Raw genomic sequence first — 71,419 nt, forward strand, 5'->3', positions numbered from 1 at the left:
AAGTAATGTTAGCTACGTGCCTATTGACACCCATTCTCAACTGGATCCACCTTCGACAGGTGTGGTCCTACATGCCAGACCAGCTGCCATTGCCCAAGACATGCCTAGAACACTCCACCAACACAACATCCATATTCAGTTAGAGTGATGTTGTAGTATAATATGGAATGCCTAGCATGGTCACAACTGCATTGTGGTATAAATATTGCTAGTTCTTGTACATAAACTCAGCAAAAAAAAGAAACGTTCCCATTTCAGGACCGTCTTTCAAAGTTATTTGTATTAATTAACTTCATAGATTTTCATTGTAAAGGGTTTAAACACTGTTTCCCATGCTTGTTCAATGAACCATAAACAACATGCACCTGTAGAACGGTCGTTAAGACACTAACAGCTTACAGACGGTAGGCAATTAAGGTCACAGTTATGAAAACTTAGGACACTAAAGAGGCCTTTATACTGACTCTGAAAAACACCAAAAGAAAGATGCCCAGGGTCCCTGCTCATCTGCGTGAACATGCCTTAGGCATTCTGCAAGGAGGCATTAGGACTGCAGATGTGGACAGGGCAATAAATGGCAATGTCCGTACTGTGAGACGCCTAAGACGGCGCTACAGGGAGACAGCTGATCATCCTCGCAGTGGCAGACCATGTGTAACAACACCTGCACAGGAGCGGTACATCCGAACATCACACCTGCGGGACAGGTACAGGATGGCAACAACAACTGCCCGAGTTACACCAGGAACGCTCAATCCCTGCATCAGTGCTCAGATTGTCCGCAATAGGCTGAGAGAGGCTGAACTGATAGTAGGCCTGTTGTAAGGCAGGTCCTCACCAGACATCACCGGCAACAACGTCGTCTATGAGCACAAACCCACCGTCGCTGGACCAGATAGGACCGGCAAAAAGTGCTCTTCACTGACGAGTCGCAGTTTTGTCTCACCAGAGGTGATGGTCGGATTCGCGTTTATCGTTGAAGGAATGAGCATTACACCGAGGCCTGTACTCTGGAGCAGGATCGATTTGGAGGTGGAGGGTCCATCATGGTCTGGGCCGGTGTGTCACAGCATCATCGGACTGAGCTTGTTGTCATTGCAGGCAATCTCCAGAATGACAATGCCACCAGCCATACTGCTCGTTCTGTGCGTGATTTCCTGCAAGACAGGAATGTCAGTGTTCTGCCATGGCCAGCGAAGAGCCCGGATCTCAATTCCATTGAGCACATCTGGGACTTATTGGATTGGAGGGTGAGGGCCATTCCCCCCAGAAATGTCTGGGAACTTGCAGGTGCCTTGGTGGAAGAGTGGTGTAACATCTCACAGTAAGAACTGGCAAATCTGGAGCAGTCAATGAGGAGGAGATGCAGTGCAGTACATAATGCAGCTGGTGGCCACACCAGACACTGTTACTTTTGGTCAGTGACACATTGTTCCATTTCTGCTGGTCACATGTCTGTGGAACTTGTTCAGTTTGTCTCAGTTGTTGATTCTTGCTATGTTCATACAAATATTAACACGTTAAGTTTGCTTAAAATAAACAGTTGACAGTGAGAGGACTTCTTTTTTTTTGCTGAGTTTATGTATATTCAGTGGGGCAAAAAAGTATTTAGTCAGCCACCAATTGTGCAAGTTCTCCCACTTAAAAAGATGAGGCCTGTAATTTTCACTATAGGTACACTTCAACTATGACAGACAAAATTAGAAGAAAAAAAATCCAGAAAATCACATTGTAGGATTTTTAATAAATGTATTTGCAAACTATGGTGGCCAGCTCTTCCAAATCAAATCATGTCCAATCAATTGAATTTACCACAGGTGGACTCCAATCAAGTTGTAGAAACATCTCAAGGATGATCACTGGAAACAGAATGCACCGGAGCTCAATTTCGAGTCTCATAGCAAAGGGTCTGAATATTTATGTGAATAAGGTATTTTTATAAATTTACAACAACAAAAAATGTCACTGTCATTATGGGGTGTTGTGTGTAGACTGCTGAGAATTTGTTTTTAAATCAATTTTAGAATAAAGCTGTAACATAACAAAATTTGGAAAAAGTCAAGGTGTCTGAATACTTTCCGAATGGAGTAGAAGAAAAATGTACTACCAACGCCTATAATAAATATTACACTTCTACCAAGGGAATACTTGCATATGGTGGGTGCATTGAGGTGTTGGGAGTTACTTTGATAAAAGGGATAGATTGTTGTTATGGACTTTTCACATCTCCTCAAGTCATCACTTATTTGTATCCAACATACTATACTGTTCATATTGTGAGGGATAAATTGCTTGAATGGCCCCAACACATGCAGGCAAGGGGATTTGGTGTCCTGTGCCTAGCTTCTCCCCACATAGAACAAACTCCCAAAATAATCTGTAGACCATCAAGTGGTATTGTCTGTATGAGAATGACCTAAACACTAGACTTTCATGGGCAATTGTTGTGTACTGTCTGTTTATTCCTAATGTAGCAGCACAATGCAGAATATCTCATAGACAAACGTTAGCTAGCTAGTTACAACCCACAGGTAGTTATTAAAAGAATAATATGAGTGATAATGCCGAAGTCATTCATTTACCCTTTGTCATCATCAAAACCTTTATCCAGTTTTGCTTCTAATAAGATGCACTGAGGCGAACTAGCTAACGTTAGCTAGCTATAACATTAGGCTACAGTACATTTTGGGTATAGCAAACAGCTAGTTAGCTCAATTTGGCTAGTAGTTGGACTCACAAAATTATACTACACTGAACAACTCTACCACTTGTGAAGAGAGCTTATATTGCAAGCTAACTTCGTCTCTATGTTAGTATGTAAAGAAAAAAAACAGATTCATCGTCTAGAGCTTCTTGGAAAGTGTTACCATCAATCTACCAATGATGTCATTGGTTGAACTCAACTGGCTCGAAAATTAAAAAAAAATAGCGTTATGTTGCATAATTGTGTCTGAAACACCTCTCATCCCTCATAATTATGTAGTGAGACTGGAAAAACAAACCAAATAGTGTTGTGGTGAAGTTTCCCTTTAACTTCTTAGGGCTAGGCCCCTTTTTTCTCAATTTCCACCTGAATGACGTGCCCAAAGTAAACTGCCTGTTGCTCAGGCCCTGAAGCCAGGATATGCATATAATTGGTACCATTGGGAAGAAAACACTTTGAAGTTTGTAGAAATGTTAAAATAATGTAGGAGAATATAACAATAGATATGGTAGAAGAAAATCCAAAGAAAACCAACCAGATGTTTTTGAGACCATCCTCTTAGAATGGCACGTATAAGGTCATATTGAAAATTAGCTTCCTGGATGCAATTCTAATGGCTTCCACAGGGTGTCAGCAGTCTATATTCAATATTTCAGGCTTGTAACTTCAAAAATGAATAACATCAGTTTTAGTACAGGGACACAGTCTTGGAAATTCATGTTTGCAGGTATCTGAGGAGTAAATAGAAACGTATTTTGACTTATTGAAATAAGGTTTAGGTGTAGATTTTCGGATTCCTTTCTCTGCATGACCGCTGTTTTATATTTTAGTTTATTTTCCAGTTTTTGGGGAATGGCACAGTAGATCCAGCTGTCATAATGCAAATTATGTAACCATTTGTAGGCCAATTTTTTATCTGTAGAATGACTAGTAATGCTAATTGACTGGACATTCCAAATCACCATAGTAATTATGCTTCACAAATAGTAGATATACAGAACTAAAATATAAAAGCCACAGACAATTTCAAAGATTTTACTGAGTTACAGTTCACATAAGTCAGTCAGTCAATTGAAATAAATTCATTAGGCACTAATCTATGGATTTCACATGACTGGGAATACAGATATGCATCCGTTGGTCACAGATACCTTAAAATAAATGGGCCTCGGGATCTCGTCACAGCATTTCAGTGCATTCAAATTACCATCGATAAAATGCAATTGTGTTCGTTGTCCATAACTTATGCCTGCCCATACCTTAACCCACACCGTCACCGTGGGGCACTCTGTTCACAACATTGACATTAGTAATTTGTGCACACAAATGATTATTTCAACTCATGAAACATGGGACCAACACTTTACATGTTGTGTTTATATTTTCGTTCAGTGTATATTTCTATGGTAATTCTGTGCTTCCAACTTTGTGGCAACAGTTTGGGGAAGGCCTTTTTCTGTTTCAGCATGACAATGCCCCTGTGCACAAAACGAAGTCCATATCGAAATGGTTTGTTGAGATCAGTGTGGAAGAACTTGACTTGTCTGCACAGAGCCCTGACCTCAATCCCATCGAACACCTTTGGGATGAATTGGAACGCCAACTGCGAACCAGGCCTAATCATCCAACATCTGTGCCTGACCTCACTAATGCTCTGAATGGAAGAAAGTCCCTGCAGCAATGTTCCAACATCTAGTGGAAAGCCTTCCCAGAAGAATGGAGGCTGTTATAGCAGCAAACGGGGACCAACTCCATATTAATACCTGTGATTTTGGAATGAGATATTCGACGAGCAGGTGTCCACATATAATGTCATATACACTACATGACTAAGTTAGTTTTGACACCGAGGCGTTTACCTTGAACATAATATAGTTGGGAGCCTGTCCCAGCGTCATGTTGTTGTTTAAGATCTAGCACACTATTGAAGTAGCGGCTGTTATGAAGCAACTTCATCACAAGCCATTGAAAACGGATTTGTGCTCTCTGATTGAGTTGAAATTCAAATCCTATAGGGTGAACATACAAACCCTCAGAATTACGACAGAACCCTTTGTCCCTGACTTGACTCCACGAGGCATAATCTCGAAAGAGGCAAGGGGCTCAACACCAAAATTCTAATTTAGCAATTTACCAAACCCTGAAAATAACTAAATAAACAATTGAGATTGAAAGTGTGTACTCCCCAGTGTAAATTGGCGGGTAACTCGGGTTTTATACCTCTCAAACGTGACATCTCGATGGTAAGTAGGGTTGAGAAGAGGTCCCACCAAATATTATTTAATCAGTGGTGTAAAGTACTTCAGTAAGTACTACTCAAGTCGTTTTTTGGTGGGTATTTGACAACTTTTACTTCACTATATCCTAAAGAAAATCATGTACTTTTTACTGTACATTTTCTCTAACACCTAAAAGTATTCGTTACATTTTGAATGCTAAGCAGAACAGGAAAGTGGTCCAATTCACGCACTTCTCAAGAGAACATCCCTTGCGGACTAAACACAAACGCTACAGGGCTGTGCCCCTGGCTATCCGTAAATTAAAAAACTAAACAAAATGGTGCATTCTGGTTTGCTTAATATAAGGAATGTGAAATGATTTATGATTGATACTTACGTATATTAAAGTGACTAAGATAATTAAAGTGACTAAGATACTGTAGAATAGTATAGAGTACAGTTTACACACATGAGATGAGTAATGCAAGATATGGAGACCTTATTAAAGTGGCTAGTGTTTCATTTCCTTAAAGTGACCAGTGATTCCTAATCTATGTCTATAGGCAGCAGCCTCTGATGTGCTGGAGATGGCTGTTTAACAGTCACTGGTGTAGTATAGAATACAATACAGTATATACATATGAAATGGGTGATTCAATATGTAAACACAATTTAAAAGTGGCTAACATACCGTAGAATATTGTGGAGTGTGCATGTGAGATGAGTAATGCTAGATACGGAACATTGTTAAAGTGGCGAGTGATTCCTAATCTGTGTCTATAGGCAGCCACCTCTGGTGTGCTAGTGATGGCTGTTTAGCAGTCTGATGGCCTTGGGTTGAAGCTGTTTTTCAGTCTCTCGGTCCCAGCTTTGAAGCACCTGTACTGACCTCGCCTTCTGGATGATAGCGGGGTGAACAGGCAGTGGCTCGGGTAGTTGGTGTCCTTGACGATCTATTTGACCTGCCTATGGCATCGGGTGCTGTAGGTGTCCAGGAGGGTGGGAAGTTTGCCCCCGGTAATGCGTTTGGCAGACCGCACCATCCTCTGGAGAGCTTTGCGGTTGTGGGCGGTGATACAGCCCGACAGGATGCTCTCAATTGTGCATATATAAAAGTTTGTGAGGGTTTTGTGTTAAGCCAAATTTCTTTAGATTCCTGAGGTTGAAGAGGCGCTGTCACACCTTCTTCACCACACTGTCTGTGTGGGTGGACCATTTCAGTTTGTCAGTGATGTGTACACCGATGCTCAAGTTTAAATTTGATCCACCTGAGTGTGTCTAACCACAAGTCAGAGACCACTATGATGACACACCAAATGTGTTTGATGTGTCCTTTTCGTCTTCTAATGCCTCAAGGGGAAAGTAATCTAAACTGAAATTAATCATACTACATTACTGAGTTTGGGTAATCCCAAAATTACATTACTTAACATTTTACATTTAGAAAGTAACCTACACAACCCTGCCCTTGACCAACCAGCAGCCAATTCTAGATTATTTTCCATTATTTAGCCTGTTATACATTACCTCTTGGGTGCACTTCCCTATCTCTATACCACCACTACTCGAGTGCATAGTGTAGTGCCCTCAAAGCAACCCTGGACCTCGAAGCCAATGCCAATTATTTTTTTCCTTTTCTTCCAATGTTCCCCTCTAATCGGGGACTGATTTAGACCTGGGACACCAGGTGGGTGCAATTAATGATCAAGTAGAACAGAAAACCAGCAGGCTCCAGACCTCTTAGGGTAATTGGGTTGAATACTGCTGTAGTAGATTAAAGTTACCCTATAACCATGTATCCATCAACAGTTTTTATGTGAGTAAAGGCCTGCCGTATAAAAATACATCACAAGTGTGATAGAAACAGGATGTGTCCTTATAATTTTGTAAATGTTTACAATTTCTTTGTACGACATAGTGGGCTCTTTGTGTCGGTAAAATTAATTGTGCGACAAATTGCGGTGGAAATGATTTCTTACGCAATTTGATAGAATAATCACGTTGAGGTAGATTTGCATGTTGTGTGGTCCTTCCACTGCAACTTGGTAAAGCATGCAGTTGTCTACATTACAGGGTGCTGAAAGTGCAGTGATGAACTTGATGCTCCTTTCCAATAAAATCGAGGGTCTTAATTTGTATGCTAGTGACATGATCGGTGCTTAACTGCCAATTAACACATCATTGTTCTTATCATTTAACCTAACCTATCCAGTGTACACTATCAGCAAACTTGTCTAGAGACCATGCGAACCAGATTAGGCAAATTCGCCATTTATCGCAACACTGCGTGACAAAACTATCCGTAGAGCGGAAAATGCCATGGAAACGCAGACCTTTATTCAGTACATGAAACTTGATCACACACCACCTTTTATCCACACAAAAAGTGTCTGATGGAAACACCGCTGGTGGGGAAAGGCTTTTAATGCAGATTTGATCACATTTGTATGAATATCTGTTGCAAATTAGATAGAAACCTAGCGATGAAGTATTTTGCCCCCTCATCCTGAGGTTAATCATTTTCACAACAAGGCTTGAATTCAAATACACAAGCTTTCAGCATATACAATAGGTGAGAAACCATGTAATTCTCTCAAGGATGTATTAAGTAAAAATATTTATTCTTAAAACAAAATTACAATTAAGGGAGAGATACAGTAAAGACACTTCTCTCATCACATAGCATCTGGATGTGAGAAAATTACAGATCATCTGTCTTTTAACACAATTGAAACTCCCAAGATCAGAGTGGGAGTGGATGGGCATTACATATTGTGCTGGAAACAGAACATAGTCCTTCACAATGTACTTGTGAGTAGTCCCTTAAGAAAAACTAAATAAAAATAACTGACAGGACTGCAAGCTACACTACGGCTAAAATGCAGACTGAGCATTCCCACACACTCACCTTGACAATCTCACATACAGCTAATTTTAGTTACCACCAAGCACTCCAGAATCCTAAAAATAATTCCTTAAAAAAAACTAAAGATAAAACAGACAAAGTATACCTGTGAAACTCCCATGACGGTTTCCAGACAAGACATATACACTACAAGCACACAGACATGGACACAAAAAGTTTCATCTGACCTCCTACCAACCTTGTGGAGGCTGACCATGTTTGAGTTCAGTTCAAGCCCGCTTGATTGGTCGACATGGAGAAAAATCCATAATCAAGGTACAACCTTCTCACAAGTCCTGGAAACATGGATGTTTCAGAACATGTCTAAGGAGGTCATTTCAAAGTCCACCTTGAGGGAATTGATGATAATAGTCCAGAACAAAGCCCCCGTTACAGTCAATGGCTGCATTCACACTGGCAACCCAATTTGGAGCTTTGTTCCACTAATTGGTCTTTTGACCAATCACATCATATCTATTCAAAGCTTATCTGATTGGTCAAAAGACTAATTAGTGAAAAAAATATATATCTAAATGCTGCCAATGTGGCTATTACTAGGAGTTGGTGAGAAGAGGATAAGTGGAGTGTTCAGTAGAGGGCTTCATTGTTGCTGCTTCGTGGCCTCTTGATCTTCTCTATGTTTTTCAGGATCATGTCATGTAAAGTCACCTGCAAGCAGATGGGGGTTTGGTTATTACGGTAAACAAATATCTGCACCAGAACATGACAGGCTAACAACAAAGTTGATACAACTTGGTTGAACAGAGCCAGAACAGTGTGCATGTATTGCTCACATATTGATTCCTCAGCTCTGACACAATGATCTTGAGGCTGATGTATTCCTTCTCGTCTATTTCAGTCACCGTGCGCTGGTAGTCCTCCTGCAGACAGATGGATGGTCAACAACGAGAGGACTCAGGGCAGCAGATTGGATGTGGATGTAAACAGTATGCAGTTAACACTTACCACATGAGGGTACTTTGTAATTTTTGAGACTAGCTTCGCTCTGGTGATGTAATACCTGTTGAAAACAAATGTTTGAGACAGTCCAAGGAACCACTTTAGATTCATAAGGGATTTTTGTGAAGTAAATAAAAACACAAGGTAGTGTATACTGTGGCATACCTGGAAATTTGGTCCAGGTAAGAGGCTGCCTCTCCTTCCACAGTCCTGAGCTCAGCAACAGTTTCCTCCTGTAAACAGAAACAACAAGGCCAGCATCATCTGACAGAAAGGCAAAAGACTGCAAGTACTGCCCCCTAGTGTTGGAGATTTGTTCATGTTTGGAAAAGTAGACCAGAAGCTAGACATGTGAATGTCTCTGCACTCATACTGATGGGAAAGTATAATACCTGGATGGATACACCAAAGTTGTTACCATCCTCTATTCTGGGGATTAAGAGCTGGACCCACATTTTGACCTGAGAGTGAGAGACATACAGATGAGACAGTCATTTCTTAACAGTAGATCTCCACTAAGCAATTCAGAGTGGGAGAGCCCTCAAAAAGCAATCAAATAAATCCCTCAAAGAAAAATGGCTGTGTTTGTGGGTACATACTGTGTTGCATTTCTCGATGAGGGTTCTTATTTCTGGCTTGACTCTTTCGATCAGGTCCACCAGCTGGCCGTTGCTCTTTATCATCCCCCCTGGCATGGCAAACACCTTGGGGCCATCTAGAGAGGTGGGATTGAGAGGTCAAACATCCAAGCAGCTTCTAGCTAATATAGAATACTGCAAATCAGTCATGTGTAGTCTACTCTTCTATCAAGAAATGTATTGAAGATGAATGGTTCTGGCATAAGTCGGCATTGACAGACATTAAGAGATATCAACAAGCGTATTTTACAGTACAGCAATGCCATCAGACTTACTATGCAAGTATTAAATGGCATGACAACAGGCAGTAGGGTTTACCTTGACAGTTATCATCATCTAGTCCATCTTCCATTTTCCGTTTTCTGGAATTTTGCTATAAACATTAACCTCGGGTTAACATAGGCATTACTTCTGTTACAGGTAGGTCTCCCTAGATCAAAGGGGTTCCACATTTTTATACCTCGAACAGTAATGGTCAAGAGCTTTGAGCACAGTGACCTGCTGAGAGTCAATGAGCCATTCTGTTTATGTCTCATTAACATTCTTTCACAGTGTTATGTTAAAGTGAGTGAGAGACTACTGGTGTTGGCCATCCTCCACTTTGTTCAGGGTAGTCTCTTTTCAGATGTGGAACATACCCTTGTGATCAGACTAATGAAGATGTTAGGCAGCGCCAATATAAACAAATGCTTGCTAACTGTGGTTGCAGGTCTTTGTTCCAGCCAAGCAGTAACACACCTGAATCTACTTTTCATAGTCTTCAATCAAGATCTGATTTGCTAAATCAGGTGTTATCTGTAACCATGGGGGCGGCAGGTAGTCTAGTGGTTAGAGCATTGGGCCACTAACCAAAAGGTTGCTAGATTGAATCCCTGAGCTGACAAGGTAAAAATCTGTCATTTTGCCCCTGAACAAGGCAGTTAACCCACTAGGCTGCCATTGTAAGAAAAATAAATCTTATTTAACCGACTTGCCTAGTTAAATAAAAAAATTCAACATGTAATTGACTAAATCATGTTTGGTATTGAATGTATACACTTTCATGATACTGATTTGATGCAAATGAGAATCCATGAACTTACCACATCTACTCCATCATGGCTATTGTTGAGAATGATTGGGTCTGGTACTTTGATGTTTATCTCGGAGTGGATCTCTTTCAGGTCTGCGACATTCAGAATGGGCTCCTGGAAAGGATGAAGAAATCAAATCAAAGTATTTGTCATATGCTTCGTAAACAACAGGTGTGGACTAACAGTGAAATGCTTACGGGCCCTTCCCAAAAATGCAGAGAGAAATTGAAAAATAATATCGCGTGGAATAATTACACAATGAATAACGATAACTTGGCTATACTAACTCGATGTGCAGGGGTACAAGGTAATTGAGGTAGATATGTACATATGTTGGGGTAAAGTGACTAGGCAACAAGATAGATAATAAACAGTAGCATGTGATGAGACAAAAGAGTGCAAAAGGTTCAATGCATATAGTCCAGGTAGCTATTTGGTTAACTATTTAAAAATCTTATGGCTTGGTGGTAGAATCTGTTCAGGGTCCTGTTGGTTCCAGACTTGGTGCATTGGTACCGCTTGCCGTGCAGTAGCTGAGAGAACAGTCTGACTTGGGTGGCTGGAGTACTTGACAATTTTTAGGGCCTTCCTCTGACACCGCCTGGTATCGAGGCACTGAAAGGTAGTGCGTACGACCCAGTGCTTGCGGTCGGATGCCAAGCCGTTGCCATACCAAGCAGTGAAGCAGCCAGCCAATATGCTCTCAATAGTGCAGCTGTAGAACTTTGAGTATCAGAGGGTCCATGCCAAATATTTTCAGCCTCCTAAATGGGGAAGAGGAGTTGCCATGCCTTCCTCACAAATGTGTTGGCGTGTGGAGTAGAGCTGGGTGATATGGACAAAAATCCATAGCACAATAAATTGCCTGAATTGATGCAATAACGATAAATTATAACAATGTGCACTACAGATTTTTTTTTTTATTATCTACTACTGGTTTGATGTTTGTAGCCATCAACTGTCCCATTAACAATCACCCATATTAGCAAATGTATCTAACTTAAAATTTCTCTAGTATAGGCTACTTATTGTAATGATTGATATCAGCAAAATTCTTGTGATTGGTGTTGATAATTTTCAGTTTATCGTCCCAGCTCTAGTGTGGACCATGTTAATTAGTGATATGGACACAGGAACTTCAGGCTCTCAACCCGCTACATACACTACAGCCACGTCGATGGAGGCGTGCTCGGCCCTCCTTTCATGTAGTCCATGATCAGCTCCTTTGCCTTGCTGATGAGGGAGAGGTTGTTGTCCTGGCACCACACTGCCAGGACAACAAGGGTGGTGCCAGGACAACGCATCACAGCTGACAACACATCATGTCAGCTGTGACAGTACTTAAGGGGCTCTGGATTAACCTAGATTCTATTTTGACAAAGAAATGTACAACAATACAATCCCTGTTAATAGAATATGAATTACCTTCAGAAAGCTGTCAAGTTCCAGCAACTTTTTGGGGAAAAAGTCTGCAACCAGGTTTTCAGCCTAGTAAAGAACAAAGTTTTTAAATGAATGGTCACGTGTGCACCAGCATCAGTATATACATGATGCCTCCTAACAGTTATTTGTGGTTGTTGGTCAAATTTCTGAAATAGAAGACTAGGACCATCAAAAAACTAAAATAAGAACATGTTGACATAATATTGATACTCACCTCACCCGTGATCCGCTCTCTGAAGGCGTCAACCTATGATAAAATAATAATAATAATAACTTTTCGAACACATCTTATGACATGTGATAGAAAGAAAAACCACGTTGAATGACAGTCCAATAACACCACGTGCCATTTGATGGAAGCAGCTGTTCTTACCACCCGTTTTTTCCCGTCTTGTCTTTATCTGTAGCTAGCAGGCGACCTATCTAGTTAATTATGTACATACGCTAATGTTATCGCTCTCCCCAAGAACTGGTAGTGTGATATAGTGTTATATTTAGTTACTAAACGTACTAGCTAAGTTTCTGCAGAAAAAGACAGCCCTCGTGCGTGGTGCGGGATACTGTGCATAAACAAACAAATCGGTACTGTCCAGTCTCAACAGGATAGATAAACAAACACCACTTGACTGAGGTCAGATTCTCTAATAAAACATTCATAGATGCTAATAATATGATGCTAATAACGTAGCTAGCTACCATAAGCAATGAGCAAAATGTAGCTAACCTCCCTAGCTAGGCCTGGCAAGCATTCTCAATTATTCAATTTCTGCGTCAAAGTAATCGTGAAAACATTACCTTTGTTTTGAGGTCATTGTCTACCTTAATGCCCTTTGAAGACATAATTTGAAACAAATCAAATTAGCTGATATAAACAAAACCAAAACGGTTTTAAGTGGGTCGTTGTTGCTTTTGCCGCACACTGCTTCGAAATCAAGTTATGACGTAGAAAAGATGCGACTCGTAAAACAACCACGTGGACCAAAAAAAAGTATCACTAGCTATTTTTCTCGTGGATTATTTTAGAATACAAGATTATATATTGATTAAAAAAAGTTACGTCCGTGTGTTACATTAACGGTGTGTCCGTGTTTATTTTTGGGCAACATTGATTCAAATATGCGTTTCTGTCACGTGATCATATGGGTGTGTTTACATAGCTGATGATGTAAACAGAAAATACGCCTCATCCGGATAAATCACATACCATAAAGGCAGACTATCTGTATTTATCTCGGCAATAGTGATTCATTTTTGTTTTCCTTGATATGTTTTAATTCATAGAAACAAGGAGCAATGGACTTCTACATCAATTTGAAGGTGAATTTCAGGGGGAATGCGAAGAATTTTCTCCTGTCAGGTTCGGAGACGAAGAGTTGGGAGTCAATGGAGGCCATGGTAAGCAATTATAACGACGCTGGTGTTTTCATAGCAGCATTCATCTTGGCATACCTTTACTGAAACTAAAGCTATCAACCATCGATCGTCGGCCGCTTATTTGCTAAATGTTGTATACCTTGTATAAATGATTGATACCCTTTAGTTGAGAACATTGTTCTAGCTATGACAATCCAGTATTGAACAATTTAGGGCCTAATGTTAGCTAGTAGTTACAATAGCTAGCGATCTAAACGAACAGAATATCAGTACTTCAACAACATCCCAGTCGCAACAACATAATATCGATCAATGCTAAAATAAGAGGCGCTGCTATTTATAAAAGTGTATATATTACAATAGGCCTACATTTTTCTGAAGATACATTAGACATTAATTTGTTGCCTGCCCTGCAGAGGGCTATCCACGTAGATGAGTAAACGTTTTTATTTCACCTTTATTTAACCAGGTAGTTGAGAACAAGTTCTCATTTGCAACTGCGACCTGGCCTAGATAAAGCAAAGCAGTTCGACACATACAACAACACAGAGTTACACACGGAATAAACAAACATACAATCAGTAGTAATACAGTAGAAACATCTATGTACAGTATGTGCAAATGAGGTAGGATAAGAGAGGTAAGGCAATAAATAGGCCATGGTGGCGAAGTAATTACAATATAGCAATTAAACACTGGAATGGTAGAATGTGCAGAAGATGAATGTGCAAGTGCAGATACTGGGGTGCAAAGGAGCAAGATAAATAAATACAGTATGGGGATGATGTTGATTGGATGGGCTATGTACAGGTGCAGTGATCTGTGAGCTGCTCTGACAGCTGGTGCTTAAAGCTAGTGAGGGAGGTAAGTCTCCAGCTTTAGTGAATTTTTGTTGTTGTTGCAGTTCATTCCATATGACATATGACATGTCAATGGTAACAACAACAGTAAGGAAAACCAGTGACATTCTTGATATGAGCGCTTGAATCCGTGGCTGTCAAAATAGACTACAAGCAGAACCTATCTACTCATGGACAATCTTACTAACGTTTGTGGCTGCTTTGCGTGATGTATTGTTGTCTCTACCTTTTTGTCCTTTGTGCTATTGTCTGTGCCCAATCATGTTTGTACTGTTTTATGCTGCTACCATGTTGTCATGTTGTGTTGCTACCATGCTATGTTGTCATGTGTTGCTGACATGCTATGTTGTCATGTGTTGCTGACATGCTATGTTGTCATGTGTTGCTGACATGCTATGTTGTCTTAGGTCTCTCTTTATGTAGTGTTGTGTTGTCTCGTCGTGGTGTGTGTTTTGTCCTATATTTGAAAATAAAACATTTAAATAATCCCATCCCCGCAGGAGGCCTTTTGGTAGGCCATCATTGTAAATAATAATTTGTTCTTAACTGACTTGCCTAGTTAAATAAAGGTAAAAAAAATAAAATGCCCCATTATCATATATTATTCAGTTGCATCATTTTGGGATTAATTCATATTTACCCCAGTGACACTTTATTGACAACAGTCAGGCTATTGAGATGGAGTGCTACACTGCATGCTACAGTTAATGTTGCTATTTCTCTGCGGTTCTCATTTCCTTTTCATAAATACAATAATATAACATATTACTCGCCTATGATAGCTTGGTTCGTGTTAGTACTGTACTCTACTTGACGTCAGTATGTGGAGGGTATTGATTTGAGGGCGAGTCTGGCTTATGACACTTCAGGCTTCCGTCTCTCACTCCAGGGTTTAACAGCCCAGCCATATGATGTCAAAATAAACATTTGAGCCAAGCCTCCTCCTCTGACAACATCCCCTTATGCCAAGATGTCACTTTCCAAAGCAAGCCAATAAAATATCTTGCAGTGGGCTGAATTCGCTCTCTTCCCACAGTAAAATGGGAAATCTTAATTTCAGTGAGTGCATGGTGAATGGTGGATGCCAGTTGTTGGTTTTCCAATAAGGAGAGCTTATGAGACTGTTTTCCTCTGAATCTCCTGGCAGCAGCAAGCTCAGACTCCATTGTCACTCCACTGTCCAGTCACCAGTCACGGAGTTCATCCTCATTGAAATTGCCATTGTGTCTCCATGTTGCCATGGCATTGCCTTCAAGGAGACCAGTCAATTTTCCTTTCAGGCATCATATGCTACATCATAGCCCTGATTGTTCATTCAATTAGCAAATATGGGATACTACGGCATAGCATAAATATAACCGTGATAACATGATTGCTTTTTGGCTCTTCTTGAAATGATCACTTTTATGTCATTTGGAGGCGCCTGTCCTTTGTTTGAGAAACAGCTTGGTAAGTCATGTAATACACTGGTTGGTTTATAGATTGTGTCTTTTGTCTACAGGTGAAAAGGTCCTTTGGCCTGTGTAATCTACAGGTTACGTATTTTGATGAGGAGAATGAGGAGGTGAGTGAGAGCAAAGAATTACAGCAATGTTAATTTGTTGGGAATGGTAATATAATGCTATTACAATGTTGTTGCAATACCTTTCTGTTTTGTGTTTCAGGTATCCATAAACAGCCAAAGTGAGTAGTAAAGCACCAAACATAATATTGTGTTATGTTTTGTATCAAACATAATATTAGTTGTTCAATGTAACATGTCCAATAATGATATTTTTCCTCTTCTAGTGGAGTATGAGGAGGCATTAAAGGTAGGTGGTAACTTAAATCTGACTCCTGTCCCTGCTTAGGCCTTATGATGACAACATTTTCAAGTGAAGTGGAACTGTTACCTGAGGCAGGATCCAAAATAAGCCTTCAAGTAACAAAGCAATAGATTAACCATCATTACTCTGTTTATTTCATCAGAGTGCATCCAGGCAAGGGAACCGGCTGCACATGAATGTGTATGAGACCAGGGGTCAGCCCACGCGTGTGCCGGCCAAGGCCAGTGGAGGGGAGCCCAAGAGAGGGTTCCGTCCCCCACAGCACTGCCCAACCTTGGCTCAGGTGGTGAGCCGGAAGGTCCAGGCTGCTGTCCCCGAACAGGGCATGGTAAGGACAGAGCTATAGATATACACACTGCTGTATACTTCCTACCTAATAGTGCTGAGCGATTAACCAACATTTTGGTTATGTTTTGGTTTTTAAACAACTAATTGACCGATGTTGGTTAAATTATAGGGACTGAGTGGTGCAGCGGGCCAAGGCACAGCCTCGCAGTGCTAGAGGCGTTACTACAGATCCAGGTTCGATCCCGGGCTGTATCACAACTGGCCGTGATCGTGAGTCCCATAGGGCGGCGCACAATTGGCCCAGTGTCGTCCCGGTTAGGGGAGGGTTTGGCTGGGGTAGGCCGTCATTGTAATATAAGAATTTGTTCTTAACTTGACTTGCCTAGTTAAATAAAGGTACAAAAAAAAGGTTATATATATATTTATTTGAATTCCATTTCATTCGTTTGCACACTTCCATTTCCCTCAATGCGCACATCTCACAGTTTCTCCAGAGATAAATTAAATCCAGCCTGAACTGTGTGATGTAGAAGAGAGTTGAAGATTCCGAATGGCCCATATTTGACATAGTTTAGCGCATACAATGTGGTAATTAACTACAATGACCATGATCCATTGCGTGGGGTGATATAGAGAGCAACTGTTGCTTCGTGAGGTACCTCTGCCAGAAAATACACAATCTATTTAGCAGTCATAAAAGTATGCCTTATTTACTTTCAAGAACTACATTTTTAGATTTTGTCAGACTGCATAGGCAGCAGCTCTATAGAGAAGAGATGACTTGAAATAATAAAGTAATCAAATAAAACAAATGTAATATACACAACAACTGAAATATTTTATTAAAGTTCAGTGAATAAATTATGGTTGATAAGCAGAAATGGGCAGTCACTACCTTCATGGGATTTTTATTCATTGCTTTAGTCTGTGTTACAGCATTCAACCCACATAATGCATAGTGTATTTAATGTTGTTTTTATAATCTAATTGACCTCGAAGTACTTATTGCTCAGCACTATTACTTTATAAAGCGAATTCTTTCAAATTGAATGAGCTTTTGTGTCATTAGGTAATCATTTAATACAAGTAAAGACTAAACTAAGTCATTGCGTGTCCTAAAATAAATATGGCTTAATTGTCTGATTTCTCACCAATGTGTTTCTACTTTGGTTTCCAAGGTGATCATGAAAGAACTAAAGGGGACCAAAGAGGAAGATAAGACACCTCCAGCATGGTTTACATCTTACATGGAGAAGGTGAGGAGATGATTTGGATATTACTGCGGTTTTATCTTCAATGAATGTACTATTTAGAATCATACCACTTAACCTTAAAATGTATACGGTTGTATGTGTATATTTTATAGATGAAATTAAGCTAACCAGTAACCCAAACTCTTGTCATCCAGTTCAAAGACCAAGTAGTGAGGGAGGCAGTGGAGAAGATCTGTCGCGAGTTCTCGGGCCAGTGCTGCATCCACAAGCCCATTGGGGCTGAGGCCCAGATCCCTGAGGTGACCTCCTCCACCCTGCCTGGGGGTCCTAGTTCCACACCTGCCTGCAGCAGCTGCCGGGGCCAGACCGCTGGGGGAGGATACCAGTGCAGGTGAGAAGGGGAGGAGGAGAAGAGGCTCAGAGAGAGACTAGGGAGGACATTGACAAATGTGAATTAGTTAAAATGTGAGTAAAGGTAAATAAACACCAATGTAATCAGATATTTCTTACATGTTTTTGTAAATAGCCTACTCCCACTTACTTTTAATTTAGTGCCTCCAACATACAATGTGCTGCTCCAAAACAAACAAATTCCTTCGATCAGTTGTCGTTTCCATTTCTTCAGTATGCGAAACCTAAGAAGATCAGTTTAAAATAATCAGAAGGGCCTTTGTTTGGTGTGCCGCTCCCTGAATGTCTGGTTTCTTTTTCCCAGTGTGTGTACGTCCTGCACACTGTGTGAGCCCTGCAGCTTCTCCCACGACCCCAGCCACAACCTGGTGAGAGCCAGAACACCCCTCTCCATCCCTGAGCACGGCTCACCAGCCCCAGACCACAGCAGGTAAGACCAGGGTTGGAAAATATTACATATTGTAACAGTTACATATATTCCGTTTTTGGAACCTCATTTAATGCTTATGGGGTGCCAATGTTAATTAATTATTGTTTTTGGGGCTGCTACGGTTTGATATGAGAAATTACTCTCCATTTTGGTGGTTGTTTTGTATTTGTAATTTTCAATCCTACAATGATCATTGTCATCAGAAAGTTGTCAGAACTGTGTCTGTCCTGGCCAATCAGAAACCCTTGCACTCTTCCCTTCCCTACCTCGTCCCCAGGTTCTACCGGCGAGGGGACCGGAGCTTCCGGAAGGCGGAGAAGCAGCGTCTGAAGGCTGAGAAGCGTCAGCTGAAGGCGGAGGTAAAGGAGATCAGGAAGCAGCTGAAGATGGAAAGGAGGGGCCTGCAGTGGAGTGCCGCCGGAGACGGGAGCTCCTCCCCCGTCCTGCTCCAACCCAGGGCCACCCAGGCCAACAGCCCGGAGTATGTCTTAAAGGGACAGTTCACCAAAATTAGATGAAAGTAGATACTGCTTGCAAGGCTTGGTATTCAGTATATCTTGAGGTCAAATCAGTGAGAGGCACAGGTCTTGTCTCTAGTTAGACTGCTGTCAAATGGAGGGAAAGGACAGAGAGAGTTGTGCTTTGGAGAGAGATGTTTAATATTGTATTTTGGCGCTTTGTCCCGCAGGCGTCCCAAGCGGCCATGCCCTCTGGTGGTGCCAGCCATGACGGCCCTGTTCCTGGACGAGAACCTGCCTGATGGAACTCGTCTTCGCCCGGGCACCAGGTTCATCAAGTACTGGAAGATGAGAAACACTGGCAGTGTGAGCTGGAGCTCTGAAACCAAGGTACTATTATGGGCTGAGGATGCACCTGGGATATGCACATTATCTGAGGTTACCATTGACAGCCACAGTAATCTTATCAGAAAGAGAGGACACGACGATGAGAGTTAGACTGTCAATGTTATGTACCCCCCCTCTACCCCCATCTCCTTCTCAGCTGAAGTTCATGTGGGGGAATCTGGCGGTGGCGTCGGGTGACCGCTGGCGTGAGGTGGCTGTGCCTTTTCTGCAGCCAGGTCAGGTGGGCGTAGTAAGCGTGGCCCTATGCGCCCCGGCGCTAGAAGGCTCATACACCTCCCACTGGCGTCTGGCACACAGTGGGGAGCAGTTTGGCCCTCGCGTCTGGTGCAGCATTGTGGTGGACCCCCTGGCCCCTGCAGCCATGATGGCAGATGGCGTGCTGGTGTCGCCCTGCGTCACCCCACAGGCAAGTCCACCCACCCTCTTGACTTTGGTTCTCAGTGGCCAGTCCCAAACTGCTATACAATGCTGTAGTTCTCTGGAAAAGATGGTAGTAATCTCAGTTAAGTGTGTATTCTGTCTGGGTAACATTTGTTTTGATCTGCTGGTGCTCTACAGGGGAAGAACCCCCTCTCCATAGATAAGGGTGGGAAGTCTTGTGCTGCAGCCTCTAGGGATCAAGCACTCATGTCAGTGGACCAAGACGAACGAGAATACTACATTCCCTCTGTGGACCTGCTCACAGCCCAGGACTTACTCTCCTTTGAGCTGCTGGACATCAACATTGTTCAGGAACTAGAGAGCGTGCCCAACAACACCCCGGCAGGTAAGCCTTCCATTGCTATTCACATGCTAAATCTGCAGGGTGTTCTTAATCAGTTGACTGCACTTAGGGTCTCCCCGTCTCTTTTTCTGAATTTCTATCTCATTCTCTCTCTTCCACACAGATATGACCCCGTGCATATCCCCATTGCCCCATGACGGTCCCCTGCAGGAGAAGCCCACCCTGCGGTTGATCCAGGAGGAAGCAGAGGCCCATCAGGCCCAGGGAGTCACAAGCATCCAGCCGTCTCAGGGCCTGGTGCCAGGGGCGGAGGGGGGCCGGGTTCCAGCCCAGGAGGAGGGAGAGGAGGATATGAGCGGGACTCAGTTTGTGTGTGAGACGGTGATGCGCTCGCTCACACTGGAGGAGGCCCCAGACCACACACCCCTGCGTGGGAACTGCCCCGGCAAAGGTGATTTTTATTAATTAGTTCCATATGAAGCCTATGTTAATACCAGATTAAGGGCCATAACATTGTGTAACCAAAATTCCTTTCCCTGATCTTCACAGTGGTCCGCCCAGCAGCCCAAGGGGGCTCCGCCTCCTCTTCTCTTAAAGGGAAAGGTGTTGAGAAGCGTTTGGAGGTGAGGTCGGAGAAAACCCGGGACATATCCCCCGTGGCCCCAGCCCTAGCACCACCCCAGCTGGCTATACCAGAGCTGATGATGCCAGGTGATTGGCCCAACTTATCCACCTGTTTTCAATTAGTTGATTGGTTGATAAATACCACTTGAGCTCAAATCTGGGCCCTGTTGTCTGGTAAAAAACAACAATTAAATAGTTTGACTGTTTGCAGATGAGGGACTGGAGTCAGACATCGAGAGCATCTGCATGGACGCCAGAGGGGACAAAGACAAGGGCGAAGATAAAGGAGAGTTGACAGAGGGGAACAGGGGAGCCCGCAGCCGTTCCTCCTCGGCCTCATCCGAGGATTACATCATCATCCTCCCTGACTGCTTCGACACCAGCCGCCCGCTGGGAGAATCCATGTACAGCTCCGCCCTCTCCCAGCCTGGAGATGCCCCCGACACGCCCACAGACCCTGACAGCCAGGGCCGTACCACTCCCGAGGGGGAGCAAGATGAAGCAGAAGAGACCGTTTCAGGCTCCAGCAGCGCCAACGATATGCTGTGCACCTCCCAGACTTTGGACGCCGTGCCCCTAACCCCTGTGGTGGTGGCACCCCCTCGGCTCAACTCAACTCTTACACCCAGGTGAGAAACCTTGGGCCAGCAGTGCTTGGAAATAGGTTTACAGTGCTATTACACATTTTGACAGTGCTAAATTGCTGAGATGTTCCAAAATGTAGACGTATATTGTTGGTGTTGTCTTCAGCCTAGACAGCAATGATCAGACCGAGGCAGCAGCAGAGTCCCTGGACAGGACTGAGGTCTACCAGCAGGGAGAGTCAGAGGATGGTAAGGAACACACACGGTCACATACTGAACAGTAGTTCCAGCAACTAAAGGAAACAAAGTGTTTTTGCTCGTCACATGAAGGCAGTTGGGCCTAACTGACGACAATGCCCTAACAGTAATAATGTTTTCTGCTTGCTGCAGTGCCTTCTTGCTGTCTGATCATTCAGCGGTAATATCGAATGTACAATGTCTGCTTGGTTCTAACAAACACAAGTACTAAGCACTAGATCAATGACTATGGAGGAGAGGTCTGCTTGGAGTCATTCTTGTCAAAGAGCACCTTCTATACACTCTCCTCTAGAGCTCTACAACTTATCCATATGAGCATATCGGTATATCCTTATCCCAGAACATAACCAACCAGTCATCTCTGTGGTTGTGTCTGAAAGGTTCCAAGCAGCCAGACAGCCAACCGGACAGCCCATCTGCTTCTGGTGACTCAGAAGACAACTCCGAAGACCCTAGGTGGGACCCTGATGTGCAACTCAGTCAGTTCAGATGCTAATATTTTCCGAGATCTCTTGTTAAAGAGATTGTTAAAGTGAAACGTCAATTTAATGATGTTAGTGTTAGCTAACCAGAAACAAAATGGTGTCAGTAAGACTCAATCCCTGGCCCTCTCTGTCGGTCTTGTTCCTTCTAGGCACCCAGGCATTACTGGAGGCCTGGTGAAAGGAGCCCTGTCTGTCGCAGCATCCGCCTACAAGGCTCTGTTCACTGGGCAGCCTGGCCCAGTGCAGGTCAGTCCTCCATTCACTTCCTACAGTGCTGTTAATGATGGCATTCAAGGTCATCCTTTTTGCAATCTCAAGAAGATTTCTATATCATATTAACATGGTGGTTGTGACATCAAACTGGAATGCCACCATCGTATGGCTACTTTAGCATGACTATCAGAGTCAAGTTAGTATCTAGGTGTATTTTAAACCCTATGCTGTCCTTCCTGCAGCCCCCAGTGGATGGAGCCACCCAGGACACCATGATGGGGGTGCTGGTGGAGATGGGCTTTGGTGACCGGCCGCTCAACCAGCGGCTGCTGAAGAAACACAACTACAACCTGCTGGACGTGGTCAATGAACTGGTCCAGATGACCGACAATGACTGGTACTCCACCCGCTACTGAGGAGAGAGGGAGGAGGAGGAGGAAAAGAGGAGCAGGGGTGGCGTTATGGGTTTAACCTCTGATGCCTTGACCTCTTGTCTCTTCTTCCTCTCTTAGATTTGGCCCAAGTTGACAGGAAATATCCTGATTATGACCTAAAGAGACATTCCCACGGACTTTGGGATATTTAGACTATCAAATAGCTACTGTATGTATGTATGTATGTATGTATGTATGTATGTATGTTTGTAGATTAATTTAACATGTCTGTTTCTGGTTGTTAGCTTTTGCATAGGAAAGGGGGAGACTGAAGGGGGGTGGATGAGGTGGGCTACTCTTTCCAGGAGAACACCTTCATTGCTGTGGTAACAAATGGCAAACATATCACAAGTTGCTATTGCCGAGCCATTCCTGTTAAACAGTATACTCACCCTTGAAGTCATTGATTGGAATACAGGCTGAATATGCAGCCATAGACCAGGTATATTCAACAAGAGTTACAGTATGTGTACGTTTAGCTGAAGGGGTGATGGGTGTACTATTTATCACAGAGCCAGAACCATATAGGTCTTACCAAATGATAAGCTGTGGCAATAGTCAACATTGTATGACGTTAATCAACTTCATAGAGTGTTTGAATAGTGGACACGTCAGGTCCTCGTTCCAAGTGTGAATGACTGTCAGTGTTGGAGAATGCTATGCTTCTTTCAGATCACAGCAATTAAACACACACACACCCACATGCTTAAACCTTTCTCAGCTTAACTGTTCAAAGTATCAGCATACTGTAGACATATGATGTGTATCTTATTGATTGAAGATCATCATTCCCCTACTTTCTGTGATGTCGTGCCATGGCTGACAACATGCTATGGGTATTTGTGCGTAATGGTGTACACAATAAGTATTTTTGAAATAAGGACCATTACATTGATGGTCCATTTAGTTCCATTTTGAGAGGGTAATTTAATCACCATTCTTAACTAGGAGTATATTTGGGTTTAAAAATAATCATGTAAATATAATATACAAATGTTTTTTTTTTGTTGCACATGGAAGACAAATATTGATGCAAACCCAAAAGACTAGCTGCTCAAGAAGTGAAGGACGTTATCATTTTTAAGATCCTGTTGAAGGGATTTTATTTATCAAGAAATGAATTAACCTCCTTTACAAAATGTCTTCAATCTGCTCTATATTGTCCTCAGAGGGAGGGGGGTTATTTTCAGAACCATACAGGGGGCCTGGTGATCATGATATATCAAAAGCATTGACTCGTTCCACTTGGTATCATTCTTTAAACTTGGTATCATTTTTTCCACTTAGTATCATTCTTTTAAAAAATGTACGTCAAGTTCTTTCAAAACTGAAATCAAGCAGTATGTAACAAGTTTGAAATACTTATTTTTGTTCCAATATGGAAATGCTAACGTGTTTCAGGTAATCCTAGGAGGTAATCTTTGTTCAAATATTTTTGGTTTTAGACTTGATTGCTTGAGGGCTGTTTTGGAAATGTTAAGGAAGATTTGCCTATGTTCTTCTGGTTGAAGCTTGTTCATGTCATTGTGCTTGAATTCCCACTGTTCTAATATGTTTATATTTGAAGAAAAGATACTGGAAAGTTTTGCTTAAGTCTTGTACACTATGGGGAACTTGACAGGGTTGTGAGCATTGTGAAAAATAATTAGTGGCCAGTCATATAATGTAGCAAATTGATATTGGTAAAAATCATTAGTACAAAAACCCTTTGAATCGACCCTATTTTGGTATAGTGTAGTCTTAATGGTTCTTAGGGTTTGTCTTACCAAAGGATGTGTCTGCTAAATGACTAAAATGTACAGTCCTACCAGGTGATGGTAGATTTATTACCACTTATGAGTCAACTGTCAAGGAGAAACTGAATTCAAGGACAATAAGGATTGTGGTCTTTTGAATTAAAATTAAAGTAAGCTTTTCCCACATATGTCAGAAATTATGGCAGGTTAATGGAGATCAGAAACCGTGCAATTCATACATTTCTCCATACATGTCCTTGAAACATTCATACCTTCCATATATGGGCAGGATATTTTCATAGAGGGTGAAGAATGAGAACTCCAAAAAGTTTTTGGGGAGGGATAATGTGCAGTTTGTCTGAACTCTTTCTGTGTTGCACTTAAGACTTGCCTGGAACCTTGACATTGAATTGCATTGCATTCTAGGTCGGGCAGAATTTAGCATATGAATCAGGAAAAGTTTATACTCACGACCTCTACAAGCCAGAATGTTGAATAAAATTATATTTTAATGTACTTTACCGGCATGCACACATGATAAAAATATATGCATTACTTGCCGAGCTCGTGCACGTGTTTACATGGTTTTGCGCACGCTTCAGGTGATAGAAATCTGAATGTAATTCTACTTTCCTGTGGATATTGTCTCACATTCCTTCCACCAAAAGGACCAACCACACAGACAACCAGTAAAGTACGTAAAAACTATTTTATTCAACATTTTGGCTTGTAGAGATTCAAATGCTCATTTCTGCCTACCTAGAATTCAATGTTGGGTTTCCAAGCAATTAAAATACATAGGCTACCTGTGATGTACAAATATCTGTCTCTAATAAAAGTCACTACACTTAATGTCACTTATTTGAATAAGGCTAAATAAAACACATTTAAAATGCTCACATACACAACCAGGAATCAATGTATTTATTTGACTTTGTTTAAAAAAAAAACATTGAGTAGGCAACCTGCACTATTTGTCTAATTTCAGTTTGTGACTAAACGAGCAAGTGCAGTGTAAAATAAATTGTACCATCTAAACCACTTAAATATTTTCTATAACCAAAAATATTGTATTTTCAGCTGTTTGAAGCTGGTGTACAAAACAAAGTAAAATACTCAAAAATAAAACAATCACGGGAAGCATAAAAATAAAACACATCTACCGCTTCTTAGATTTCTTTCAATGAAAATTACAGATCTAGAACTCATCTTTCTATGTGAATTTGGTCGTGTTCCCCAAAAAGCTACATATAGCCGCTTTAATTATTTCCTGTGGGTGGCAGCAAAATTACGCTGCGTCATCCTCATCTGGATAGGAAATTGCGCCACTGCTCAGTGAGTATGTGACCAACATAAGAAGATTATTAGACAATTTTCCACGACTGCTGTGAGGCATATGGTGTGGAGTTAAATTACAGATCATCTTGACGACGGCACCGTCTTTATAAATCGTAACACTCCAAAAACAAGGCAAGTAAACACAGTGCAACAAGTTGTTTTCTTCAGGGGTGGCAGAGAAACGAAACTCATCACAAGACTTGTATGCGGAGTGTTGTAAATGCGTAGTCAAATTTCTGTTTAGAATAAAACTAACGTTCGCCATCGGTTATTTGCTAAATTGTAGAATTAATTCACTGAAGGTGTTGGCTGATGTATGGACAAAGCCGAATTCGATCTAATTGGTTCGGTGTCTGCGAAGATAATGAAACATCGTATAATTGTATGCATTTAAGATCATCTCCATTGTGAAATACACCAAGATAGCAAAGCACATACATACACAGAATATAATCCTTTGTCGTCACAAATATCACATAGTAAAGTATCATTATATTGATGTGAAGCAACTAACATTACAGGTAACTTCCAAAGTAAAAGAGGGATACAAAGTATATTGAAAGCAGATGCTTCCACACAGGTGTGGTTCCTGAGTTAATTGAGCAATTAACATCCCATCATGCTTAGGGTCATATAAAAAAATCCCCAGTTGCCTATTATTTTGGCTAGAAGAAGAGAGCTCCGTGACTTTGAGGTTAGGTTTGAGGTTATGGTTAGGGAAAATAGGATTTTGAAGGGGAGTCATATGTCCCCACAGGTGTGTGTGTCAGTAACCAAATCTCAACACAATTGAACACTTATGGGAGATTCTGGAACAGCGTCTGATAGTGTTTTCCACCACCATCAATAGAACACCAAATTATGACATTTCTTGTGGAAGAATGGTGTCGCTCCAATAGAGTTCCAGGCACTTGTAGAATCTATGCCAAGGTGCATTGAAGCTGTTCTGGTGATTCGTAGTGGCCCAATGCCCTATTAAGACACCTGATATTGGCATTTCCATTATTTTGGCAGTTACCTGTATATATGACTGTCTCTTTAGCAGGCATGGGAGCTGGTTCCAGTCAACCCAGTGAGAATGATGAGCAGTCCATCGTACCCCAGCAGGACCGGAGAAAGACCTCTAACAGGAGACACTCTGAGGAAACACTGGACTGCCCAACCTGCCAGGGTACGGGCCGCATCCCACGAGGCCAGGAGAGCAAATTGGTGGCAGTGATCCCTTGCTCCGATCAGAGGCTGAAACCACGACACACGTAAGACCATGTTGAGATTTACAGCAACAATTGTTTTTATTACCTACATGCATCATTTAGAAGGTATTTTAAGTCTATGGTGTGTAGAGATGTTCAGTATGTGTGGAAAGTATTATTGCGTTCCGTGAGTGGGCATCTGTATCTAGGTGTGTTTTGTGTATACTGCATGAAAACGCTTGTGGTATGTTAAAATGGCCAATGCAATGAAGCCATTTTTCCCAAAAAATAATTTCTGGGTAACAATGAATTAACTTACTGTAATAGATTTCCATTAATAAGCTTTTTAGCTAACTTTCTATAGCAACGTGGTCGTATGCCACGTTCACATGCTAGTCGGAACTCCCGACTTGCTGATTTCTTGAACGCAGCACGTGTATAACAACCAGTTAGCAAGTTAGCAGTTGAATGTAGCATGACTGAAGAGAGGAAAACTAGCTGTTATTTGCAGAGGTTTGGAGCTTTTTGTTATTGGTCTACTAACTAGAGGTCGACCGATTGTTATACATTTATTTTATTGGAGGACCAAAAAAGTCGATGCCGATTTAAAAATATATACATTTAAAAAATGTATTTGTAATAATGACAATTACAACAACACTGAATGAACACTTATTTTAACTTAATATAATACATCAATAAAATCAATTTATCCTCAAGTAAATAATGAAACCTGTTCAATTTGGTTTAAATAATGCAAAAACAAAGTGTTGGAGAATAAAGTAAAAGTGCAAAATGTTCAGAACATGAGAACGTATAAAAGCTGGTGGTTCCTTTTAACACGAGTCTTCAATATTCCCAGGTAAGAAGTTTTAGGTTGTAGTTATTATAGGACTATTTCCCTCTATACCATTTTGTATTTCATTAACCTTTGACTATTGAATGTTCTTGTAGGCACTTTAGTATTGCCAGTGTAACAGTATGGCTTCGTCCCTCTCCTCGCTCGAACCAGCAACACAACGACAACAGCCACCATCGAAGCAGCGTTACCCATGCAGAGCAAGGGGAACAACTACTAGAAGGCTCAGAGCGAGTGACGTTTGAAACGCTGTTAGCTTGCGCTAACTAACTAGCCATTTTACTTCGGTTACACCAGCCTCATCTCGGGAGTTGATAGGCTTGAAGTCATAAACAGCGCAATGCTTGACGCACAACGAAGAGCTGCTGGCAAAATGCACGAAAGTGCTGTTTGAATGAATGTTTACGCGCCTGCTTCTGCCTACCACTTTTCAGTCAGATACATAGATACTTGTATGCTCAGTCAGATTATATGCAACGCAGGACAGCCATTCCGATTAATCGGTCGACCTCTACTACTAACGCATGGTGATGTCACCATGGAAATCTAAAACTTCTGGCCATGCAAACCTGCTGATAAGAAGATCCTGTGTAGATTGCATTTTCAACCAGCAAAAAAAAGCACACTTTTACAGTGTTAATTTCATCAGCTGTTGTACAATATGATATCAAACACACAAACATATTGAGGTGTGTTTGTGTATACTGCATGAAAACGCTTGCGGTATGTTAAAATGGCCAATGCAATGCAGCCATTCTTGCTGTGCTGGGCCTTCAATCAATACTCAACTTGTACATATCATGTCCCCCTACAGGAAGTTGTACGTCACTGTGTCAGTGACGCTGTGCCTGCTGGTCAGCTCGCTGGTCCTCTTCTTCTTGTTTCCTCGCAGTGTCATCCTCTCACCTGTGGCTGTCAAGTCTGTCTATGTTTACTTCACCCCGACCACTGTCCAAATGAACATCACGGTGAGACCTCATTGGCCTTATTCATTCATATACCACACAGTCGGTTTCTATCTGGGCTATGCCATAAAAGTATTGGTCTCTTCCTCTGCATCACTGGAGTGTTTTTGGAGATGAATGTAATAATCGCCTTGTGTCTCTCCCATCACAGAACATCCTGAATATTACCAATGACAACTTCTTTACAGTTCAGGCCTACAACTTGACAGTGCAGGCTCTTTTTGATAAAACGGTTGTGGGCAAGGCTGATATGAAAAATGTCACCACCGTCAAACCACTCACGGACAAAACGGTGAGCACCTGCCCTCATTACCAACTGCTATACTGCAGAGATGTTAGCTTCTGTAAGCCTCTAAGTATTGTTACTTGACTCACTAACGCTCTTCCTTATTTCCCCTGACAGTTTGCCTTTGAGATTCCTGTCACGCTAGTGGAGGAGGGTCTGAAGTAAGTACAAATTTAACCAAGGTTATACTATGTCTGGTGCTGAATCTTCCATTGAGTCAGTAGTGAGATATAAAGCTGCTTTTGTGGCTGTTTGGTTACACAAAGTGCCATGGTAACACACTTACAATATAGTGACGCAGTCCTTTTAATTTAGTTGTGCTGTAAAGTTAAGCTTATTTTGATTGTGGCATGTTGTCATGTGAAAGTAATGTAACTCATTCGCTGTAAATGTGAGAATTGATTTTGTGTGCTCTACAGACAGTTATTCTCTGCCATTTTCTTGGCTAGTTGTTTTGAATAATGTATAAAGACAAAGCAACTGGAAATGTGTTTTGTATTTGGAACAAGTCTGAGGAATGACTGTCAAATGTTTGAACAGATTGATTAAGTATGTGTCTTACAAAAGTACATAAGCATACATAAACTAGCATAACCTGCTTAGCTGGGAGCACTGGCATGTGCAATTCATCTCCATTTCCTCCATGTGTTGCAGGCTAATTGTCACTAGCAGTAGCAATTCCTATTCACAAAATGAAAGTGCCTCTGGACTGAAAGAAGTCAAAAGCATTCCCGCTGGGCACACCATGTCATTTCAACGTGGGTACTTGGTTAAAATCTGGCTAACATCTTGATCAATGAGATTACAACCTATATTCACCCACTCAAAAAGACAGCTAAAAGTTAGATGAATTTCCAATGTATTATCACTATGCTTTCAACCATCTAAAAGCACAACCAATGGAAAAACGATCAGATTTTTGGTTGTCGTCATCACCCCAAATGTCTCACTGCTTTCAACCATTTTAAAAACCCAGCAAAGTTCAAATGGGAATGCAATGTCATATTTTGTTTATTTATAAAAACAGATTGTTTTCACTGCACTTCTTCTAAAAGCAGAACCAAATGGCCTAGATTGCAGTTGAGATTACATTACAAGTATATGGTGCAACTGATATTCTGCACAGATTACAGAAATTGTGAAGATCTCCACAGACCTGTGCTTGCTTTTTGAACATGCAGACTTTATATGGTTACATAAAGAAATGTATAGTTACAGTATCCTCAATGTGTTCTTGGATATGTTACTCATTTTAGTGATGAATGTTACATTAGATTGTAAGAGAGCCTTAACTTAAACAATTTACTGTATTACAAAAGTAATATTGAATTGTTTGGTTGACAACACAACCAAATATCAGCATTTTAAAGGAGAGGTATGGGTAACTGCCAAAATAAATGAACCGCCAATGTAGTGTCATAATAGGGTGATGGGCCAGAACAGCTTCAATGCACCTTGGCATAGATTCTACAAGTGTCTGAAACTCTAGGGGACTTGTCATCCTATTGGGCATAGATAGCCATGGTAGTCAACCTATGTGGAAGCACCTGCTTTCAATATACTTTTTATCTCTTGTTTACGCAAGTGTTTCCATTATTTTGGCAGTTACCTGGATCTACTGCTTGGCTAGTTCCATCTGAGCCACTGGCTTAGTCCATAAAACCTAGCAGTCAAGCAAGGAAATGGTTCCAATCGTTTTCCACCATTCATTTTTCCCATAGGGGATTTTAGAAACACTTCAAATAAGGGCTGTGTTTCGTGTAGACTTACCCTGGCATGATATTTTTCATAACCGTGTAGTCTCTAGGACTAGGTGACATATCAATATATTCACCTGTATTTACCCCTAAAAATGAAATGCTAATGTGGCTATCATATAGAACTACAAATGCCGTGATCTGGATGAGACTGCCAAATCGAGGCGAAGGTAAGAATCATCGAGGCGAAGGTAAGAATCTCTGGATTAACTATCTAAATGTAGTAAATAATATATTGGCTACATTTTGAAACCTGAATTCTTAACTTTCTTGTGCAAGTTTTAAATTGACACTACCTGTTAGCAAAGGTGTCAGCTAGAGATGACGTGCAGGAGCTTGCAGGGTTTTGTAGGTTTGCATGATGTCTACTTTGATGCTAATTAGCGTTTTCGAATCTGATTAAATAGAGGCGACTTTATTGATTAAAGTCACCTTGTCCAAGAGATTTACATGTTTACAAAAGGTCATGCCAGGGTAAGCCTACACGAGAAACAGCCCTTATTTTAAGTGTTTCTAAAAAATTCCCTGTGGTTTTTTCCACCATTCATTTTTCCCATTCATAGGTATTATGACACCTCAACTGTGGTGCTCTAGACTTTAACTTTTCTATTTTTAGATATGTTGGAGACGGCATCCAACCTAGCATTTTGTTAACTTGTCGACAAGTTAATAGGCTATTGTATTTCAAAAGTGATATTGAATTGTGTTTGGTTGGTTTCAAATTTAAATGTTTGAAGATTTTAATCTTCTGCTTGGATAGTTCCATCTGTGCCACTGACTGCCACTGAAGTCTGGTTTTAATTCCAGTTTGTCTACAAATTAACAATTTTATGTTGTATTCATGAAGCCATCTCAACCAAAAATCTAAATTAAAGAATGCAATTAAATTAAACTTTAAATGCACTTTAAATAAAGAATAGGATCAAATCACTCTTGAACGTTTTGGTTAAGATGGAGATGTGAATCCAACACAAATTATACATTTGGAATTAAAGTCAGCCTAAGTCATTGGCACAGATGGAACTGTCAAGCAGAAGGTGCATCTCCTCATTAAATTTGAAGTCAACCAGAGCTTGAAACGCTAGACCTATTGTGTTGTCTATTTTTAGATTAATTCTGGGTTGAATTTAAACAGCTGTTGATGACTTTGCAAATGCTTTATAGGCCTAAATAGCATCATTGAAGATAAGTGATAAAGTATGATCACATTTTAATTTACTCTGTTAAACCTACCTTTTGGAATGACTTCGATAGCAACAGTGAATTTATTTAGTTTTAAATAATAATAGTGACGATAGCACATTGGTAATAGTCAATGACAAATTGCATAGTTAAACTGGGCTGGGCTTGGTTAAAACCCTGGATGGGAGACTCAAGGGCAGCTGTAGATGGATGAATTCTTCAGTAGGAGGTGCTGCCCAGCATATTGTTTTTTTTTTTCCTGATAGTGGATATAACGTTGGATGTCTGACGTTGTTTTTAAAGGTACAAATTCAACATTTTATACAATGTCTCAAATGTGGTTACCATGATGACACATAATCCTGTGGTTGAAATTTCACCCTCAAAACAACAGTTGATGACTTTTCAAATCAATGTATTTTCCACAGATTCCACGTCACAATACGTTATCAAATTACGTTGAAACAGCGCTAATTCAATGAGTTTGTGCCCAGTGGGTTGTTTTTTAAATCATCTTTTATAAGGAAATCCTGAAGGTATTTATTATTTTCTCTTTTTCCCAGCAATTACTGCAAGAAATCTACGATCAAGATCCACACGTTATTTGTCCATCTTCAGTGAGTATGTGCCCAGTCAGTCAGTATGGGTAAAACGCCCCTCAAATGTAGCTTTGCTCCCACAGATTATCCATTTAGATTATAATGCATATATTCAACAATGAACCAGAATAATGTTGAATCTGTGTTCAGTGGAAAAAATGTAATACCATAATTCATGACTAAAGGTTTTGATGATAAACCAACACAACTTCGCCCACCTAGTAAACCAATGGGGTCGGCGACTAACCTATTTATTTCTTATCAGTGGTTCAAATCTGAGGAAGGGATATAAAAGGGCTGTATTGCTTGTTAACTTGGCCCAGTTTGTACAGTGATGGCTCATGGGAGAGTTTATTTCATGGCTATGGTTAGGAAACCTTGATAGCTGGCTGACCAAAATCTGGTACAATTACATAAATGATCGTTACATTTGATAAATAATAGATGAAAATCTGTAACCACCTCCTCCCTCAGGATGTCAATGACTGTCTACTACCTGGCCCACTTTGAGCAGCTTTCCCTGGACACGTTTGAATACGTCGACTGTGGGTCTAACACCACAACACCCCACCTCATCAACCCTACACCCTGAGACCAAGGGCTCCATGAGTGGCGGGATGACTGAGGAGTAGGCCATGAGGTGAACTGTGTGGTCAAAAGCCATAGTTGTTTTTTCTTGAAAAATGCAAATGTCCCTCAAGTTATGGGGAAGAAAGAAACAACAAAAATGTGGAGCTTGAAATTAAAATGAAAGCTCTGAAATGTTATGTTTGTCTTTCCTATGCACCTCTGTAGCACTTGCTTTTTAAGTAGGGTCATTGCTGTGGTTGGAGGCTCTGCGCTGTGAAAAGTACTTTTTTTTGCCACATCCTACTGAAGGCTACTCTGTTTTGTCTTCAAAGAAACTGAAAGACTTGAGTGGACTACACATTTGCACACATTTTTGAAGGAGTAATTTAGATATTATATTTTTGCATAATTTCTTATAAAACAGATTGTCGGTGCACTTCTACAAACAAGTAAATTACTTTTGTATGCGTTTTAATTTGTTAAAGTAGGTAAAACCATTTAGTATTCTTAAATTTATGCATACAACTATGTAGCATTGATCACATAATGACTGTGGTAGAGACCATTTAGAACTTTTCTATGGCAGAAACATCGGAATTACAGTTCTGTCTTTGATTTGTACACCATTGGGATTGACTACAGACCACACATTTGTATGTTAAACCATAATCTCTAATTGTATGCTAATTCTAACAGCTATAACAAGATCTGGATATTAATTCACCTATGGTTTTTATGTGTCACTGAAATGGGATTATTGGGGTGGGGGGAAAGGTTGTTAGGAATCCACATGGACTAGTAGTGTCACCACGGGGTTTTTTGGAATGTGGAAGCTAACTAATTTACTCCCTTGTTCTTGCACTACAGCATAATCATGGCAATGTTTTCTGTGCCCTGTTCAAATACTCAATCTTTACTTCCTCTATTCCTTGAATTAATGGTTTTAGCGCATTGTTTTCACCTTTGTCAGATCAGTGAAATAAATAATAGAATACAGTATTGAATACTTTAAAATACCTTTTCTTTTTTTTCAGGCTTTGATTCCACCTTCCTTGTTTGGTCACATGATTCAAGGGTGTCGTACTTTGAAATGGCCACTGAGTGGTGCTGAAGTTGCACAGATAGTTGGGTGCAGTCCATATTAGTCTTCTTCACCAATAACTGGATATGGGTTCTTCACCACTGCTGAGAGTACTGTATGGGCAAAAGTAGAGAAATAACACTCCTATAATTGTATGTACTGTATCAATAATACATAGCATTATCACATGCACTCACTGAGTATCTGTTGTCAGTCTTAGCACTGTACTGGAGCTTGTTTTTGGAGTGTGAACATTAATTCACGGCTGAAAGACAAGGAGAAGATAATGGCGTGTTAGTGGATACAATGGTCAAGAGAGGAAGTCATCATTGGTGCTCATAGAGTACTCCAAGACTTTGTACAGATATGTTGTAATCAGTGTTGTTCTGTTACTAAGAACATGTTATCCTTCCTGTCAACTGGTCCAGTTGTCTGAGACTATAGTCTCACAGTTGATAATTCACCTGCAAAATAGCACAATGCAGGTGGCCATGCCAATGAACTGTACGTGACCCATGTCAACGGGCTGGCAACTACTTCTAGTCCTTTCTCACCCATGACAGGCACTCACTGGGGGTTGCATCCAGTAAGAATTAAACAGGGAAATGTATTTTTGAAACAGAATATTATTACCATTACCTGAACTTGTAACCAAGCGTTTTCTCCTGTTTGTTTCTACTGAACACAACCCAAGACTTGGCTGCCTGCCACAAACCTCAGGTTTCCAATCCCCATAATTCCTCATCTGTGATATTTGAGCAACTACACGGTAGGAGTGCAGAGCATGGCCCCATTTATTATTTAACAGACCCCATTCTAATGAGAGGATGGTAGAGCGTGACCCCCTCTGCTAACTGTGGAGACTTGGTTTGGCCAGGCTAGAGCCATTAAAATGATCAAACTGTATAGACACTTGGTTCTATTTTTTTGGGGATTCCACGTGACCACACATTTTTGTTCAATACCAGCACTAACACACCTGATTCAAGTATTGATGTGTAGATCATAAACTTATGTTGTGCTTGTGCTGTGGTCCTGTGTTTTCCCCAGGACTGGAGTTGGGAAACTTGGCTAGTGTAGACCACTCCGATCTGAGGATTCCTCCTAAATGGGAGGTTTTTCTGTTTGTGGTGAGGATGTGTGTTCATGTCACCTTTGGGGGATAGGCTGTTGTTGACTCAGGTAATGGGAATCATTGATGTGCCTGCAAGCGAGACGCTACCAGATTAGAGATATTCATGAGCCAATAGAAGGTTTTGGAGAGTACATTTTAATTCCATTGTTCTCAAAGTGTTGTAGTCAACTGGGGATTAATGGCTCTGGTATTGTGGGCTACTTCCTGGACGACACGGCAAAGTCATGTTGGAACATGAGCCCACAGATATAACTCCTTAAACAGAAGCTTCTGGGCATGGAATTGTTTGCTTATGAGATTTGATTACCTTCTTTGCCTGAATTACAGTCAGAAGATGGTTGTGGTTGCAGGTTCAGAGATTTACAAATATGTATTCAAAAGTCCCTTTTCTGAAAGGCCGAGACATGAGACAACATGAGCATGTCTGGCTTATAATGAATATGGTTTTGTTAGTAGTTTGTCACCCTTTTAGGCACAACAAAAATGGTGCAAATTAAACATTTAGATATTACCTGGCTGCTGAGCAGGTGCGTTAGACTCTGCCATTGGCTTTGAATTTGGCTCTGAAGGGTCCTTTGTCATCTGCACAAACAAGAGGTACTTGTAAATGCTGTACTTGAGGCAACCTGACATGCAGCAGAAACACCAAATGCACCTGAGATATTTTGCACATAACTAGGGGTGTTGTACACTACTTCACAGTTTTGTAAACAGTTGCACACAGACAGGGAGGGGTCTGTTTTACACCCTCCATTTAGACAGGTGTTAATGGCCTTCAAGTTCTGAATACCTGTCAATGTTGAACATCCAAAATGTGGTGGAGTTGAGATCCCATACAATGATCCCTGTTCTCAATGCCAAATTAAGACCAGGAACTTGCAAACTTATTTGTAAGTGATAATGGACTGTGTTGCAGCAATTAACTTTGAATAAGAACAGAGTAGCACCTTTCTCTGCTGTTTCAAGAGGTGCTTGAATATGTAAGTGTCAGTAAACCAATGACATTTAATGCCACCTTATGGTGGGATTGAGGGATTCTGATGTTTTCCTGAATTTCAAGGCTATTCATTGGCTCTCGGTCAGTGCTGGCACACATGAAACATTCAGCCGAGGCGTAAGGTATGTCCAGAGGGACACAACCTTCAAAATGAATAATAGAAATTGAGGTTGACCCCTCACGGGGGTGTCCCATGTTCGACTTTGGTTTCCACCTCCGGTGTTAATCAATTATGGAGCAAGCCTACTGACGGTAGCCTGCCTGCTGCTTGGCCCTGGACATCCTGCGGTCCACCATGGTCTGCCGGCGCCGGGCTTCCCAATGTATAGCAGACATCCTACACCAGCATCTGTGGGAGAGTGGAGCTAACTATCATTAAACCACAGTGCCAGTGCTGTAACCTGATAGACAGACAAGCCCCTATATCACTGTTTCACCAATTCTGATTGATGACAGCCCAACACAATGTCTTGTCTTTGTCTTAATATAAACAGGGGCCACTGATGTTATTCCTTCTCTGTCTCCACACTGCTGCATTAGGAGTTTCAATTAATGTTTTTTTTAAGGCAATAGCTATCCCTGGATAGTGTAAATCTAACCTAGAGTAACCACACTAACAGCCTAAAATAAATGACAAAGAATTATTGGATCTTTTACTTATAACAATTCCTGGAGGAAAAAAACTGTTTTGCCCTCAGAGGCAAGGTGGACTTCAGCAGCCTAAAGCAGGTAGCTAATGATGACGTTGAGTACCTCAATTTTCCAGCTTCAAGTATTTCCCACCTGCCTCGCAAGTTACCTAGCAACTGAACGCTCCCTTGAGTTGGTGGCGTCAGAGATAAATGTAAATAAGTACTCACCCCAGTAGTTCACCCTCTGGAGATACAATTCTCAGCTGAGGAGTCTGGAAATCTCCAACCCATTTGATCATGTTATATGTGCAATGCACGTTTGGTAATTTACCAAATGCGTTGTCGTTCTGCAATAGTTTTGCACCTGTGAATCTTTCAGGTGTAAACTTCACAATATATGGATGTATTTCCCATATTAGTCGGTAGAGGACGCTACTGTCATGTTTAGTAAAACACCCCCCTTTGTTGATTTAACTTCGCAAGTCAGTTAAGAAGAAATTCTTGTTCAGGGGCAGAACGACAGATTTTTACCTTGTCAGCGTAAGGGATTCGATCTAGCAACCTTTCTGTTACTGGCCCAATGCTCTATCCACTAGGCTATCGACTCCTTTGGCTTAATACAGTCTGGAGACATTTGTTCTTGCATTCAAATTCCAATTAATCAAATCTTTAAAAAACATAGGCCTATTTGTTTTTCTAGCGTTTTTTTTCTCCATACAAAGCAAACACAGTAATTGCTCATCAAAATACATAAGTAGATGCATGGTATATTCAGTCCTAAAAGTTAATTGGTACCCAATTTATCATTTTCCAATGGTCTGTTAAGATAGCAACTGCTTTATAAATGTAGTGCCAATGAATAATTGCCCATTGTATATTGAGGTTATTCCCTTGTGATAATGACAGTCAAATGTCTGTGTTGTGTGTGTACGAAGGTCGAGTGAATTTAAGGTGAGAGAAGAAGCACAGTATAACACATATTTTCTTCTCTTTTTTTTTGCTTCACTTGAAAGCTAATTTGTCAGTGATTTGAACGTTGACTGTGTGTAATTAGTGAGTTCTGCTCCGAGGCAGACCCTTCGGCATGGAATCCTACTCTGCAGGAAAGATAATTATTGTTGCACATGCTGACACAATTTCTCAATCTCAATTTCCCTGTGAGTTTTCATTTAACTCCCATGTGTGATATCTGCCCTCCATTTGCTGCACTGTGGGTACATCTGATAACCACTCTATTTTCAAATCTGCACACAGTTTTGCATCCTCCCCTCATGACAGGCTACAACCAGCAAGTGTTGTGCTGAGAATAGTAACTAGATTCCTCCCAGATATGCTGATATGATCTGGCTGGTTTCATAACACATGCCTTATGAATACAGGGCACTCCAACTCCAGCAGGTAATTTCCTGAAATGTTATCATGGTGCTGTTCAAGGAAAAGACTACAAAGGCATTAGCATTCAAATTGCCACAGTCGACCCATTGTCCTCTTGCTGCCCCCAACTTTGTTCAGAGCAGAAAGACCTCAAGCGGCTACACCAACTACTTTATACACATATTTCCATGATTTTGTGCTGGTATACATTTCTCATAGGCTACTGAACATGATGTCTCATGTCAAAATATGAAATAGGTTAGTGGTTTACAATTATGTACTGACTAAATAAAAAGGCAAAACAGCCAAGACAGCCAACCAAGTTAAGCATACCCACATAATCAATATCCTACTATGTTTATTCCTTTAGTTTGACAATTCCATAGCAATAGACTGATAACTGTCGATAAGAGCTCACAAGTCAGAGGTCACTGCACTTTCCATGTAAAACTCATTGCATTAGGGGGAGGCTGGGACTGGGACTGGGAGTGTTCTCGTTACGTCACTGGTGGGGGTTGTGTTTTTCAGTCGCGCTCAGCACCTTTGGTTCCATTCCTTGTCTGGAGATTCAAGTAGATGGACACTGGTGGTTCTAGCACCGCTTCTTTTGGAATTATTCTTCTTCAGTGTGGATTTGTGCTTATCTGTGTTGGAATTATGTTGTCTGACTCAATACAGAAACGCTATAAAGGTAAGATCGTGTAATGTTTTAACTAACATCGTTTGTTTGGTTCGGTGCAACTAATAAACGTTAACGCTAAGTGTCCCGACTCGGTTCGATATTGTTTCTCGCACGGACAGAGCCAGCATTGCAAGTGCAGCACAGTAACTGGCCACTGAAATTACGTACAACTAAGTAATTGTTACCCAACTATCTACCTAGACGGCAAACACTTTGGTTATACTATTTTATTTTTTTTTCGCGTTAAGGTTAGCTAGCTAGTTAACGTTAGCGACACCAGTGTTACTATGCAGCCGCATATGCAACGAACCAACAGGACAGAGAAGTTTGCTGAAGTAACGTTAACGTTACATACATGGGACCAGAATATTCTGTGCCTTATTGACAAAACACATTTCAATGTGTTCAAATAGATTTTTCTGCAGATAGCGCGATAAGAAAGATTGACAATGCGTACTGTACACTCTACTCGTATTGCCATGTAAAAAAAGTACATGATTTTAGCCAGTGTTGTCAAACAGTAATGGCAATTCAACTGCAGTTCCATATAATTACATGTTGGAACTGTTTTTTTTCTGCTATGGAACGATAGGCAGGGTTGTTTTGAAAAAAAAAACGTTTTTCTTTTTTTCCTTCGAAGCATAGTCAGTAGACTAAACATATAAATTATTGCCATCCACGGTGCCATCTATAAAACATAACTAATCTTGCCTGTTTCCTTCATTTTACAAGGTCATCAGTGAGTTTAGTCGTCTGCCTTCTGGTCTGCAACCGCTGCCTTTGAAGTAGGTGTGAATGCTTCATCTCTCTGGAGACACCCACCACCTCCGCTACTAGAGTCTGCCACCTCACTATCAGGACCAGGCAACCAGCCAGAATGGGCAACCAGCTAACAGAGATCGCCCCCAACACTCCTTTCCTCCCCAACTTCCAGTCTCTGCATGTGGTCGTCATCGGCCTGGACTCTGCAGGAAAGACCTCTCTGCTGTACAGACTAAAGCTCCGGGAATTTGTGGAGACTATCCCCACAAAGGGCTTCAACACTGAACGGATTAAAGTAGCAGTTGGAAGCTCGCGGGCCACCACCACCTTCCAGGTGTGGGACGTGGGCGGTCAGGAGAAGCTGCGGCCCCTGTGGAAGTCATACACGCGTCGCACCGATGGCCTGGTGTTTGTTGTGGATGCTGCAGAAACTGAGCGTATGGAGGAGGCCAAAGTGGAGCTCCACCGCATCAGTCGCTCGGCAGAGAACCAGGGAGTACCAATTCTGGTGCTTGCCAACAAGCAGGACTTGGACTCTGCAGTCTCTGCTGTGGAGGTGGAGAAGGCCTTGGCCCTCCACGAGCTTAGCAACTCCACACTGCACCACACCCAGGGATGCAGCGCGCTGAACGGTCAGGGGCTCCAACCCGGCCTGGAGAAACTATATGAAATGATCCTAAAGAGGAAGAAGCTGCTCAGACACAGTAAGAAGAAGAGATGAACTGTGCGGCTGAGCTTCCGAAAGGCGCTTCGCCCGCAGAATGGACCTCGTTGGTGTTCCTTGGAATTTTATGGGAATTTTGTGCCCCGGAGGACCTGCTTCTGGTTTCCCAGTGACGGTCAGTCCAGAGGACGGAGAAATAGACCTGTTATACTATACGTTGGACACCGCACGGACTACGTTCAGCCCTTTACAGTGGCTTTTTCCCCCGATAAACTTTCCCACCTTTTTTATCAAGTTGTTGTGCCGACACGGTCTAGTCCAAACGTCCAGTGACGTATGGTACTTCTAATTTAGTTTACCTTGTAGTTCACTTTGTTTCATGGAGTTGATTCACCGTTGGAAAAGACAACGCTTTTGTAGATCAAAAGAGGGACAGTATTTCAACCCAATGTTCAGATGGCATTGGAACTGAAATGCCTGCTAGCACGAGGCCTGAGGCTGCTAGCCATGATGCAAGTTTTCACCAGAGTTTTGCTTGTCATGGTAGACTTAAATGTGTGAAGTTGTTACAACCAATATGTTTTTACATTCTGTACATATTTTTTTGTTGTAATACTTACAAATGAATAAATTATTGAAGACACTATCTAGAAGTCCCCTTTTCTTCTGTTTATTTGACCATGCTGATCAAGCGTTATAGTTTGCCCTTGTTATATCAATGTTTGCGCAGTTTATGGTATTCGCAACAGAACACCAAGGGTCCCTATAATTTATAGGTCCAAAGTCCAAATTTATAGGTCCAAATTTAGCTTTTTTTGACTTTTTTTTTTTTTTCTCTTAACCTCATTGGAAGAAGTGTCCTTTCGAGTCAGAAACATGAGCTGTTGTCTCCTATTTCAATTACTAATCTTTCCTTTAACATCTGCCTGCTTGATCCCACCCTGGCAGAGATCGTTTAAAGAACAAACAATCTCTTTGGCTTCTCCTTGTAACTTTTGCATCAATCACAAGAGGAACTGCTTACCTGTATTTTTCAATGGCATTTAATTAGCGATTTGCACATCAAAAGTCTCCTAGATGACATTCATTGGCAGTTTTCCAGTCATTTTATAGACACTGCTCAAAAAAATAAAGGGAACACTAAAATAACACATCCTAGATCTGAATGAATGAAATATTATTGTTAAGTACTTCTTTCTTTACATAGTTGAATATGCTGACAACAAAATCACACATTATCAATGGAAATCACATTTATCAACCCATGGAGGTCTGGATTTGAAGTCACACTCAAAATTAAAGTGGAAAACCACACTACAGGCTGATCCAACTTTGATGTAATGTCCTTTAAAACAAGTCAAAATAAGGCTCAGTAGTGTGTGTGGCCTCCATGTGTCTGTATGACCTCCCTACAAAGCCTGGGCATGCTCCTGATGAAGGTGGCGGATGGTCTCCTGAGGGATCTCCACCCAGACCTGGACTAAAGCATCCGCCAACTCCTGGACAGTCTGTGGTGCAACATGGCGTTGGTGGATGGAGCGAGACATGATGTCCCAGATGTGCTCAATTGGATTCAGGTCTGGGGAACTGGTGGGCCAGTCCATAGCATCAATGTCTTCCTCTTGCAGGAACTGCTGACACACTCCAGCCACATGAGGTCTAGCATTGTCTTGCATTAGGAGGATCCCAGGGCCAACCGCACCAGCATATGGTCTCACAAGGGGTCTGAGGATCTCATCTCGGTACCTAATGGCAGTCAGGCTACCTCTGGCGAGCACATGGAGGGCTGTGCGGCCCCCCAAAGAAATGCCACCCCACACCATGACTGACCCACCGCCAAACCGGTCATGCTGGAGGATGTTGCAGGCAGCAGAACGTTCTCCATGGCGTCTCCAGACTCTGTCACGTCTGTCACGTCTGTGCTCATTGTGAACCTGCTTTCATCTGAGAAGAGCACAGGGCGCCAGTGGCGAATTTGCCAATCTTGGTGTTCTCTGGCAAATGAAAAACGTCCTGCACGGTGTTGGGCTGTAAGCACAACCCCCACCTGTGGACGTCGGGCCCTCATACCACCCTCATGGAGTCTGTTTCTGACCGTTTGAGCAGACACATGCACATTTGTGGCCTGCTGGAGGTCATTTTGCAGGGCTCTGGCAGTGCTCCTCCTGCTCCTCCTTGCACAAAGGCGGAGGTAGCGGTCCTGCTGCTGGGTTGTTGCCCTCCTCCGGCCTCCTCCACGTCTCCTGATGTGCTGGCCTGTCTCCTGTTAGTGCCTCCATGCTCTGGACACTATGCTGACAGACACAGCAAACCTTCTTGCCACAGCTCGCATTGATGTGCCATCCTGGATGAGCTGCACTACCTGAGCCACTTGTGTGGGTTGTAGACTCCGTCTCATGCTACCACTAGAGTGAAAGCACCGCCAGCATTCAAAAGAGACCAAAACATCAGCCAGGAAGCATAGGAACTGAGAAGTGGTCTGTGGTCCCCACCTGCAGAACCACTCCTTTATTGGGGGTGTCTTGCTAATTGCCTATAATTTCCACCTGTTGTCTATTCCATTTGCACAACAGCATGTGAAATTTATTGTCAATCAGTGTTGCTTCCTAAGTGGACAGTTTGATTTCACAGAAGTGTGATTGACTTGGAGTTACATTGTGTTGTTTAAGTGTTCCCTTTATTTTTTTGAGCAGTGTGTTTATATATATATATATATATATATATATATATATATATATATGGTTGCTCCATTAATTGATCAGTTAATTTATTAGTCAGACAAATTGGTATAATTAGCTCACAAAGATAATTGGTAATAGTTGTGAGGAATGTGTTTTCTTGAAGGGCATCTCATTTTCCAGTGAGTGAAAGAGCAGTGTTATAGTAGCCCAAAAACCACAGGCAATTCTAAACCTGAGACTGTTCTAAGTTACTGTTCCTGACACAGTGTGCCACTTGGCAATAGTACCACAATGAAAATAACCTAGTTCTTGCCAGGTGCTAATATGTATCTGGTTTCTCAGATATACTGTATTTTATCAGTAGAGAAAATCTAGAGGTTTGAACAAGTGACCCATATTACTTGTATAGTGGAAATCAGTGGATTTAGTAGAAGTTATTTGATTTTGTATGTGTTCACAGAATACTAAGAAACAGGATCAAGGATCTACAGAGTTTGGCCTGTATAAATATTTGAAAGCCATATGAAAGGAAATCTGTGTGCAGGACGGACTTCAAACGTACCACATAATTCAAATCAATAATGGAGGCTAGGAGCCTACACCAGCACACGAAAACCTTCGCTTTAGTCGATTTCTGGCCATTCTATTTGTCAGGTAAGGAGATTAATGCAATGTCACTGTCTTTGAATTGTCTCTCACACCTCACACATTTTTGGGGCTATGTATTGCTACTTTTTTTTAGGTTTTGTGTTGCTCTTATATTCCAATAGCATCACCTACGTTTTAGAGGCATTTCCACCCTTAAGCTTACTGTATACTTCCCAGTCAAAACAGTTTGCGCAAATATCATGACTTTTTGTTCGTTTTGGTGTTCTGCAGTTTTTTTTGTTGGGCTGTTCGAGCACACAATATTTTTTATAGAGCCTAGTCGAAGTTTACGCACCTTCGTCTGTGATTGGTCATAAGTAAGGATTCTTCAATTAAGTGTTTGTCATTCAATGAGAGACCAGTTTTAATGCACATTTTTTCACTTGAGAAATACTGCACCAAGCATCTTAGATGTAAAATTACGTGACAAACTCCTACTCGGCAAAAACGTAAAAGTTGATTACAGATTTCTTGATTTTTCTTAAGATTAATTCAGACTATTTTGAGGTAGTGTATTTTGTCTATTTGTTGCTATGGCGTCTCAAGAGGCACAAAGTAATGTTGGCATGTTTTTTTCTAGTTTTTCAACCAATGGTCTTTTAAGGGCGTATGTGAGACACAGATGTTCACTTCGCCTAGCCTAGTTCTGCTAAGAGCAAACCGAACCTGGTGTGAGGACGCCTTTATTCACTCTACTTGCCTGCAGGCCGATCTAGGAAGACAAGTCATGCAGGAATGTAAGAAGGACCCACCAATACCCAGCCATCCCCCGTCACAGCCACAGTCTCACCACCAACCATACACTTCTACTGATACCAAATCCAATGACCTTGATTAGAACCTCCCTGTGTGTCTCGGCAGCTTGGCCTGGATTAGTCAGCAGTATTGACTCAAACCAGCACAGAAAACACAGTAGCCAAGTTTAATTCAATTCAACTTTTATTTGATTAGTGTGTTTTTGCGATTTCATCATCAAAGTGCTCTGCTCTCCCAAGGCACAAGACCAAAACCATGTAAAGCAGGTCTACATTAATTGAAGTTAAGGAAACATCTTTCATTAGAAGTTAGGCTTTATAGAGCTTTGACCACACCATTTGGTTTTGCCAATAACAGTAATCCAGCTTGGCTGCTAACATTGCCAGCCCTAATGTCTAAATATGCCCTGCACACTACATTTCACCCCCCTGGCCAGTGCTGTAATTTAGGGTGTTTCTGATGTGTATCTCCACATTCTATGGGAGGCTCCAGCTTTATGGGCTGTTTAAGTTGGCTCACAGATAATGCTTCCAGAATAGAACATTACCTCTCACTCCCCAAGCAGCTGTGAGCACTGACCAGGTAATAAGGCAGGGAAATTAGTCTGTGCTAAGGGAATGTTTTACCCTTGAGAAAAAGTACTTGAACTGAAGTGTGGGTCTAGTAGTTTACTTTGACATACTTCACAGGGAACGGTTTGTAAGGGTGGGTACAAGTCAAGCAGAAAGAGCAGAAGAATTTGACAGGTTCTCTCTGTGCAGCTAGTGCGTCAGAGCCATGAAGGGTGTGCAGAGGCAAGCTACCAAGCTTGCGTAAAGCTCTATTATATCAAACCAACCCTGTGATCCACACCCACTCTCTAACGAATAGCTGAGCAGTGACACAGGCCTGGCAATGCGCTGTCCCCCAGGCACTACAGGAGATACCCAGTCTGACAGCCAATGAGCTGAAAGTACTACTTCATTAGTTTTTTGGGGTGTCTGTACTTTACTCGTTACATATTTGTCGCCAGACCCACTGGCTCCAGGTCATCTATAAGTCTTTGCTTGGTAAAGCTCAGACTTATCTCAGCTCACTGGTCACCATAACAACACTCACCTGTAGCACGTGCTCCAGCAGGTATATCTCACTGGTAATCCCCAAAGCCAACACCTCCTTTGGCTGCGTTTCCTTCCAGTTCTCTGCTTCCAATGACTGGAACGAATTGCAAAAATCGCTGAAGTTGGAGACTTATATCTCAGTCACTAACTTTAAGCATCAGCTATCTGAGCAGCGTTACCCATCGCTACAGCTGTACAAAGCCCATCTGCAAATAACTCATTCAACTACCTACCTCATCCCCATATTGTTTTTATGAACTTTTTTGCTCTTTTGCACACCAGTACTTCTACTTGCACATCACCATCTGCACATCTATCAGTGTTAATTTGCTACATTGTAATTACTTTGCTACTATGTCCTATTAATTGCCTTGCCTCCTTACTCCATTTGCACACACTGTATATAGATTTTTCTATTGTGTTATTGACTGTACTTTTGTTTATCCCATGTATCCCACGTGTTGTTTTTTGTCACCCTGCTTTGCTTTATCTTGGCCAGGTTGCAGTTTTTAATGAGAACTTGTTCTCAACTGGCCTACCTGGTTATATAAAGGTGAAAAATACATAAACTTTACTATTTATATTTTTGACAACTTTTACTTCACTACATTCCTAAAGAAAATAATGTACTTTTTACTCCATATATTTTCCCTGACACCCAAAAGTACTCGTTACATGTTGAATGCTTAGCAGGACAGGAAAATGGTCCAATTCACACCCTTATCAAGAGAACACGTGGTTAACCCCAAGCTTGATGTCATCGTCAGTGATTTTTAAGCCATTCCAACAGTAGTGATACCAACTACACCACATATGGAAAATAATCATGAAAATCAAATGCGAATCTTGTATGGCATCTTGTATGGCAGTGGTGTATTTGTATATGTGTTCATATACACATTTTATGACATACACAATTGAGTACATGATGTGGTGTATTTCCTACAAAGATATGGCAGTATTTGAGACAAAATATCTGAATTATGAGTAATTTACGAATATCATAAGGAATGTGTATGTGCAATAAATGCTTTCCTTATAGGTTTCACATAGTTTTTTTTAAGTCAACATATAAAACAAATATCACAATTATTATAAGAAAAATATTATACTTTTATAAACATTGTCTGGCATGAGTTTCTGTGGTTAAGGCTTTGGCAGCACCTCTTGCTAGACAGTTGATGTATCTACAGCTATGCCTTTGGTCTTGTAAAGGCTTTCTTCCTGGGAAGGAGAGGCGGACCAAAACGCAGCGTGGTTAGGGTTAAACATCTTTAATAAAGACGAATACCGAGAAAACACTACAAATATACAAAACAATAAATGTGAAAACCGAAAATAGTCCTGTGTGGTGAAACAAACACAGAGACGGAAATAATCACCCACAAAAACCCAACACAAAACAGGCTACCTAAATATGGTTCCCAATCAGAGACAATGACTAACACCTGCCTCTGATTGAGAACCATATCAGGCCAAACACAGAAACAGACAAACTAGACACAACAAAGAATGCCCACCCAGCTCACGTCCTGACCAACACTAAAACAAGGAAAACACACAAGAACTATGGTCAGAACGTGACAGGTCTCCCATCCAGGGTTCTAACCAAGCCCAGCTTAGCTATGATATTTGTCACCAAGCCAGCTTAGCTATGATATTTGTCACTAAGCCAGCTTAGCTATGATATCTGTCACTAAGCCAGTTTAGCTATGATATTTGTCACATTACTAATGTGCTATCATGAGAATGGTTGTTGGAGATCTCCACTTAATAACTAAATAGATGAACTGCTGCTATTAAAGTCATTCATCAATTTCCTCCTCTCCTCCTCTCTTCCTCCTCCTCTTCACCATCTTCTCCTCCTCCTCCTCTTCACCCTCTCCTCCTCCTGCTCCTCCTCCTTCCACTCATCCTCGCAGCGAACTTTGCTTATATTTTCCAATAAGTGTCACATTGCATGTGTCAGTGACATCAGACAGTGGTATGCAAGTGCTTCGAAATGAGTATGTCCCATGTATGAGACATTAGAAGGCTTAGCTTACATGTCTCTTGTATGGTTTATATAATATAATACATGCAACATATAAGTCAGATATTACAAGAATCTTCTATGAATCTTGTAAGTATATTTGCTGCCATGTGTATTGCTTACAAGTTACAGGTAGAACATGTAAGAATCTTGTCATATTCTTCTATCTTTTCCATATGAGATATTCCCTGCTTTTGCATGAATACAGCTGGTTGACAGATGAGCAGAGTGCTCTCTTAGTGTGGTTCTGTTTCTCTCCAATGACCTGAGGTTGTGCTTGTGGGAGATTTAGCGCCACTTGCAAGTTCAGCTTCACGTGTGATCTCAAACAAAGCCGTCTGTTATGTTTTTGATGTTCATCTTTTGAAGGTGTGATGATGTACGATACATGTAGCTTCTCTTATTAAACCTTAGTCCATTTTTGATGAAAGTGACAGAAGACCGCATCAGAAATCTTCAATTTTATGAAAGCAAATCTAACTGAAACCATGGTGAAAGAGAAATCAGTATCTCTCATTCTGCCGGTATGAACCGCTCTTTGCATACATAACATCCTATCTTCCCTCTGTACCTTAATGGGTTATTGGGGTTAATAGGAAGATCCAGGGTTCTCTCTGCTTTGGACATCCTAATACTGTATTTGACACTGAGGGCCAGGAGGTAAATGATGTCTTCTGTTCTGGCCCATCCATAGAGGTCAACCTGGCTCCATTACTATCTCTGACCTTAGCCAGGCTGGCTGAACACAGATAATACTTTCAATAACACCCACCACCACTGAGTAATAGATAAGTGCCAATTCCAATGAATGACTCTGTAACGATGTGACCTGAAATGGGTTACTGTGCAATCAGCTCCTGCACTGGTGTCTGGAAGGTGATCTGTCTCCTGCTATTGGGAATAATGAATGGTGAATGGGGATATTCATACATGGATTGGCCTTGGTCACATATCTGTGTGTCTTGCAGTCCTGGGTTTAGTTGTTGTCATTTAAATACTTATATTCTGTATTTTTGAGTATTTTCAAATAATGTGGTGCCGAATCAACTATTTCTATTTGAAGTATATGAAAGCATTTTTTGAAATAGCTTCGTATATATAGCCTAATACTTGAAAATATTTTTAAATACTTGTTTCCAAATATGTTATTTCAAATAACCCTAGGACCAAAGAGAACTGAGTTCAAATGCATGGGAGTTTTTAAATAATAGCATATTTGTGTTTGAAAATACATGCCAATACTTTCCAAGTGTATTTCCAAATACATTCCAATATACAACTATTTGTTTTTTAAAGAACGATATCTGCATATTTACTTTGACATGTATGTGACTATAATTTCAATATTTCAGTATTTTAAACCAGGTGTGGTGTCTTGCAAGGAGATGTGAGACGTTGAAAGGCTAACATCACATTATTATTAGAAGTCAGGTTAACTGTTAAATACTGTGTGACGGTGAGGACAACTGATGAATCATGAGTGGAAACATAGTGTTTGTGTTTGTTGCACCCCTGTGCCTTCAACCAGTTACTCCATGTTCCAACGTGAACAGAGCAAACCCAACTAAGACCTGTCAACAAGCATGGTCGCTCGGGAAACAAGCACAGTACCTTGTGAGACATTGTTCTCTCAGGCGTTAAGGAGGCAATTAAACAGACTTGTTTCTGCCTCACATGGTCGTCACTCAGATGCTGTTTATTTGGCACTGTGCTGCTTGTTTTAGGTAGACGTTTTCCCACAGATACAGATCTAGGATCAGCTTACCCTCCCCTAATCCTGGTGTTAGGCATCAAAGGGAATTGTAAAAACTAGCTCTATATCAGCTTCTATGTGTAACTTCATCTAGATTCTGTGTGGCTTATCTGCTACAAACGTAGTCATTTAGCACCAGACCTCAGGGCTTGCTCTGAATCAACATGAGTCTTGTTGTAACCCACAACCCCAGGGTACAATGAAATGATTTGGACAGTAAAGCACACACCTACTTTGGTTCTTAGGTAAGTATGTATTTTTCTGTACCAAAGTTTTCCATTAAAAACAAAAGGTCAAACAAATATGTTTTTAAATGAATAGACCACTCTGCCATTGGTTTGTAAGTGCAAATATAAGGCCTATCTTATGTTATTGTTTCTCTTCTTCTGTGATATCTTGTTTGGCCCTAAACGTTCCTCTCTCAATGTGAAGGCACTCCATGCTGACAGTTAGTTCTGGGTAGATGTCCTTGCTTGCTTATCACTCATATTGCAAAATGTTACTATCCGCCTCTGGACAATGTTATTTTTCGATGTAGGTAGTAGAGACCTAAAACTGTCAGAAATCAGTAGGTTAGAGTACAGTGGAGGACAAGTGTGTGGTCTATGTTAGTCAATATGTGTAGAGGTGACAGTGAGAGACTGACTTGGTGTTTACCACAGTGGCCTTGAGATAAGAATGCATTTGTGCATCAAAACAATATCTTTGTGTTCCTCTCATTTTTATTCTCTCTCTATCTCTCTTTCTCTCTCTCTTTCTCTCTCTCTCTTATTAGTAATTACAAATTGGATACACATAAAGAAATACTTCATAACAGTACTACAAGTGATGTAACCGCCCTCTCTCTCTCTCTCTCTCTCTCTCTCTCTCTCTCTCTCTCTCTCTCTCTCTCTCTCCCCCCCTCCCTCCCCCGCCCGCCCGCCTCAGCCCAAGCTGTGAGCTCCCAGGATACTTCATCCACTATTACACTCAGGAATGTTCTCATTAAACGCTTTGGGAACTCTGTCCAACCCATTCTACAATTTTGCCACGCCAGTGGCTAATTGAATTAATTGCCCTCTTTTGGTGGTGGTGGAACACAAGCGAGAAGTACAGTTCTGGAACTATTTGGAGAGTTTAACTAAATTGAATTGTGCTTTTTGTGTAAAGCCCACAGAAAAGGAAGAATAACATGTGGGGTGGTTACATCACTTTCAGTACTGTTATGAAGTATTTCTTAATGTGTATCCAATTTGTAATTACTGATAAACTCTGTATTGTTTCTCTTTATCACTGACCATGTATCTCATGAAAGACAAGTGACATTATGTAAGTTAACAGAGCCCACAGTGTCACTGTGATTGTAACTGTTTACAGTTGTTAGTCACAGTATTGCTGCTTTTTCTCCCCGTCGCTCCTCACAGCCCCAGCAGTCAGCTGATCACAGTTTGTTTTCACTATAAAGTACTGGCCCAGGGGAGTAAGGATTATCTAACAGCCAAGATGGGTGTTGGGATAGGGGAGAGCAAGGGAGGAGAGGGTGGTATTAGGACACAAAACTGGTTGTTTTACTCTCTGGGGCTTGGATGTCTGCCTGAACAGTCCAGCAAAGCTTTAATTGGAGCATCAGAGGTTGGAGAATCTGCTCTGCTTGGCTCTCCTTTGCCTTTAGCTTTGCTCCCAGGAAACAGACTGTCAGAGCACCACACAGGGACACAGCACTGCAGGGCAAACAGTTACAGTCTGGATCTCAGCTGGGCCATAGCAGCTGTTAAACCCTCCAGGTGATGACGTCACCTGAGAAACAACCGTTGTTGTTTTGAAATGACTCAGGGATTTTATATGACGGGTCATAGTGTGGTGTAGACTGATGATTAGTTTACCACTCTGCGCCCTGGGCACTCTACCTCTCGAATTTGCGCCATTATGGAGTCTACGGCACACTATCATGCCAGGGAAAGTAATTTCTGAATGAGAGAGGACAAAAAAAAAATGAGTATTGGTTTTCCACATCTTTGTGTGAGCTGTGCCCTTTGACCTGTTAAACATACAGAGAAGAGTAATCACTACATACAGTGGGGAGAACAACTATTTGATACACTGCCGATTTTGCAGGTTTTCCTACTTACAAAGCATGTAGAGGTCTGTAATTTCTATCATAGGTACACTTCAACTGTGAGAGACGGAAACTAAAACAAAAATCCAGAAAATCACATTGTATGATTTTTAAGTAATTCATTTGCATTTTATTGCATGACATAAATATTTGATACATCAGAAAAGCAGAACTTAATATTTGGTACAGAAACCTTTGTTTGCAATTACAGAGATCATATGTTTCCTGTAGTTCTTGACCAGGTTTGCACACACTGCAGCAGGGATTTTGGCCCACTCCTCCATACCTTCTCCAGATCCTTCAGATTTCGGGGCTGTCGCTGGGCAGTGCGGACTTTCAGCTCCCTCCAAAGAATTTCTATTGGGTTCAGGTCTGGAGACTGGCTAGGCCACTCCAGGACCTTGAGATGCTTCTTATGGAGCCACTCCTTAGTTGCCCTGGCTGTGTGTTTCGGGTCATTGTCATGCTGGAAGACCCAGCCACGACCCATCTTCAATGCTCTTACTGAGGGAAGGAGGTTGTTGGCCAAGATCTCGCGATACATGGCCCCATCCACCCTCCCCTCAATACGGTGCAGTCGTCCTGTCCCCTTTGCAGAAAAGCATCCCCAAAGAATTATGTTTCCACCTCCATGCTTCACGATTGGGATGGTGTTCTTGGGGTTGTACTCATCCTTCTTCCTCCAAACACGGCAAGTGGAGTTTAGACCAAAAAGCTCTATTTTTGTCTCATCAGACCACATGACCTTCTCCCATTCCTCCTCTGGATCATCCAGATGGTCATTGGCAAACTTCAGACGGGCCTGGACATGCGCTGGCTTGAGCAGGGGGACCTTGAGTGGGCTGCAGGATTTTAATCCATGGCGGTGTAGTGTGTTACTAATGGTTTTCTTTGAGACTGTGGTCCCAGCTCTCTTCAGGTCATTGACCAGGTCCTGCTGTGTAGTTCTGGGCTGATCCCTCACCTTCCTCATGATCATTGATGCCCCACGAGGTGAGATCTTGCATGGAGCCCCAGACCGAGGGTGATTGACCGTCATCTTGAACTTCTTACATTTTCTAATAATTGCGCCAACAGATGTTGCCTTCTCACCAAGCTGCTTGCCTGTTGTCCTGTAGCCCATCCCAGCCTTGTGCAGGTCTACAATTTAACCCTGATGTCCTTACACAGCTCTCTGGTCTTGGCCATTGTGGAGTGGTTGGAGTCTGTTTGATTGAGTGTGTGGACAGGTGTCTTTTATACAGGTAACGAGTTCAAACAGGTGCAGTTAATACAGGTAATGAGTGGAGAACAGGAGGGCTTCTTAAAGATAAACTAACAGGTCTGTGAGAGCCGGAATTCTTACTGGTTGGTAGGTGATTAAATACTTATGTCATGCAATAAAATGCAAATGAATTACTTAGGAATCATACAATGTGATTTTCTGGATTTTTGTTTTAGATTCCGTCTCTCACAGTTTAAGTGTACCTATGATAAAAATTACAGACCTCTACATGCTTTGTAAGTAGGAAAACCACCAGTCCTCACCCCCACTCCTGCATTTAGAGGTTGACTCCTGTTTGATAACTCAGCAAGGTGCCACTCTATGCCAGACATTCAAAGAATGTATCACCAGTTTGTCTGCATATCCCCCCCCCCTTCCCTCCCACATTCAGAGGGTTAAATGTGGAAGACAAATTCGGGTTGAATGCAACTGACTAGATATCCCTTTTCCCCTTTCCTTTCCCCTCTCTGTCCTGTGTATCATATGGTGGAGGTTGATCTTGTGGAAGGGTATAATATTGGCATTGTTTTCCATACTACATATCAGAATATCAATCAGATCACACATTTGAAATGAAAAGAAAGTCATTTAGATACTATAGTATATCCATGTCTAATGTCCACACTCTACGTAGTCCTTATGTGTCTGATATTTGACTGCCAATGCTTACAGTGCATCATAACCATTACACCATTTGTTGGCTAAATACAGTATATCAGTCAAAATGTTTAGTTCCCCCATCTAAACAAAACATTCTGTTACAGGTGTCATACCCTTCATTGGTTGGGTTAGCGCCCCCCCCCCCCCTTGGGTTGTGCCGTGGCGGAGATCTTTGTGGAATATACTCGGCCTTGTCTCAGGATGGTAAGTTGGTGGTTGAAGATATCCCTCTAGTGGTGTGGGATCTGTGCTTTGGCAAAGTGGGTGGGGTTATATCTTGCCTGTTTGGCCCTGTCCGGGGGTATCATCGGATGGGGCCACAGTGTCTCCTGACCACTCCTGTCTCAGCCTCCAGTATTTATGCTGCAGTAGTTTATGTGTCAGGGGGCTAGGGTCAGTCTGTTATATCTGGAGTACTTCTCCTGTCTTATCCGGTGTCCTGTGTGAATTTAAGTATGCTCTCTCTAATTCTCTCTCTCTCTTTCTTTCTCTCTCTCGGAGGACCTGAGCCCTAGGACCATGCCTCAGGACTACCTGGCATGATGACTCCTTGTTGTCCCCAGTCCACCTGGCCGTGCTGCTGCTCCAATTTCAACTGTTCTGCCTGCGGCTATGGAACCCTGACCTGTTCACCGGACGTGCTCCCTGTCCCAGACCTGCTGTTTTCAACTCTCTAGAGACAGCAGGAGCGGCAGAGATACTCTTAATGATCGGCTATGAAAAGCGAACTGACATTTACTCCTGAGGTGCTGACTTGCTGCACCCTCAACAACTACTGTGATTATTATTATTTGACCATGCTGGTCATTTATGAACATTTGAACATCTTGGCCATGTTCTGTTATAATCTCCACCCGGCACAGCCAGAAGAGGACTGGCCACCCCTCATAGCCTGGTTCCTCTCTAGGTTTCTTCATAGGTTTTGGCCTTTCTAGGGAGTTTTTCCTAGCCACCGTGCTTCAACACCTGCATTGCTTGCTGTTTGGGGTTTTAGGCTGGGTTTCTGTACAGCACTTTGAGATAGCAGCTGATGTAAGAAGGGCTATATAAATACATTTGATTGGTTTCCACAGTCAATCTAAAACAATGGCTGACGTGCAGTATCAAAGGTACTTACTGTCAACCATGCAAACTAACACCAGCTATAATACCATTACCAGTGTCAGTCAGGCTTTAAAAGAACAATATGGATATGATAAACGCTCCATGTGAAGATAATCAAGTCTGTCTGAGACTGTTGTTGATTATAAAGGACCCAATAACCTTTTAAGCTTCAAATCCTTCTTCTCTTTCCATTTGACCTCTGCTCTGTTCTATTCAGATATGCATACATTTTACAGGTAATCCATTTAAAGGCATGATGCACACAATGAAGCAATCCAAGTTAAGTGCCCTGCTCAAGGGTACTGCAGTAATATGCACCTATTAGGATTTTAACATGCAACAATCTGGTAAACCCTCTTTCTCTACATACAAATTCATACAGCCTATTTAAAATTCCCCTTTAAAGGCTCCTTCAACGTTTTTGTTTTTTTAATATTATTGAAGAGTTTTGACAGCCCTCAAAATACCAGCTTCATACCAATATCTGAAATGATTACCGGAAATATGAAGCTCTATTCAATCTGTATCGCTGAAGCATTACAAATTGCGCAATAGACATTTAAAGGTAATGTCCGATTAACCCAGCATATGCAGCGGTTACCATGAATGCAGTCTCCAGTAATGCGGTAACGCTGCCTTTAAATTTAAATTATGCTGTAATGCTGAACTTTTATGGATTGAATAGAGCCATATGAAAGCTACAGAACACTATTCTACTATATGAATGCATAAAACAATTTGTTTGCTTATTTCTCCTAAATTGTCATTTCTATCCTCATTGGGTATTCTCTAACATATACACTGAGTATACAAAACATTTACTGACCAAGTGAATCCAGGTAAAAGCTATGATCCCTTATTGATGTCACTTGTTAAATCCACTTTAGTCAGTGTAGATTAAGGGGAGGAAACCGGTTCAAGAAAGATTTTTAAGCGTTGAGACAATTGAGACATGGATTGTGTATGTGTGCCTTTCAGAGGATGAATGGGCAAAAGATTGAAAGATATACTGTAAGTGCCTTTGAACGGGGTATGGTAGTAGCTGCCAGGCACACCAATTTGAGTGTGTCAAGAACTGCGATGCTGCAATTGTTTTCACACTCAACAGTTTCCCGTGTGTATCAAGCAGTGGAGGTTCCTCAGAGGAAGAAGAGGAGTTCCATCCTTTTCAGTGAATTTCATAAAAATAGTGTAACATTTAAAAAAGTTATCCTTTTTAGATAAAACCATACTAAATATATTCACGTCATCAAAAAATTAATTAAAACACACTGTTTTGCAATGGTCTTCAGTAGCCTCAACAGCACTCTGTAGGATAGCACCATGGTGTAGCCAGAGGACAGCTAGTTTCTGTCCTCCTCTGGTTACATTGACTTCACTACAAAACCTAGGAAGCTCAGAGTATTCACTACCTTCCACAGAATTACACATTAATTATGATGACTTCCGGAGGACGTCCTCCAACCTATCAGAGCTCTTGCAGCATGAACTGACATGCTGTCCACCTGATCAAAGGATCAGATAATTAATCTAGTACTGAAAGCATAAGCTACAGCTAGCACTGCAGTGCATATATTGTGGTGAACAGTTGACTCAAACAGAGAGAAAGACAATAGTTGAACAGTTTTGAACAAATTAATTGATTAAAAAAATAAAGAGAGATAGAGCGAGAGCTAGCTATATTTTGTTGTATTTTTTTCACTTTCACTTACTTAGTTAGCAAATGCAGCTAGCTAGTTTAGCCTACTCAAACACACGTCTCAAAACAGAGGGGGATGTTATGTTAGCTAGCTGACTATGGCTGTCCAACACTGGAACTATTCCAAGTCAAGGTAAGCTTTTGATTTGATAAATTTATTGCCACTGGGTCCGCCGGGTAACTGCTTAAATGCTGGCTGACTACACTGTACTGCTTGATTGTAGCGGGTTTACTAACGCGTTAGTTTTAGTAACTGTGTTGACTATGAAGTTAGTCAATAATGGTGACAACGATGTAGGCTGTGTGTAGAGGTTAGCGGTTATGATATGAAGGTTTGGCTTGGAAAGGTTTCTTCACCTGGTCACAAAGAGCTGTTGTGTTGTGCAATGAAGTCCACGAGCAAAGGGAAATGGTGAGAGGAGGAGAGCGCATAGATGCAAGAAGGAATTATATAATGAGCAAAGTGATCATGCTGTTTGTATATGATGCTATGAAAGTGAACTGTGTTTGCGGGTGATCAGGTGTGTATTCATTTAGCTGATTCTGTTGAAAAGATGTTCTTAAACGGAAGCTACGGAACTGAACAGGGATAAAAATACATTAATTTGCAACTAATAATTACACCCTAGATCAGCTAGATGCAAGCAAGAGTGTGCAAGGCGGTATTGAATGTATCACTATCACCTTGATTACTCAAATTTTCTCTCGACCTGTGCACCTATGTTGTAAACTTTCATTCGTAGGTTAGGTTGTAGCAACCTCATGATGGGTACAGGGAAAATTTGAGTATCATGTAGTAGCCTAAACCTATCAATGTTACATTGAGCTAGGGGAATGGAATATGAATGACAGTCATCCAACATGCTGTAATAGAAATAAGGCCATGCTCATAAAAAAAATTAATCTAATAATCTTGCTCCCTCATTCTAAACAGCACAAACCCCCCACTGTTATCAGGAATGGTCCACCACCCAAAGGACATCCAGCCAACTTGACACAATTGTGGGGAAGCATTGGAGTCAACATTGGCCAGCATCCCTGTGGAACACTTTCGACAACATTTCGAGTCCATGCCCCGACGAATTGAAGCTGTTCTGAGGGCAAAAGGGGGCGTTACTCAATATTAGGAAGGTGTTCCTAATGTTTTGTACACTCAGTGTAAACTTAACCTCCCAAAAGACTTACATGCTTAATTACTAACATCATGAGTAATTGCAGCTGCGTTGGTCCCCGCTGGTCTCCTCTATTTTGGTCTTTTATCATTAGGACCTTTTTAGGAATGTGAAATAGAAATAGACATTTAAATAAACACCCGAGACATGCTTTCATTGATTTATAAGGGGGTGTTGAAAACCTGTGGAGAAATGTAATGGACAAAGATAGCCAACACACTGAACTTACACAGACAGATGCAGCCAGAGAGGATGGATGCATTGGAGTTTCTCTCTGGATGACAATGCACCGAAATGCTGACCATCCTCCCTTTAGGTAGCCACAGAAACCACTGGCAGGTTACCAAGAGTGACCCTCTGGAAGCATCAGACATTTACTGCTTTTGTGAGGCAGGGCTGCATATCATCAGAGGTTTTGAGGACCATCAGAGGACCTTTGATGTGGGGGCTGGGTTCATTGGTGGGATTTTGTCATGTTCGGCATTGTACTCATGCTCTGCACTGTTTGACTAACCAATATGATAACACAATAGATTATTGGTAGTAGCTCCTGGTTACGAACAGATTTTGTTCAAAATAAGTGATCAAGGGTAGACCTAGGTCATTAGCTCATAATAATGTTTGTCCTCTCTTGGATTAAACTGCTGCTACTTTTTAGAGTGTCCAGAGTGTCCATATTTTGACCAATTGGTAAAATAAGATGTTAATTGTGATGATGATCCTCTAAGAAAACAAATGGTCTAAGCCTCGTCTTTATCATAATCCGTTCAAAACTTATTGAAGTTTTTACCCTGGTAGGGTGGTCAGAATTAGGAGAATAGCATGGCGTTAGCTAGGTCAGACGCTGTGCGAGAATTAAGGGCTACCACTGAACTTGTCATCTTTCTCCTCAAATCTGGAGGACATAAAACAGTATAAAGGTAACATAGATATCGATTTTGAGACATGACATTTATTCATATTTTAGTATACGCTGTTCATATTAATGCGAAGTTCCTGTTCTTTTTCAAAAACTTCTCACAAAAACAAGTGTATCAATAGTTAGGTTTCCATCCAATTGGCGACAGATTTTAATGCAAAAATTCTAAACTCTGCATAAAAACAATATGCACATTTCCCTACCAGAGATGTTTCCATCAAATTGACTTGATGACATAGTGCACATAAAAACACTTTTTGCAGTTAAATTCCCATGTGTTCCATCACATTCTTAACTCTACTGATGGTTTTCTCACAAAAAATGGTGTGCCCACTCTGGTATTGGCACGTGTGCGTGCTTTTGGCTAGAGCGCGCGCATAGCCGACATGATAAAACTATTACGGACAAGAAAAGCAAGATTATTTTTATTTGTCAAACAGCAGACAAGCATCGATGATCATGTCACCAGAATAAGACCCTCGATATTTATTGGAAAGGAGCATCTATCGTATTTTGTTTTGTCAACATTTGGAAAGTTTTTCAAAATAAATTCTGTTTCCATTGGGCCTGTCATGAGATTTTTTTATCCGACATGCACTTTACTCGCATAAAAAGGTTGGATGGACCTTAGTTTCTGTGAAATGTCAACGAAGCACATAGGATACCCCAAGCTTTTTATTTTCAAATCCTTCTACATTTAATTCAACTCGAGTCATTCTAATTTTGCTATGTGCAACCTGCGGAAGACTATGTCAACTAAATGTAAAGTCCTCAAAAGTTTTGGCGATAAAGCTGCACAGCTCTGTCAACAGAGCTCGGTGCTTATTATCAGATGTAAACTCAGCAAAAAAAGAAACTTCCTCTCACTGTCAACTGCGTTTATTTTCAGCAAACTTAGCATGTGTAAATATTTGTATGAACATAAAAAGATTCAACAACTGAGCCATTAACTGAACAAGTTCCACAGACGTAACTAATAGAAATGGAATAAGGTGTCTCTGAACAAAGGGGGGGTCAAAATCAAAAGTAACAGTCAGCATCTGGTGTGGCCACCAGCTGCATTAAGCACTGCAGTGCATCTCCTTCTCATGGACTGCAACAGATTTGCCAGTTCTTGCTGTGAGATGTTACCCAACTCTTCCACCAAGGCACCTGCAAGTTCCCGGACTTATCTGGGGGGTATGGCCCTAGCCCTCACCCTCCGATCCATCAGGTCCCAGACGTGCTCAATGGGATTGAGATCCGAGCTCTTCGCTGGCCATGGCAGAACACTGACATTCCTGTCTTGCAGGAAATCACTCACAGAACGAGCAGTATGGCTGGTGGCATTGTCATGCTGGAGGGTCATGTCAGGATGAGCCTGCAGGAAGGGTACCACATGAGGGAGGAGGATGTCTTCCCTGTAATGCACAGCGTTGAGATTGCCTGCAATGACAACAAGCTCAGTCCAATGATGCTGTGACACACTGCCCCAGACCATGATGGACCCTCCAAATCGATCCCGCTCCAGAGTACAGTCCTCGGTGTAACGCTCATTCTTTCAACGATAAATGCGAATCTGACCATCACCCCTTGTGAGACAAAACCGCGACTCGTCAGTGAAGAGCACTTTTTGCCGGTCCTGTCTGGTCCAGCAACGGTGGGTTTGTGCCCATAGGCGACTTTGTTGCCGGTGATGTCTGGTGAGGACCTGCCTTACAACAGGCCTACAAGCCCTCAGTCCAGCCTCTCTCAGCTTATTGCGGACAGCCTGAGCACTGATGGAGGGATTGTGCATTTCTGTTGTAACTCCGGCAATAGTTGTTGCCAGCCTGTATCTGTCCCGCAGGTGTGATGTTCGGATGTACCGATCCTGTGCAGGTGTTGTTACACCTGGTCTGCCACTACGAGGACGATCAGCTGTCCGTCCTGTCTCCCTGTAGCGCTGTATTAGGCAGCTCACAGTACGGACATTGCAATTTATTGCCCTTGCACCATCTGCAGTCCTCATGCCTCCTTGCTGCATGCCTAAGGCACGTTCATGCAGATGAGCAGGGACCCTGGGCATCTTTCTTTTGGTGTTTTTCAGAGTCAGTAGAAAGGCCTCTTCAGTGTCCTAAGTTTTCATAATTGTGACCTTAATTGCCTACCGTCTGTAAGCGGTTAGTGTCTTAATGACCGTTCTACAGGTGCATGTTGTTTTTGGTTCATTGAACAAACATGCAAAGCATGTTTAAACCCTTTACAATGAAGATCTGTTAAGTTATTTGGATTTTTATGAAATATCTTTGAAAGACAGGGTCCTGAAAAAGGGACGTATCTTTTTTTACTGAGTTTATTAGGTTACGAAATCTGACTTTTTGTCTATATAATGTCCCACAAACTGAGCAATCGGGGAGAAGACCCTTGGTCAGAGAGGTAACCAACAACCTCCAGAGTTCCTCTGTGGAGATGGGAGAAACTTCCAGAAGGACATCCATCTCTGCAGCACTCCACCAATCAGGCCTTTATGGTAGAGTGGCCAGACGGAAGCCAGTAAAAGGCACATGACAGCCCGCTTGGATTTTTGCCAAAAGCCATCAAAAGACTCTCAGACCATGAGAAACAAGATTCTCTGGTCTGATGAAACCAATATTGAACTCTTTGGCCTGAATGCCAAGCGTCACATCTGGAGGAAACCTGGCACCATCGCTACGGTGAAGCATGGTGGTGGCAGCATCATGCTGTGGGGGTGTTTTTCAGCAGCAGGGACTGGGAGACTAATCGAGGAAAAGATGAACGGAGCAAAGTACGGCGAGATCCTTGATGAAAACCTGCTCCAGAGCCCTCAGGACCTCAGACTGGGGTGAAGGTTTACTTAAACACACAGCCAAGACAACACAGGAGTGGCTTTTGGACAAGGATCTGAATGTCCTTGAGTGGCCCAGCCAGAGCCCGGACTTGAACCTGATCGAACATCTCTGGAGAGACCTGAAAATAGCTGTGCGGCAATGCTCCCCATCCAACCTGACAGAGCTTGAGAGGATCTGCAGAGAAGAATGGGAAAAACTCCCCTAATACAGACCCAAGAAGACTCGAGGCTGTAATCACTGCCAAAGGTGCTTCAACAAAGTACTGAGTAAAGGGTCTGAACACTTATGTAAATGTGATATTTCAGTTTTTTATTTGTAATACATATACAATTTTTTCTAAAAACCTGTTTTTGTTTTGTCATTGTGGGGTATTGTTTGTAGAAGCTTTAATCCTTTTTTAGAATAAGGCTGTCACATGACAAAATGTGGAAAAAGTAAAGGGGTCTGAAAACTTTCTGAATGCACTTGCTCTTTAAAAACGTGTCTCCCTGTGTAATATCAAAGGTTTGACTTTGACCTGACATGACTTTCTTCAGATATAAGATAACTGAGAATAAACCAAAAAAAACAGTGATGGCCTCCTGAGTGGCACAATGGTCTAAGACACTGCATCGCAGTGCCAGCTATGCCACTAGAGATCCTGGTTTGTTTCCAGCCTCTGTCGCAGCCGGCCATGACTGGGAGACCCATGGGGCGGCGGTGAACAATTGGCCCAGCATCGTCTGGGTTAGGGAAGGGTTTGGCCGGCAGGGATGTCCTTGTCCCATCGTGCTCTAGCTCCTGTGGTGGGCTGGGTGCATGCACGCTGACACTGTCGCCAGGTGTACGGTGTTTCCTCTGACACATAGGTGTGGCTGGCTTCCGGGTTAAGCGGGCATTGTGTCAAAGAAGCAGTGCGGCTTGGTTGGGTTGTGTTTCGGAGGACGCGCGGCTCTTGACCTTCGCCTCTCCCGAGTCCGTACAGGAGTTGCAGAGATGGATACCACAAAACTGGGGAGAAAAAGGGGTAAAACTAAAAAACTAAAATTTAAATAAAAACAACAGTGCTGAATATTTTATCACATTGATTCACAACAACAGAAGGTTCTGTCTACTGTACGTTTGGTCTGGACACAACACACAGGTTTCCTCCTGTGAATAATGCATCAACTTTACTGGTTTCATACAGGGTGTGCTTGTTAGTGTTTGGAGACTTGTGAGGGTCAGTGTTGGTGTTAGGGTTGATATTGAAAAGGTTCTCCCTGGATGTTGCTGTATGTCTGAGTTGGGTTGTCTGGGAGTCTGGAGGTTTTCACTGTGTGTTTGTGTCTGGAGGTGCTGCGTAAACAGACTGTATAAACATAACTGTTTGAAGATATCTGTCTCTTTCAGAGTGAGGTGGTAGACCCACGCTTTAAATCAACGTGTAGAGGAGCCTCAGCCTGAACAAAAGCCGAACATAACAGGGATGAGAAGGGTGACAACAGGCTAAACATCCACAGACCTCTTCAATGTTGGTGAGTCCTTTGGTGTGGATAATTAGTCCGCCAACCCCCACAGAGGGGGTGACACCCACAACACTCCCACCCAACCTGTACCTCATCCTCACCCTGGCCACCACTGAGCTCCTAAATCCTGGTCGTAAAGTGAGGGACCCTGCTGCATAGGGAGGTCACAAAATGTTACTGCCAATCAAGCAATGGCAACCCCCTATTCTCCACTTTATGTCCTGCCTTTGTCCAAGTGCCTGTACTACTTTAATGAGATTTGGTGACAAACACTTCCCTTGGGGTCTCTTTGTACAAGCTGAGGACACAGAGAAGTGGATATCACACAGAGGTTGTTCTTGGTCCATTGAATCTCAAACGTTGCTTTGTCGCACGAAGTCACACTTCATGGACAAAATGTATTTCTTTACAGTCTTACGGCTCTTTTTTGAAATGTTGGGGATCATAATCTTTACATTTCAACACTTGAAGTTGAACAATACCTTGAGAGTGGATGGCCTCTCTCAAAATCCGATATTCGTTCAGATGTGAGTGCCATGTAGCACAGTTAACACTTGGACTGGTCCCCCTCCATATTTAATCCACCACAGCTATTACAGCCCCAGCAGGAGAGACTGAAGCATGTGTGGCACAAGAGGAGGGGGGAGGAGCAGGCGGAGGAAGAGGAGGAGGGGGAGATGGATCAGTCGGCCCCTGTAGAGAGGAGATCTCACCTCAGATCTGCTTATCTTGCAAAGGGAAAATGAAGGTCTCAGACTGTGTAGCAGCAATGCCACTGAAATGCCCTGCTGGTTTTCCAACCTATTGTTTTGATTACCATTGATACGTTCAACGAGTGCTTGGATTATTATTTGACTGTCTCATTTTGAAACAACTGAGCTCAGCCAGATGTGCTGGGGAACCAGACAAAACAACAGTCATAGCCTTGACATGGTAACACAACATGGGAGAATAGAGTCGAGACTACACAAGAAATAGTCACATAATAACACCATGTGAAAGATTTGTTCTTCTGCACATTGGTTTAGTTTGGCATAGAACTGTAAATAAAGGGCAATTATTGTAAGCCAATCAATATAAATCGATCAATGTCTGGTTTGTCTGCGTAATTATGACTGTCATACACACATAAAAAAAGAAACCTTGGTAAATTATATTAGCAAAACATTATTTTATCCAGGATAAAAAGCCACATTTTATGACAAACATGTTAATCCAATGAACACAGGAGCTTTTTCAGAACAAGAAAACAGTGTATAAAGTCAATATTACTGCCCACATATTTCTGTGGAACATTATACATTAGACTGAAATGGAACCAGCACTGATGTGTATAAAGACGAGCCTCCACATATAGGATGACATACGTGCAGTATGCACACACACACGTTTTCTTCCTTATATGTGTCAATAGGGTGGCATGAAAGTTCCTTCTAATGTAGATTCACCTTGGTGAAGACATAAGGAGACACATAAGCTTGGTGAAGACATAAGGAAACACATAAGCTTGGTGAAGACATAAGGAGAAACATACGGTTGGTGAAGACATAAGGAGACACATACGCTTGGTGAAGACATAAGGAGAAACATACGCTTGGTGAAGACATAAGGAGACACATACGCTTGGTGAAGACATAAGGAGACACATACGCTTGGTGAAGACATAAGGAGAAACATACGGTTGGTGAAGACATAAGGAGACACATACGCTTGGTGAAGACATAAGGAGACACATACGCTTGGTGAAGACATAAGGAGACACATACGCTTGGTGAAGACATAAGGAGACACATACGCTTGGTGAAGACATAAGGAGACACATAAGCTTGGTGAAGACATAAGGAGACACATAAGCTTGGTGAAGACATAAGGAGACACATAAGCTTGGTGAAGACATAAGGAGACACAATTGTTTTCCCTTTTTCGGATATTAAAAGGCTGGGTTGTTGGATCAGGTAAGACTTGCCCATAAGCATTTAGGCTCATGGCCAGGTTTTTCCCATAAACCTGTAAATGTTACAGTTTTGAATGGAGTAGGTGAGCCAGATCTGGGACAAACATAGCGGTGCAGGGTGTCTTGGGTGAAACCCTAGGAAGTATCTATGGGATTGGGTTTCAACACACACAATGCAATGCCACATGATCCCAACGCTGCCACCATCTGTACATATATACGTGTGAGAAATTCCCTCTTTGCCTTTATTTTTGGGATTGTGCTGCTACTGATATACAGTAGATACGATTAATTAATTTAATTAGTTCCCCCCTCAAGAGATTTGTTAGTGCTCGCCTAAGATTACCCAGCACCCCATCTGGCCCTAGTCAGAACACATGGCCAGAGTCACACCACAGATTTCAGGGGGGAAAATAGGACTCCAGAAACCATGGCTCTTATCCCACACGCTGGTCGTCAGGGGATTGATGTTAAAGTCCTTTGCCCCCTCTTTTTATGACAATCTGCAAATAACATTTTCTCAGACAGACAGACAAACTCAGGAGAGAGTGCCCTGTTGACTTTCTTACCAAAGCTAGTTTGGATATGGTTGTTACCCTATCAAGTGTGAATCTGTTTTTCCCATTTCAGAGATCCTCCAGACGGTTTGGACTTTGGATTTTCCACTCTGTGGATCAGTGGTGCAGACAGGAAAAAGTGGAGCAGAGTAATAAAATAGGAATTCCACACGTCATTTAGACATTTATTTCATCCTCTTTAGAATTCATATTTCTCCCCCTGTCCATTCTAGAACAGGCAGTATCTTCTGAGAACATCCTCTCACATCCACCACTGATGTTATCCATCTCCACATGTATTATTCATTAGCCAACTTCCTGCTCTACTTTATAGTATACATAAAAGTATGTGTATATATTTATGTGTGGCTGCAAATGACAGTGTGTGTGCCTACAGAGGATATGTAGTATACAAGTGTACATGCACATTTGCATACTGTAATGTAAGGCTAGGTAGAGAGTATGCGCTGACCAACTGTCAAGTGTCTTCACTGACATTTTCAACCTCTCCCTGTCTGAGTCTGTAATACCAACATGTTTCAAGCAGACCACCATAGTCCCTGTGCCCAAGAACACCTGCCTAAATGACTACCGACCCGTAGCACCCACATCTGTAGCCATGAAATGCTTTGAAGGGCTGGTCATGGCTCACATCGACACCATTATCCCAGAAACCCTAGACCCACTGCAATTTGCATACCGCACCAACAGATCCACAGATGATGCAATCTCTATTGCACTCCACACTGCCCTGTCCCACCTGGACCAAAGGAACACCTACATGAGAATGCTATTCATTGACTACAGCTCAGCGTTCAACACCATAGTGCCTTCAAAGCTCATCACTAAGCTAAGGACCCTGGGAGTAAACACCTCCCTCTGCAACTGGATCCTAGACTTCCTGATGGGCCGCCCCCCCAGGTGGTAAGGGTAGGTAACAACACATCCGCCACGCTGATCCTCAACACAGGGGCACCTCAGGGGTGTGTGCTCAGTCCTCTCCTGTACTCCATGTTCACTCATGACTGCACGGCCAGGCACAACTCCAACACCATCATTAATTTTGCTGATGACACAACAGTGGTAGGCCTGATCACCGACAACGATGAGACAGCCTATAGGGAGGAGGCCAGAGACATGGCCGTGTGGTGCTAGGACAACAACCTCTCCCTCAACTTGATCAAGACAAAGGAGATGATTGTGGACTACAGGAAAAGGAGGACCGAGTACGCCCCCATTCTTATCGACAGGGCTGTAGTGGTGCAGGATGAGAGCTTCAAGTTCCTTGGCGTCCACATCACCAACAAACAAACATGATCCAAGCATGATCGAGATAGTTGTGAAGAGGGCACGACAAAAGCTATTCCCCTCAGGAGACTGAAAATATTTGCCATGGGTCCTCAGATCCTCAAAATGTTTTACAGCTGCACCATCGAGAGCATCCTGACGGGTTGCATCACTGCCTGGTATGGCAACTGCTCGGCCTCCGACTTTTTACTACCTTGTCAGCTCGGGGATTCAATCAAGCAACCTTTTGGTTACTGGCCCAACATTCTAACCATTAGGCTACCTGCCGCCCCTTAAAGGCCTGTGTGTACCTCTGCTCCCTCCATTATAGCTGTGTGGAGAGCGTTGCTCGTGTGAGCTGCAGTCCCTGTGGGTGCCACCTCAGCAGCCATTACAGAGGGAGCACTGTGTGTGTGTGTGTGTGTGTGTGTGTGTGTGTGTGTGTGTGGCATTGGTGTTACATAGCAATAAAGTAGGTGCATCAGTATGCACATGTCGACAATTGGTGCATAATTGTCTGTATGTGGGGGTACTAGGACACATGGACCTCAAACTGGCTCTCCTTTCACTTCAAAATCATCTCAACTCTACCAACACATATTCATCTAACCTCAGAGAGACCCTGGCATCTGACATCTCATCTCTATAGTGAGTGGGTGAAGAGTCTAGACACAGTGTCCATTTAAATCTTACATTTTTACACAAAATCCTTTAAACATTTTACTTGCATACTTGCGATTCTAAAATCTTTATAAGTATTTTGGGTTATGTATCCAGTAGCACTTGGTTTGTCAGAAAAGACGGTGGTAAGTAAGATAGCTAAGTAGTGATTACACTGTGGTTATAAACAGACACTTAAGACAAATGGTATATGTGCAGTTGGCTGTTGTGTATCACTGTATCACATGATGGTCTTGACACGTCTGAGAAAAAACAATTATTACAGTATGGACTTACAGTATGGACTTACAGTATGGACCTACAAGCCAACAGCTGACGTGTTTGTGCTCAGTCTTTGTACTGTCTGGACCAGTGCATACATGTCCCCTTACCTGGGGTAACTCCTCTTTCTCATTGTGTACGTGTCAGATGTCGCCTTGTGTGTGTTCTCCCTGTCAATGTGTCAAATAAGCAAAAGCTTTGTTAAACAATAAATAAATAAAAATGACAATGCATTTTGTAGACATTCCATAAGTACAAGGGATAAATTATTTATCAAAGAAATGGCAAACATCATTAATATTGACAATGACAAAGCTTTTCATTTTTGACGGTGCTTGTCCCCTGTCCTATGCATTTGGTGATTGTCCCCTGCTTCCTAGTATTTGTCTGCTAGTGGATTCTCTCTCTGATTCTCTCTCTGAAAAGCTCTTTTCCCATCTCTGTCTCAACCATTTTCTCCTATTTTTCTCTTTCACTGCCTAGCTGTGTTTCTCTATCTCTCAGCCTACACTACATTGCTCTGTTTCTCTCTCCTCTTCCTCCTTGTCGCTCTCTCCCCCTCAATTTCTATCTCCTTCTCTGTCTCTACTTCTACCTTCTCTCACTCCCTCACTCCCTTCTCTCTCTCCCTGTCTCTCTCTCTCCCTGTCTCTCTCTCTGTGTTTCCCTCTCTGTTGTCTCTCTCTCTCTCCTCCATGTAATTGCAGCCTGCTGCAGAGCTCTTGTACTCCTCCACAAGAGCCCTTTTGTGTGTCACACCTGGGGGGAGGGAATCCACAGGTCTGTCATCCACTCGCCTGTCTGTCTCCTTCTCTCCATCCCACATGGCCACACACTATCCTCATTGTCTTCCACTGTAGCATCTCAGGCTCGCAAGGCCCAATTATCACAGTCTTTCGTATACGCACACGAGCAACCCAAATTAACGCCCTGTAATTATGTTGTTAGTGTAGTGTTCTCGGTGTCGAGGTGTTCTTTGCGTTTGTGGTTTGCATCACACAATGGAATGTGATGAGGAATAAAACAGCTCTTTTGATGGATCTCAGTCCCAGAGACCTGTATATTTAGAATGAAAAGGACCCAAATTGGAGCTGTGTGTGCGTGTGCGTGCGCGTGCGCATGCGTGCGTGCGTGCGTGCGTGCGTGCGTGCGTGTGTGTGTGTGTGTGTGTGTGTGTGTGTGTGTGTGTGTGTGTGTGTGTGAGTGTGTGTGATAAAGAGAAAGAGAAAGAGAAAGAGAGCAATAGGAACACAGGCAAACATGTTTTGTATTGCTGTCAATCTGAGTCACCTTGCCTCTCGGAACTCATCGTCTCCTTTCCTCTCTCACAGGCATTGGCCCTGTTCCCCACTGGGATAATATTATTGTGCTTATGCTAGCTAGCACCCTCTCCCACTGTGAGTGTTTGCTTAATTCTGGACAGACTTCAACTCCAAAATGACAGAATTTCTTGGAAAATACTCAAGATATACAGCGAACATACCAATTAGCCTGTTCAACAGCAAGAAGATACCTCTAAAGGCAGTATGCCAACATTTCACTTATCAAGGACACCATGTCAGCACCAATGCTACGTGCAGGCAGGTTGACCTGAGCTTTATTTAGAGCAGGTCTGTCTGCAGCCAACCTGGGCTCCTTTTCTTCTGACATACTGAGCTTCTGACAGAGTTAAACCCTACACACCACCACAGGTCACCTGGGTCCCCACCTGAAGCCTGGCACCTGATAGGAGGAAAACACAGAGCTGGGCGGACAAGGCCAGGAAGGGATCAAGGAATACACGTCATAGGGACACTGTGTAGGAGTCAATTAAGAACGTACATTGTCATTGAAGAAAAAACATGACTGGGGGCTGTGGAGTTGGGGCTGAGCCTTATATAGAGCCCATCGAAATTTGGTGCACAATACACCATGGGTCAAGACAGTTTTCCAATATGTCATCTTTTTGGCAAATACAGCTCGTAATGTTTCCTTAATTTGTTATTGATTTATTTATATTATTATTAGGGGTGCCCCCACCGTCCAATTGACCCCTCCACTCCTGCTCTTGACCCCTTCTTGACCCCTTCTATCAAGTCTCTGCAGACAGAGTCACTCAACACTTTCTGCACAGCTCATTCCAGTTCCAAGCCTCTGGCATGACAAGATCTGAATAAAGGTTCTGAGTTCCGGCTCGTCTCAGCCATGACAGAGCTCAAAGGATCACGCCACAGTCAAGCCACATACCCCACTCCACAATTAGCCAATGGAGGGAGAGAGAGAGAGAGAGAGAGAGAGAGAGAGAGAGAGAGAGAGAGAGAGAGAGAGAGAGAGAGAGAGAGAGAGAGAGAGAGAGAGAGAGAGAGAGAGTTAGAGAGAGAGAGAGAGAGAGAGAGAGAGAGAGAGAGAGAGAAACAGGCAGATTAAGTGCTGGGGGGACAGCCAGGGCTAAATATAGCTAATACTGCAATTAGGGACCAACCGCCAAGAGAAGGAAAAACGGCGGGAGGGTGAAGTGGAAGGGAATGTCTTTTTTGGATGGTGGTGATGGGTGCCCAGGAGAGTTGAGCTGATTTGACCCTATGCAGTACGAGGAAGATAAAGTTTGTGAAATATGCTCACAGTCACAGTTGAACCATTGCTAATCCTATTGATTTAGTTTAAACTCACCACAAGTCAATATCCAACATTTAAAACTGATTGTTACAATACACATTTTTTGGCTCCTGCTTATCAACTGCAATATCTGTGCCAAAGTTCATGGTACACAGTACCTCATTATCATTCTGAACTATTATGTTATTCATGTGCAGTGCTCCAGTTAATCTAGAATGTTTTTCCCTTTTTATGGAAATGTGCATTTAAGTTACACATCAATAACAGCTTGTTAGAAGTTCCAGTGGAGAGAGAAAAACATTGACGTCATTTCTATCTTTGATATCAGCATGGTCCATTTAAAAGTCATCTGATTTGCATGTCTCCTGCCTGTCTGTCTCAGTGACAGACTGTCCTCTTCCTCTGTGCCACCACAACCCACAGTCGCTGGTCTGCCTGAACACCCAAGCAAACACATAATTGTATGTTGATGATATGACTTCCTGTTGAAGATGGTACACTAAACCCAACATACAACACGGTAAATTCCATGTTTTCCAACTGATCCTTGACAAACAACTAGGCCTACGTCATCAATTTTTTTAAAACCTTTATTTAACTAGGCAAGTCAGTTAAAAACAAATGATTATTTACTAACAACAGCCTACATTGGGCCAATTGTGCCCCACCCTATGGCACTCCCAATCACAGCCAGATGTGTTATATTCTGGAGTTATTTCTGGAGTCAAATATGACACTTGATCACTCTTGCACTGTGATGCAGTGCCTTAGACCACTGTGCCACACGGGAGCCTTAAGGCTGTGCATTTTTCCGCATTGGATATTCAACATCATAACCTTTTCAAATCATATTTGACACACACAATGTACACTGCCCTCACAAAAATGTCTACTTTTCTTCCAAGTCCTATTTTCAGTAACGGCTTTTCCCATGTCAGGCCTGGTTGCCACAGCAACAGTTTGGTTTCCCTTGGTGATTACAACATCTATTATCTCCCTGGAGAGGTTGCTCTCCCAGTCTAAATAGCTGGAAATTAGGTTTATTTTTTGCGGCTCTGTCGGGGTCGAGGGTTAAGTGACACATTTGGTGTACTCCTTTCCCTCAGTAAATGGAAGCTTTTGAAGACTGCCACCAAAAATGTTAGTAGACACTACTGTATAGAGAAACAACCAAGAACAGGTTGAGGGTATAGTTATATATTGTTTATGGGTTTTGGGAGACCAGTTGACCAGTTGACAAACCAGTTTATGAATCACGCAAGCCCTTTTAACTTGAAATTGTTTTCTCCAGGGTCATCTTCTAGGGACATTTTGATCTTGAAAGGCGTGATATGAAATGGAGACCACATGAGAAGTAATGAGGACCACTTATGAGCCATTGTCATTGGCAGAGACAGGGTCAGGGTTAGGGTGACTCCCGCTTCCCCCCCTGCGGGCGAGCGTGTGCCATTTGTAAGCTCAAGGTCGAGGCTTGTCTTTGTGTCTCTTTGTTGTTGGTTGCCATCATCCCCATGCCTGACCCCCTCCCCTCCCTGACC

The 71,419-nt window shown here is 42.1% G+C and overlaps 4 protein-coding genes across 8 annotated transcripts; 3 read left to right on the forward strand and 1 right to left on the reverse strand.

Moving 5' to 3' along the window:
- Positions 1-7,238: 7,238 nt before the first annotated feature.
- On the reverse strand, positions 7,239-12,895 carry LOC139421300 (proteasome activator complex subunit 3-like). The gene is made up of 11 exons (XM_071172045.1): positions 12,738-12,895; positions 12,157-12,189; positions 11,925-11,987; positions 10,509-10,613; positions 9,745-9,799; positions 9,388-9,503; positions 9,181-9,249; positions 8,954-9,021; positions 8,795-8,849; positions 8,623-8,709; positions 7,239-8,497 (listed from the first exon to the last, which is right to left on the reverse strand). The coding sequence occupies exons 1-11, from the start codon at positions 12,780-12,782 to the stop codon at positions 8,417-8,419; spliced, it is 777 nt and encodes a 258-aa protein (XP_071028146.1). The 5' UTR covers positions 12,783-12,895; the 3' UTR covers positions 7,239-8,416.
- Positions 12,896-13,095: 200 nt separating this feature from the next.
- On the forward strand, positions 13,096-25,118 carry LOC139421292 (next to BRCA1 gene 1 protein-like). 2 transcript variants are annotated; one of them, XM_071172027.1, is made up of 19 exons: positions 13,096-13,337; positions 15,678-15,740; positions 15,841-15,859; positions 15,965-15,987; positions 16,145-16,330; positions 17,469-17,546; positions 17,699-17,895; positions 18,220-18,345; positions 18,623-18,826; positions 19,034-19,193; positions 19,348-19,617; positions 19,770-19,977; positions 20,099-20,386; positions 20,485-20,646; positions 20,771-21,188; positions 21,310-21,392; positions 21,782-21,857; positions 22,036-22,132; positions 22,342-25,118. In XM_071172027.1, the coding sequence occupies exons 1-19, from the start codon at positions 13,236-13,238 to the stop codon at positions 22,513-22,515; spliced, it is 2,934 nt and encodes a 977-aa protein (XP_071028128.1). In that variant the 5' UTR covers positions 13,096-13,235; the 3' UTR covers positions 22,516-25,118. The 2 variants fall into 2 exon arrangements, 1 of the variants encoding a protein (XP_071028128.1); XR_011635607.1 differs by having other exon boundaries at positions 13,098-13,337; positions 21,782-21,880.
- A 423-nt stretch (positions 25,119-25,541) lies between these two features.
- Positions 25,542-34,014, forward strand: LOC139421301 (transmembrane protein 106B-like). 4 transcript variants are annotated; one of them, XM_071172047.1, is made up of 7 exons: positions 25,542-25,739; positions 26,650-26,863; positions 28,474-28,627; positions 28,776-28,916; positions 29,028-29,071; positions 32,413-32,466; positions 32,923-34,014. In XM_071172047.1, exons 2-7 carry the CDS (start codon positions 26,655-26,657, stop codon positions 33,038-33,040), a joined length of 720 nt encoding a protein of 239 aa, XP_071028148.1. In that variant the 5' UTR covers positions 25,542-25,739; positions 26,650-26,654; the 3' UTR covers positions 33,041-34,014. The 4 variants fall into 4 exon arrangements, with proteins under 4 accessions (XP_071028148.1, XP_071028147.1, XP_071028150.1 ...); XM_071172046.1 differs by having other exon boundaries at positions 25,544-25,739; positions 26,653-26,863; XM_071172049.1 differs by having other exon boundaries at positions 25,544-25,604; positions 26,653-26,863.
- Positions 34,015-38,765: 4,751 nt separating this feature from the next.
- Positions 38,766-40,991, forward strand: LOC139421302 (ADP-ribosylation factor-like protein 4D). Its single transcript, XM_071172051.1, has 2 exons — positions 38,766-38,928; positions 39,652-40,991. The coding sequence occupies exon 2, from the start codon at positions 39,797-39,799 to the stop codon at positions 40,400-40,402; it is 606 nt and encodes a 201-aa protein (XP_071028152.1). The 5' UTR covers positions 38,766-38,928; positions 39,652-39,796; the 3' UTR covers positions 40,403-40,991.
- Positions 40,992-71,419: the final 30,428 nt, after the last annotated feature.

Source organism: Oncorhynchus clarkii, chromosome 12 (genome assembly GCF_045791955.1).
Source record: "Oncorhynchus clarkii lewisi isolate Uvic-CL-2024 chromosome 12, UVic_Ocla_1.0, whole genome shotgun sequence".
Taxonomy (NCBI): domain Eukaryota; kingdom Metazoa; phylum Chordata; class Actinopteri; order Salmoniformes; family Salmonidae; genus Oncorhynchus; species Oncorhynchus clarkii.

What these genes read in the sequence shown, in the direction of transcription:
- LOC139421301 (XM_071172047.1), top strand. Translation starts at nt 26,655, where the DNA reads ATGGGAGCTGGTTCCAGTCAACCCAGTGAGAATGATGAGCAGTCCATC. An exon ending in AACCACTCACGGACAAAACG is followed by an intron (nt 28,917 to 29,027) that starts GTGAGCACCTGC and finishes TTCCCCTGACAG; the next exon opens with TTTGCCTTTGAGATTCCTGT. An exon ending in CTAGTGGAGGAGGGTCTGAA is followed by an intron (nt 29,072 to 32,412) that starts GTAAGTACAAAT and finishes TCTTTTTCCCAG; the next exon opens with CAATTACTGCAAGAAATCTA.
- LOC139421302 (XM_071172051.1), top strand. Translation starts at nt 39,797, where the DNA reads ATGGGCAACCAGCTAACAGAGATCGCCCCCAACACTCCTTTCCTCCCC.
- LOC139421300 (XM_071172045.1), bottom strand. Translation starts at nt 12,782, where the DNA reads ATGTCTTCAAAGGGCATTAAGGTAGACAATGACCTCAAAACAAAG. An exon ending in AGATGATGATAACTGTCAAG is followed by an intron (nt 9,504 to 9,744) that starts GTAAACCCTACT and finishes CCACCTCTCTAG; the next exon opens with ATGGCCCCAAGGTGTTTGCC. An exon ending in TCATCGAGAAATGCAACACA is followed by an intron (nt 9,250 to 9,387) that starts GTATGTACCCAC and finishes TCTCACTCTCAG; the next exon opens with GTCAAAATGTGGGTCCAGCT.
- LOC139421292 (XM_071172027.1), top strand. Translation starts at nt 13,236, where the DNA reads ATGGACTTCTACATCAATTTGAAGGTGAATTTCAGGGGGAATGCGAAG. An exon ending in GGGAGTCAATGGAGGCCATG is followed by an intron (nt 13,338 to 15,677) that starts GTAAGCAATTAT and finishes TTTTGTCTACAG; the next exon opens with GTGAAAAGGTCCTTTGGCCT. An exon ending in CGCCCTGCGTCACCCCACAG is followed by an intron (nt 19,618 to 19,769) that starts GCAAGTCCACCC and finishes GGTGCTCTACAG; the next exon opens with GGGAAGAACCCCCTCTCCAT.